At 37.4% G+C, this 70,962-nt stretch overlaps 4 protein-coding genes across 50 annotated transcripts in view; all 4 read right to left on the bottom strand.

Moving 5' to 3' along the window:
• Positions 1-10,907: 10,907 nt before the first annotated feature.
• Positions 10,908-23,647, bottom strand: LOC311076313 (uncharacterized protein). 4 transcript variants are annotated; one of them, XM_084104409.1, is made up of 6 exons: positions 23,186-23,647; positions 22,695-22,894; positions 15,781-18,657; positions 15,424-15,498; positions 14,931-14,975; positions 10,908-14,056 (listed from the first exon to the last, which is right to left on the bottom strand). In XM_084104409.1, exons 2-6 carry the CDS (start codon positions 22,703-22,705, stop codon positions 13,534-13,536), a joined length of 3,531 nt encoding a protein of 1,176 aa, XP_083960535.1. In that variant the 5' UTR covers positions 22,706-22,894; positions 23,186-23,647; the 3' UTR covers positions 10,908-13,533. The 4 variants fall into 4 exon arrangements, with proteins under 4 accessions (XP_083960535.1, XP_083960536.1, XP_083960537.1 ...); XM_084104410.1 differs by lacking the exon at positions 14,931-14,975; XM_084104411.1 differs by lacking the exon at positions 22,695-22,894 and having other exon boundaries at positions 23,186-23,621.
• A 2,876-nt stretch (positions 23,648-26,523) lies between these two features.
• Positions 26,524-28,320, bottom strand: LOC311076140 (cerebellin-1-like). The gene is made up of 5 exons (XM_084104067.1): positions 28,115-28,320; positions 27,947-27,988; positions 27,652-27,714; positions 27,400-27,528; positions 26,524-27,320 (listed from the first exon to the last, which is right to left on the bottom strand). The coding sequence occupies exons 1-5, from the start codon at positions 28,284-28,286 to the stop codon at positions 27,037-27,039; spliced, it is 690 nt and encodes a 229-aa protein (XP_083960193.1). The 5' UTR covers positions 28,287-28,320; the 3' UTR covers positions 26,524-27,036.
• A 2,186-nt stretch (positions 28,321-30,506) lies between these two features.
• On the bottom strand, positions 30,507-32,050 carry LOC311076697 (cerebellin-1-like). Its single transcript, XM_084105088.1, has 5 exons — positions 31,845-32,050; positions 31,677-31,718; positions 31,382-31,444; positions 31,130-31,258; positions 30,507-31,050 (listed from the first exon to the last, which is right to left on the bottom strand). Exons 1-5 carry the CDS (start codon positions 32,014-32,016, stop codon positions 30,767-30,769), a joined length of 690 nt encoding a protein of 229 aa, XP_083961214.1. The 5' UTR covers positions 32,017-32,050; the 3' UTR covers positions 30,507-30,766.
• A 21,432-nt stretch (positions 32,051-53,482) lies between these two features.
• Positions 53,483-70,962, bottom strand: part of LOC311076813 (protocadherin gamma-C5-like) — a gene marked incomplete at its 5' end in the record, with an annotated part of 165,391 nt that continues 147,911 nt past the window's right edge. For 19 of the 44 annotated variants that reach the window (XM_084105276.1, XM_084105269.1, XM_084105271.1 and 16 more), the window contains 3 exons: positions 53,483-55,298; positions 57,580-57,698; positions 59,541-59,599. In XM_084105276.1, the coding sequence (XP_083961402.1) occupies positions 55,069-55,298; positions 57,580-57,698; positions 59,541-59,599 (408 nt within the window). In that variant the 3' untranslated portion in view covers positions 53,483-55,068. Of the gene's footprint in view, positions 55,299-57,579; positions 57,699-58,774; positions 58,829-59,540; positions 59,600-60,921; positions 63,710-63,729; positions 66,351-67,763 lie in introns of those variants that run through there. The other 25 variants (XM_084105251.1, XM_084105252.1, XM_084105249.1 and 22 more) reach the window with 8 other exon arrangements.

Genomic DNA, 70,962 nt, shown 5'->3' with positions numbered 1-70,962 from the left:
AAAAGCGGTGTTCAGAGTGACGATAACACAGAGTTGTGTGAAAGGGCTGTGTGAAAAGCCCTTGAGTGTAAACATGATGAAATACTGATAAAAACTGTATGAGAAACCTCTGTTAGAAGCAACTGATCAAAAACACTTGATACTTTCATTTCCATGAAGTATAGTGCCATAAATATCACAACATTATGGGAAATGTCACAGCATAACATGGCTGGAAAGAAAGTAAGAAATACATAAAAATGCATGCATGAGCATGCAAATGTAAAATTTGATTGTAGGGGAAGGGAAAATTGTAAAAGATTAATCTCTTTCAGTCAAAGGTAGACAAATTTAACGGTAAACAAATTGAATAAAAGTGTGACTAAAGACAATGTTGATTTGCATTGTACAATTTCTTGTGTGTATATCTGATTTGGTATCTTCCTGTAGTTAAGACTGTAATATCTCTCCCCCTTTTAACCATTCATTTGTAACCACAGAAACATATTTACACAAGACCAAGCATTTTCATTTTGCACTTTTATGGCAGAGGTCAAATAAATGTTAGATTGCAAGGAATGCTCAAACATAAATGCAGGTGAGAGATGGCTGATAGCAACGACACAATTAAAGCACTTTCATTCAGCATTCTCTGCAGTGTAGAAACATGAGCTTAAATATGTTTCCATGACAAAATTCCAAGCTTACCAAGTTATACAACATTTGCCCGGTGTTCTATTAGACCTATTAACAGACCTTTTTTAAAACAGCATGAACTTTAACTCAGATGGATATCATGCTCTGGCCCTTTCACATGCACAGAAATTTGTGTTCATGCACTAGAAGATGAATCATGCTCAGTGAATCATGCTGAAATAAATGAATGGTTTAAGTGTGCAAGTATGAGTTTGATGACAATATTGTTCCTTCAATTAACAGTAAATCAAACAGTTGGAGTGGTAATTGCAGTAGAGAGCATGAACTCCCTGGGCTGGGAGCAAACGGCCAACTAAACGAATATCGTATACAAATCTATACAAATATAAACAAACAGAAAACGTATTGGCTGAAGCGTGATCAAGAATTATAGCCATGATAACAATGGACAGTTTCTATGTGTGTGGTCTCACGTCAAACAAACGGTTCGCAGAAGTGTAGCCTGAACAGAAGATGATGCTAACTCATACTTCTTTAAACAATGATAAAAAGCAATAATTCTTTCAATAAACCATCTGGCTACCTTCGTCAATGTTTAGTTTCTTTGCTTGGAATCCAAAAATAAATAACCAGGCTGCAGTCTGCAGGTTTTCCAAAATGTAGGACAAACAATAGCATCTATATTTTATTACTTGCTTATGTTAAACATAACTACTTATGGGTGTTGCTTATGTGATTTAGAATGCTTTTCACAAAGGCAAATCTTTAAACTTAATCAAGCTTTAAGTTTTGGGTCAGTAAGATTTTGTTTTGAAATTTTTACTCGGCAATGATGCATTAAATTCAACAAAAGTGGCATTAAACACTTGTATATTGCAAGAGGTTTATATTTACAGTACTGTACAGTACCATATAACGTCTCCAAGATGCTTGAAGAAACCTTCCTGCAAAGCTACAGTACTGTGAAAAGTACTGGCACTTGTGTTAAAATGCTGTAAAGTGAGAATGCTTTCAAAAATAAAATCACAAATTGAATTTATTTATGATTTAACTTCTATTAACTAATTCAAATCAATATATGGTGTAACGACCCTTTGCGTTTAAAACGGCTTTTGTCCAGGTACACTTGCACATAGTTTTTCAGGTAGCTTTGCAGGAAGGTTTCTTCAAGCATCTCGGAGACGTTCCCGCAGTTCTTCTGGATTTAGTTTGTCTCATGTTTCTTCATGTAATCACGGACTCGATGTTGGTGAGATCAGATCATATGATTTCTGAAGGATCATGTGACACTGAAGACTGGAGTAATGATGCAGAAAATTTACCAACCACAGGAAAATAAAAAAAATCTACAATTATTACAACGTAAACCAAAAGATATCTTCTCTTCTCAATAAATTAAATTTTGAATTTGATATCCATGTCCTGCAGTTTAGTATATAAAACTGCATGGAAGGTATGAAACTATTTTCACTCCAAACTTAACATTCTTTCAAAAAGGCAGTGAAAGGATGTAACTCACATTCTGCAGGTGTATCACGGTCACAAAAGTGGAAGAAGGTTCCTGCATGAGCTGGTGTTCACATCACTGTAACAGCGAGATAATGCCGGTCTGTTTGCGTTTGTGTGTCTTTCAGTGCTTCTGTGCTCTTATTCCACAGTTTCACACCTCTATTTTCCCTCCTTGTGTCAACCACTTCCTCTATCACTCATAGTATTTATTATCTGCTATGAAATAAACATTGTTATCTTATCACTGTACACGCTCACTTAGTTCTCTTTTTCTCACGGTAGCCTACAACATGCTACTGTTTTGGACAGATATTAGACTTTGGAACAAACATGGATAAATACAGAATTTCTGTCTACTTTTTCTTGATCTTGTTAACATTGATCTACTGATCTTCAAACATATTTATAGGAAATATTTATCAGGAGGGTTAATAAAGTGATTGTTGCTGGGGTTTGTGTGCATCTGATGCGTAACAGAGAAGCTGAAGTTTGTGACGTGTGAACTCACAGAGCCACACAATCCAGAAAACAACAAAAGAGCCATGTTGAAATAGATATTTTTGTAATTATTGCAACTGTAAAGCGACCATGCAGGCTGCAAATGCTTTTGAATTTTTGATATAGTCCTCATCAGCACCATTAAATGGTTGCATGTTAACAGGTTGTAGCATTCACACTCAAACTCTGTAAGCCTTTTTAGTAGGATTATCTATTGCAATATAGGATTTTATGAAGTAATAGATTAATGCAGAAAGCTGCTACTCACCCATTGTATAACAAAAAAACCCTGTCAGTCTTGATGCAAGTTCCAGTGATAGGATCATACATGCCACTCATGTAAATTCAGTTTATTGCTGATCATGTTTGTAATTCTCATAGGCTGCTTTCTAGTAACTATTTTATCATTTCTGTCAATTTTTAAAGGAAATACTCAATGTACTAGTAACTCAAAAATCACTATTTTCTACAGCCACATCTCTTTTATACAGCAGAAGCGCTGGTGGTGTGAAAGCACAGTTCAGACCTGCTGTTGCATTTACGCTGTTTACACTTACTCGCTGCTTACGCACATAGGGTGTTTTAATCAAAGTGATAAGGATTCCAAGACAGATTCTTCTAATTTATTAATTATTAGTTGATAAGGTGTTTGACATGACCCTTAATGATTGACAGCCTAATAGTAATTTGTTAGTTTTATCTGTGTAATTAGGGAGCATACAGTGTGGACTGATAAGAACATACAATATGTGGTCTGTTATTAAAGACTGGGATGCACTGATAATTTTCCAGCCTTAAATGACTGTGTGAAACCTAAAGGGCAGCTGTATCATGTGTTTATGACACTCGACTAGAGAGATTATCATCATGCCAATTAATTAAGTCAGATCTACTGATTTAGAAGAATGGGAGTAACGGTCGAATTTTTTTTAATAAATTCTAAACTTCTAAAGGTAAGTCAATACACAAAAAAAACAAAACTCTTCTGTAATGCTAAATAGTTTTACATTTTACAATAAGGTTTAATTGGACAACATTAGTTAAGGCATTATATATCATAAACAAACAAATACAAATATTTTACAGCATTTTTAGGTTTCAAAATCTAGGTTAGCATTGATTTATATATAAAAATGTATATAAATATATTGCTGAATTATAAATAATGTTCGTTCATAATACATTGATTAAAATTGATTTATGCAACTTTAAATAACATTATAGAAATTAACTATATTAATTGTTAGTTCTTAATGTGTAACCAAATTACAACAAGCTTAAATATTATAATATATTATCTTATATATAGCCTAATGTATATGATATTTAAGTTTTGTTTGTATTAAATATACAAATATAAATATTATGCTATATTATTTTATATATAATATTTAATATAACAGAACTTTGTTGAAGGCTTAGGTATACTTCATATTCCGCGTTCCACTCCATCTCACGCACAGTTGAGTGCACGCGCCATTCAAAGTATACTCCTTTGGCTGTGAGCGCGGAAAGACAAGTTCGAACTTGTGCAGATCTGCACATGCGAATGCGTTCGAGCGGACGGTGCACGTACAACAGAAATTATTTTGTCTCGACATTCACCATACGCATGCAGTATTGTATGAATGTGCACAGCTGAAAAATGTACACAAAAATTGGGCTGGACGTGGACGGTGTGTGAGGACACACCTGATGACAAAATTATGTCGCGGAACGTGGACGGCCGAAATATAGACCTTTAGGCCTGGGTATATTTCATTTTCCACATTCCGCGCATAGACTGTAAAAAAAGATGCACTGTAGAAAAGTGAAGCCGCCAATGTCCCAATATGGCACTGACATCTTGCGCTGATTCGGGACCTGAGTTTGCACAGTAGTGAGCATGAAGTGGAGCTGCGATAGGCCCCGCCCACACTCCTGCAGAATCAGTTAGTCAGTTAACAACTCATTATGTCAGTGTGAAAGAAACAGTTATGGAAATGTAGAAATTAAAGTTAAAGCTCCAATCTCCTGCCGAAAATCCAGAAAAAATTCAGTTGGTGCTTCAGTGACTACTTCGCTCAGAGAAGCTGTCAATCTCAGCTGTCAATCATGACATCTTTATAGCATCAAATAACTAACTAAAACCAAACTTATTTTAAAAAACGAACTCTAGAACACATCAGCATGATAAAAACTACATAAAATGACAGAAACCAACTTTGGAAAAAAATTTGAAGTGTAATTTGATTGTTTAGTTTGTCTCACGTCCCATTAGATTACATGGAGAGAGGGCAGGGTGAATGTTGAGACAAAAGAGTCCACTAGATGGCAATACGCAGTTGTAATGTATTGTGAAGTAGTCAAAGAAGAGTGCGGAAAGAGCGATTCAAAACAACAGGCTGTTCCAAGAACAGTAAACAAAGCAGCATAGCATTCTCCATCATTTTGTTTTTGGTTCTTCTAAACTTTGCATGCAATGGCGGATCCGCTACTTTTCTTCTTCTATCCTTCTGACATCCTGTAAATGACATGACTTTGCTGCCCTCTGACGTCTTGTAGAGTATAGAAATGCAATTGTCTCATCCACCCCTCGCACATCTGCAGTTGAGTATACTTTGAAAGCTTGCAACTCTGCATGAGACGGCAGTGGAACATGGAACATTTTTTATGTCTTTTTGTTACTGTGCCAGTCAGACTGACGTGTATTTATAGATTTATAGAAAACACATCAACTTTCATCAAGTTGCCTTCAATCAATTTACAGAGAGATACCTGACAAAACTATGAAAGAGCGAAAAACAACTTTTTACAGCATCTGAATATCTATGGCACTCTACAAATGACTGTGTTTGTGTCTAATGATTCGAATTTCGGCATCTCTGTCATAGGGGTTTGTGATTGTTTGAAGGACGTTTCCTGTCAGCGGGATTATTTTCGCTCCATGCCTCTTCTGGGCCAATTAACAGGGATTCAAAATATCTTCTGGTGCTTAGATCCTGTCTATGTATATCATTCTCATCTGAGCATGTGTGTGTGTGTGCACGCGAACAGGCCAGAAGGAGCCTCTACTCTTTGCTCGTCATTAACCAGCCCAAACAAGACCAATGACGTCTCAGCACTAAGCTCGATGTCAAGGGTCTACAGTCACGTCTGTTCTCTGATCTTCCTGTCCAGAGTCACCTAGCAACTCCAGAACTCCACGACCCCTTGTACTGCTCAAAGAATGGACTGCAAAGATGAACAGCTGAATCGAGATGATATTAAGACAGAGAGCAAACATTGAAACGAGGTCGTTGACTCAATATCAAGTCTCTCCTGGCTGTTGTTTGTTGTTCCATCATGATGGAATATTCCAAGTAAATAAATTAAAGGCTTTTAATGAAGGTGAGAGAAGAGATCATTTCTTCTTGGCTAATGACTCTTTTGGTGATTGTTTAACTTCAAAGCTGTTATTGAGACACATTCTTCTGTATCCGATGCCTTGTTAAAGAGAACCAAAGTTTCTCTTTGCAAACAAAGCTTCTGTCAAAGAAATTGTTCCTCTGGGGGGATGTGTGTAATTTTTTAGAAGTTAAAATAGTTTCTCCCATTCCTCGCTTAATGCGCGGAGACAAATTTACGTAAGCCGCTTGAAAGTTGATTTCCTCAAAAAGTGTAAACACTGGTTCTGTGGGTCTTTCTGCATTGCTCATTTGTCGACACAGCAACATCGCTCAACCAAAGCTGTCCAAACAATGTCTGCAAAATGGGGAAAGAGTGTGCAAAACCCCTTTTTTTCCAATTCAGTTTGGTGCTGCTAAAAATGCAAAAATAACACATTGCATCTTTTGTTTTGTAAAACCTAACTTTACAAAGAACATTTCTGTACAGTAAGACACTGTGATAAAGAGCTTCTAGCTTCTAATAGAATACAATAATTACAATTAAACTTTAGTCTTTAGAAAGCAGAATGAAATAGTAATTTTACATGTAAAAAGTGCATGTAAAAAATTACTAAACACATTTCATATTTTATATTCAATATCTAATAAATACACGTTAACTTTGAAAGCCCTAAAATTACACTATTGTTCAAAATTTTGGGGTCTGTAAGACTTTTAAATGTTTTTGAAGTCTCTTACACTCAAGAAGGCTTTTAACTGATCAAACATACACAATAATATTGTGTTTTCTATTTTAATGTATGAAAATGTAATTTATCCCTGTGATGTCAAAGCAAAATTTTCAGCATCATTATTCCAGTCTTCAATGTCACATGATCCCTCAGAAATCATTCTAATATGCTGATTTTCTGCTCAAGAAACATTTCTTATTATTATAATTGTTGAAAACAGTTAAAAATCAAATTATTATTTTTTGGGGGCTTTTAGTATGAATATGTTAGTCTTACTGTAATCTATAAGTTAGTGTGCTCCAAAACAATGACACAATTTGCATTTATAATAGTTTAAAACTTACAGTTTCTCTCTTCCGCCAATGATTTTGATGACATCATTCTGCACTTCAGCTTCTCATTAGATTTTCTGTCCAATCAAATGCTCTCTAGAATCTAATGTGTCCCGCCCCCTACATTATAAACATTATATCACTTGTTCACACAATTACTATTTTCTACATGGTGAATGGCACATAGTGCACTATAGAGGGGATAGGCAACGATTCAGACAGTGCAAATATCCTTTCCATTGGGGCGAATTAAGTCTGGTTTCACGTTAGTGTCACGCGAACAGTCGCAGCGCACACACACAATCTGCTCCGTTATGCAAGTTGGCGCATACCAGAAAACATATAGGACCCATTTGAATTATACACAGAATGCTATATTTTAAAGCGATATGGAGGAGATTAGGAGGAGAAACTGTTAGGGATTATGAGGAAACTGTGGCTTTACTGAGCTCAATGGCTCTGGCCGAGCTGTGATATAAACTAAACACTAATGGCTATTTTAAAAAAGGGGAGGAGCTGTTCGATATGTCCCGTGCTGTCTTCCTGTTTCAGTGGAAATTACGTCAACACACTGAATAATGCTGCGCATTTCAAGGCACTTCAGTGGGCCTTTAAAGGTACACTGTAACTTTTGGCCCATACAAAAAAGAAAAAAGAAAGAAAAAGAAAACAATCTGCATTTTGTGGAAGAACATTGTTTTGGTTGTGCTTTGGCTCTGCTTGTCTGTGCAGATGAATATGGTTATTCTGCTCATAAAACCAAAATAAATAAATATATATAACCAGTTTGGATGGGAAGGATATCAAGCTAACTAGCTGAAGACGTTATTCCCATTAATTTATAGTACTTGAAAATAAATTCCAGCACAGTGCTACAATACAACAACCATAATGAAATGACCTTTCACAATCGATAATGCTTTAAAATGAACTCTGTTAGAGAGCTATATGGGAATTTATCTGTTCAATAAAATACCTTACTCAACTGTTGTTGTGTAATAAAAACGCCCTTTCTGCTTCACTTTTACAGCATTTTAAATCCCTCAGATCCCAGAGTTGTTTTTTGTGTTATTGTGAGCTCTTTCACGTTCTCTGTTTGCCAGCAGACTCTCCTCTGTAAAATGGGGGATTCAATGGAGGTTTGAGATTTAGGCCTAGCTGCTCCACGTCAACCTTTCTCGCTCATTGTGACAACTAACCTATGCAAATACATGCCCAAACAATACATGCATCAGAGTAGACGGGGCAACTTTTCTCTATTTACGGATATGACGAGACACGCACGGGCAAGGTATGTATGTACGCATATGTTTTCTCGTGAAAACAATCCCTGCTGGGTCTAAAATATAAAGACTTATAATAGGCTTACCATAGTGGTTAGACAAAAACACATTTTGGAAATTGATGACTAATTATTTATATTTTGTTCATTTTGAACTAAACATTTACAATTGCTTAATATTTTTGCAGAGACTGTGTTACGTGTTTTTTTCTTCTTCTTGTGATAAAGTTCACAAGAACAGCTTTTATTTGAAATAGAAATATTTCGTAACATTACAAATGTCTTTACTGTCCTCTTGATCAATTTAATACAACCTTGCTAAATAAACTATTAATTTCTTTCTTTCAGAAAAAAGTTAAATGACTATTTACTAACAAGATCTGAAAAATAAGTCCACTATAGGCCAGTTCAACATGCCTTATAATCATGGATATTACAGATTTTTGTTCCCTTTATGAATCAAATGTCAACTGCAGCCTAAAAATAGTAACAAGGGGAAATTTATTTTGGACCTTGTTATTACCATAAAACACTTAAGGAATCTAAACAGATGGTTTCATCCAAAGTGACCTATGCTGGTCTGACTCATTCCCCTGAAGCAGCATGAGGTTAAATGTCTTGTTCAGGGGCAAAACGGTGATACAGCAGGACTGTGATTTCATTGGCTCTTCAACTGATAGTTCATCCTTACGTCTTAGCAACTTTGGCACACAAAGTACAACCTCTCCGGAAACAGCTTGGAGCCGTGAGCACAAAGCTATCATCATCCCCTCTGCCTGTCAGGATCTCTCCTTGAATATGTCAAGATATTTAGAGCAGCAGCGAGATATTTAGAGATATTTACTGAGCTGACTGATTTCAGGTCAGCCCCTTCATTGAGATGACTATTTGTTTGTGATTGTGTTGTACCATTTTTGGTTTTGTAGCTGAGTGTGTGCACACACATTATAGCGTGTCAGTATCTGTGCATGTAGATCTAAGTGTGTAAGCTGTGGCCCTTCACTGCAATCTGTCATATCATATTCTCATCTTACGAAACATCGACCTTATATCTCCAGAGACGCACGCTGCTCCGATCTGCACCCCGCCTCTGGAGAACCCCACCGGGAGAAGAATGGAGAGAGTCAGTACACCCTCATGTCCCACCCCGACTAAAACACAAGCTCCCCTGGGAGGGGTCAGAGAGAACGCAGCCCGTCACACATTGTCTCCAGCCTCCTCCATCTGAGTTACAGAGGCACGCTTGCTTCCTTTTTTAGGAGAAGAGATAGGAAGGCGCTGTTCTACTTTTGAGATTAGCAGAGAGAGAGAAAAAGCAAATGAGAGGGGTGAGAAAGAAGAGATGTTGAAACAATAAAACTGAAGAGAGAAAGGCAGACTTGATGTTCATATTTTCTCTCCCACTACTGTAGGAAATTTTACAATATTACAATGTTACAATATTTTTTATGTCATAATCTGTGCATATGTATTCGCAATTTTATGTTTCAACCAAAGATGGCAACAGAGAGCCCATGCTATAGCATACCTTCAAGAAATAAATTCCTATATGAATTCTTTATGTAGAATTATATACTTTTTAGTCTCAAATATGTCAGGGTTTGCGTTAGCACTCAGTTACATGGCCTTTAAACACACCACAGGCTGGAAGCAGACAGTAAATTATTCATTTTTTTAACTAAACCATACATTATACATGCAAATTAAAGATTCAGCTTCACTAGCATCACACAACATTATGAAAGTGACCTAATCTTGCTGACAAATATGCATGCACTGATCCCAGCCTTGCTTAGTAATGCTGCCCTTACTGGTTTGTTTTGTTCCAGAGACAGAGTGTATTGCAATGGCACTCGCTCTCTTGTACGAGGGCAGGCTGTGAGGTCCACTTGCTCTTTGGCATGGAGAGAGAACCCAACCCATCCAGAGCAGTGGAGAGATGCTGACATTTGGGGCTCCTGTCACTTTACTTGCACTGCAGAGATTCAATTTTTTTAGATACTAAGTTAAGGCAGAATCTAGTCCAAAATAGTGCATAGCCCCTGGCAACAGCTTATTAATCAAAGGAAGCTACCAGGGCATGAATAGCTCTGGAGTGGATTTGCTTCTACATATAAAGCCATGAGTGTGTCGGGCAGCCAAACTTTTAATTCATCATAGGTTCTTCATGCTTCGCCACGTTCTTCCTACATTGTTTGACTTTCAAAGTCTTTTAAGAAAGCCTGTTAGGCCACAGATTGTTTAGGGCTTTGGAGACCTGAAGCATGCGTCCACTTCCCTTTGGGAGAGTCAGGAGTGAAGCTGATTGCTTTCAGACCAACCGCCTGTCTCTCCTCATTGTGTACCAGGACAGTCGATTGGATATACATTTAAAACACTGTATGTGAACAACAATTTCTCGTATGAAATATACAGTCGAAATGTTTGTTGATGACAGGTTTTTAAATTTAGTCAATGAAAACGAAGAGAAAATGGAAAATGCATAGCATGAGGATAATATTAAAAAGAATAATCAAACAAAATAAAGGATGATCTACATTTTTTATCGGATATATATTTGGACTGTAACACTGCATGCTGACAACAATTTCTAATAAGAAATTACAGAAGAAATGTTTGTTAATAAATGGTTTTGATTTAGGAGTAACACTTTACAATAAGGTTTCATTAGTTAACATGAACTAATAATAAACTGCACTTCTATAGCATTTATTATTTGTTAACATTAGTTAATGCGCTGTGAAGTAACATGAACAAACAAGCTAACGTTGCACAGCATGTGGATACTTAAAGAAAAAAACAGAATCCCCTTTGATGAGCAGTTTTTACAATAAGCAACGGTTTCGCATATTGTTTTGTTATATGTTGATATATATTTGAATTGATGTAAAAATGTTTGAAGATTTGGTTTAATCTTGTATTTCTCATTAGCTAAAATGTTATTTTTGACTAAATTTAGATGCCATTAAAATTGACAAAAATGTATGACATGACAAAACTTAAAGGGGACCTGTTATGCAAAATTCACTTTTATACTGTTTTGAACATATATGAGTCCGCAGTGTGTGTACAAAACCACCCATATTGTGGTAAAAGTCCATGTCTCAAAAAAACAGTGTCTCAAAATGAGCCATTCAGGAATGTGCTCCAATGTAACGTCACACTGGAACATATATAGCAGTAGGTATACTGTGTATTACACTGCTGTCACTTTAATACACAGATCTAATATACACATGGCATGTCTTTTCTTGCTGTCTACTTTCACAGACCTAACCGACTGTGTTAGTGAACTCTTGAACTTGACAGTTTAAAGGTGCACTGTGTAATATTGAGGAGGGTCTGTTGACAGAAATGCAATATCATATACATAACTATGTTTTCAGTGGTGTATGAAGACCTTACTTAATGAGCCTTATTATAGAACTTATTACCTTAGAATGAGCCATTTCTATCTACATACACCGTGGGTCCCCTTTCATTGAAATGCACCGACATGTTTCTACAGTAGCCCTAAACGGACAAACGCGTTTCGTCAGTATGTTGTTCTTCGTGCAAAGAAGCTAGCTAAAGTCAGCGAATAAAACACTGACACAATGATGAACAGGTAAAAATAATATTCGCAATAACATATCATTTTAGTGAATAATTAAGTAAACCTAATTTCTTAATTTATCTTTGTAAAGAAACCTCATTGCTTAACTGGCTACTCTCTGCTGTCTCAGATGACGGCATCTTTTCCTGTCGGCCACCGTAACTTCTGTTGGTTGCAATTCGCAACCTCACCACTAGATGCCGCTAAAAATGACACAGTGCACCTTTAAGTGCAATAATATGTGGCAGAGAAATAAGTTTGATACTCATGGGACGCATGTCTGACAGCCAGCTTTCTGTGTGTGTGCTTCGGATGTGTACGCTCAGAATATTAGAAGTTTAAACTGATATGGCTTTAAAATGCATACAAATAAAAAAAAACTTTCATGATTATAAAGAACTGAAAAGTCTGGACAGGCTCCGCCCTCTTCTGGAAAGCTCATTTGCATTTAAAGATACATGCACGAAAACAGCATGTTTTTCCTTCCACTCAAAAATGTTCATTTACAACATGGTATGATCAATTATTTGTGAGGTATTTTGAGCTAAAAAAATCACCAACACATTCTAGGGACACTTGAGAATGATATTACATCTTGTAAAAAGTGGCATACTAGGTCCCCCTTTAAAACTAAATTTACAGGATATCTTTGTCAAAAGACAAACAAGAGCCACAAGTTATATATTTCTTCATATAGATGTGGATATAATAATTGTGAATAAAGTATATTATAATATTTAAATATTTCCAAAAACGTTGAAATTGAAACTGTAACAATAATATTGCTTAATGCTGGTCACATAATTTCATGCAATGACAGTTTTTCTTACAATCAGTAAGATTGGAGCAATACAGTTATTTGACCGTGTAACATTTTAATTTCCACTTCATTTTGTTAATAAACAATCTTAAAAGAAGTTTCTGGAAATTCAATTTGAGTTCACCTAATGCTCACACATCACGGAGGTGCAAAGAAATGACAAATTGGACAGATTGCCCCCGCAAACACTCTTAATAAAACAAAAACAGTAAATTAACATGATTATGTATGTTTGGGCATAAATCTTCTTTCTAAATCTTGTTGATTTAGAAGAAAAGAGACAAAACACCCATCTTTGTTGCATAACCTTGAATCTGTGGTTTATTTAGCAATAATTCAGCCATTGAAGCTCCATATGTCAGTCCCATAGTCCCACAGTCATCTGGCTTTAACAGATGATAGCTGTCCATTTGGAAGATCAAAAAGGAAGTGATGTGTATCCTCATCATGTCATGTCCTAAAAAAGCATTTTAAGTGCAAAACCCTTCATGTTTAGTCAAGGCAAGCATATTGTTCATTGTCACTGTAGGGAATTTAGAATACATTTTTAAAGTAAATCTTGTGCAATAGCATTTGCCAAGGAAAACTAGTTTCATGGTTCAAAATCCTTGGTAGTTCACTGTCACAGAATGCCATGAAATATTGCTCCATTCCATACAATATGTCAGACTTCAGATTGCATTTCGACCAAAAGGAGTTGTGACTCCGCATACCAGAGGGTTGAGAGTCATGCATGAAAATCAGATTCTTGGCATGATGTAGTCATTTTGTTTGGACTTTGTGTGGCAGCCAGCCGAACAGCTTCCTGCATAATTTCTTCCTCTTGATTTTGGCCTTGAACAGGCACTGATTCTCTGGGTGAGCCTGAGACTGAATCTGAGGCATAATCTCAGTCTGAGATTGAATCTGAGATATAATCTGATTCTGAGATTGAATCTGAGGCTGAATCTGAATCTGAGAGTGAGGCTGAATCCGAGATATAACCTGTGGCTGAGCCTGAGGCCGAGACTGAATCTGCGACGGCGAATGAGTTTGAATTTGAGACTGAGACTGGATTTGGCACTGAATCTGAGAAATAATCTGAGGCCGACTTTGAGTTTGACTCTCAGATTGACTTTGGGTCATAATGTTGGCATTTAGCTGGTGTAATTTGTGATTGTGAATGAGTAAGGTGAGTAAAGAAAGAGATTCTTCATATCCTTCTCTCCTCTCTGGGGATGGTGGACACAGACTCTGGAAGAGCTCCTTGAATCTTCTCTCCTGTTTCCGGAAGTCATACTCCACACTAGCCCAAAGAGTGAGTAAAAAAAGTGGGAGAGAGAGAAGAGAAAAGGTAGGGCGATAGAAACGAGAGCATTTCAAGTTACTTCTATTTCTCATAGTTCATGCTTCATAGTTATTTTTCCCTTTGGAATTAGATACATTTACACTATTGGTCAAAAGTTTGGGGTCAGTAAGATTTTTTTAAATGTTTTTGAAATAAGTCTCTTTTGCTCACCAAGGATGCATTTATTTGATTAAAATACAGTAAAAATAATAATATTGTGAATCATTATTACAATTTAAAAAAACTGTTTCCTACTATAATATGTAATTTATTCATGTGATGACAAAGCTGCATTATCAGCATCATTACTCCAGTCCTTTCCTCAATATCACACGATCTGTCAGAAATCATTCAAATATGCTCATTTGATGCTCAATAAACATTTATTATTATCGTCATTGTTGATAACACTTGTGCTGCTTCATAGTTTTTGAGGAAACTGTGACAAATTTTATATAATATTATATAATACATATAAAATAAAATAAATAGAATAACAAATGTTATTTTATTCTGTATACATTACATACTGTACAAATATATGTTTGTGTGTGTGTAATTGCAAGTCAAATGTGTTTTTTTTTGGTCTATTTTGTCTGTTATTTTCTCCCACTATCCATACATTAATAATAATACAAATATTATTATAAAATATTATTAATAAATGAATATGAATTTCTTTAATTCGTTAGTAGAAGAAAATATTGTGTCTATGAAAAGAAATAGAATATGAATCTAATTGTATCGAACTAGAAGACACACTAAGGTACAAAAGTTCATGCTTAAAGGGATAGTTCACCCAAAATTGAAAATTCTGTCATCATTTACTCACCCGTTTTTGTTCCAAGCCTGTATGTCATTCCTTCTTGTGACATTCCTTCACAAAAGAAGATAAGATAAGAACGTTGGGGTCCAACATTGGACCCCATTCACTTTTATAAAAAAATAAATAAAAAAAAAATAAAAACATTTGTCAGAATATCTTATTTTGTGCTTCACAGAAGAAAGAAGCCTTACAGGTTTGGAATGACATGAGGGTGAGTAAATTATGACAGGAATTTTGGGGGAACTATAGGTAATACGGTAATTACACACCATACCATAATTACCGTAATTACAAGATTTTAACGTGTAAAAAGCATGTGACCACTGCAGATTCATTTAGGCATTGATAGTGTTGCCATAGAAATGCATAATTCCTAGTCCGACGACGTTGACAGCTCAGAGTAGAATGTGTTGTCATCTTGAAATTACGGTAATTAAGACATGGTGTAAATGCAGCATATCTCTTTAAAATGGTTGGTAGTCTCACTGGGTGCTCTCACCTGTAGACAGCACATGCAGTCTTCTGACAGGTGGAGCAGTCACTAAGGTCTTGGCCAGTCCGAAAACATCGCCGTCTACATAAATAGAAAACATGCAAGGAAAAGAATTTTAAACAGCATTGTTTTAGAATGCCTTTGGCCTTGCACTCACATCCATAAATTCATTTAGAGCTCATTTACAGACCTTATTGACCTACGCTTGGATATAAAAACCAAATGTACATCAAATTAAACCACGACAACCTTCTTTTCCTGCCGCTCCGCTCTGAGAATTTCTCACAATTACCTTTAATACATCCAGCACGCCAGTCACACTTGTCTATTATCTGCTAATTTTTGAATAACTCTGTCTCTCACCCTTTGCTGAGTGCGTGGCTCATCTCCAGGTCCTGGATGCAGTTGAGAAGAGTAGTGACTCTTTCCTTGTTGGATTGCAGACTCTCCTCTACCATCTCTAGTCTACTCTTAGGGTCCCAACGACTGCCACAGTGAGGCGATGCAGGCAGCAACCGGACCGCAGAAGCCGGATGGTCGTGCTCTAGGGAACAGTGTTCATTTGGGACAGACCCAATTGCTTCAGAATGAGATTCCATTTGTGTTTTTGAGTTCTGGAGATTCCCTCCATTCTGTGAGTGCTGCTTAGGCAAAGTGCCTGACTGTATCAGAGGTGAGTTTTGGTTGGAGGCCACATTCAGGCCTCTGTTTTCACTGCCCCCCAATATGTATTTAAAAGTTGGCGCTTGCGGAGGTGCAGAAGAAGGTTTGGGAGGTCGACAAGCAGGGGTCACAGAAGGAGGTGGTTTGTTCGGAGGCTGAAGAAAGTGCTGTGAGCCATTGATCATTTGACGTTCTGGTTCTGCTGCCTTCATTTCAGTTTGTTTCTTTGACTCTGTGTCATTCCAAGACTTAAACTCATTACCATTGAGTGTTTTAGCTTGAGGAAAAGCTCTAGCGGAAGCGATGGCTAGTAATGAGGACTCAAGAGTGTCATTATTAAGCTGATTCAGGACAGAGCGTCTGAGAACTGTAGGCTCTGTCTGTCTATGTGGCGTTTTTGAATGAACACACAAAGCGCGCGGGGCAGCTTTGACCCCGGGGCTAGTTTGAGAACATTCTTTGGTGTACGTTTGCACCTCCACCTCAGTCTGAGTGGTGGTAAATGCATTTGAGAGGTTCTGATGGTTGATTGTTTGCGTCGTAAGTGTTGCTTTGTGATGGGTTGACATATTTGGGGCATGTGAAAACAAGCGAGTGTCATTTTGGCTTTTTGACTCAAGATAAGGATGTGACAGTGCGTGTTTATGTGCGGATATACCCTGCAGTGATGTTCCATTGGTGTTTGTTCGCTGAGTGGATGTGTGGGAAGCTTGCTTGTGCGTGTCGGCGGGCGAAAGAGTGCCGGTGTGTATTGACGCGTGACGTGATTCACCGTGAGGCCCTGAGAGTTTATGTGTGTGTGTTACCAGTGCAAAATGCAAACGTGAATCCGAGGGTGAGGATTCTGACTCTGTGTCAGCACAGATTTGCGTCCTGCTTTGAGGTTTAATGCCGAAATTTGTGTGTGAGCACATTGATGGTTTAGTGTGCGTGTCAAACTTGGACTCTAATCCATTAGGGAATTGAACCTGTTTGTGAAGGTTTGAAGCAGTGGGGGATATGACACCTTCATTCACACAATTCTGCACTATAGTTTGGTGTTTAACATTTGAATGTAAATGAAAACAGGTAGGAGATTTAGAAAGTGTACTTGTCTGATTCAATCGTGAGCAATTGCCATTTTGAAGTTTGGAGTTCTGTAGTGTGCTAGTTTGGGGGAATATCTGTGGTTTCAAAGTACTTTGCAAAGGTTTGATGTGTGTTTTATTTTGTGACTGGGTAGGCTCTGAGTGTGTGGGTGCAGCTTGGTTTTCTTGATTTGGACGTTTCTCATCAGGGTTTGGCTGGTGAGATGATCTTAAGTGGGTGTTCACATGTGGTATTCTGGTACTTGTCACCTGTGGGGCTGCTAGCTTCTCAGTTGGGCTGTTTTTGTGTGTTTTGGGAGGGTTAAGAGACACAGGTCTGCGGGGACAAGAGTTATGAGGTTTGTTATCGTTTGAGAGTGTGTTTACGACCTTTGTCGCAGCTCTATCCTCTTTCACGGTAACAGTGAGCGTGTGTGTATTTAGAGCGGATGAACAACCGGTATGATTAATGTGTGTGTCAGCACTAGATTCCCTCTTGACTGTGTGATGATTAGTGAGGTTTGATGCCTCACTCTGCTGAGCAGGCAGCAGAGATAATGGCCATTCCTTGTTTATATTCATGTTGAGATAAGAATGAAGGTTAGGGCTCATGGGGTGCTGCTCTGACTGTGTAACACTGCGTTCGGTGTGCCTTTCTATCTGCGTGTATTTCTGCACGTCACTCCCAGGGTAAAAAGGGGATGAATGTCTCGATTGGAGTCCTAGAGAACCAGCAGAAGTTGGAGGCGTGATCGCCCTGGATTGGCTGTGGAGTCCAGGAGGTTCTGTATTCTGCCTGCCCCCACAAGTGCTGCAGAAGGTCAAGAGAGGTCTATTAGGAGGTGAATGCAGAGGTAAAGTTTTTTTCTGTCCAGTTGTAGACTCCTTCCCTTCACTGATGTCACTGCTGATCCCGCCCATTACCTCAGAGTCAACCACACTCCCATTGGTGAAGTGACAATTCCGTCTCGGTTTTAGCCTGCTGTTAGCCACACCTCTTAACGGAGGACTGGTTCTGATTGGACGGTTATGGCACTGCACTTCTTCCCTGATGCTTTTACAAATATCCCTCTCCATCCCCTCAAAGGTCACACCCTTTTTTATTTTAGCCTCTAGACTTCTTCGTTTAATTATGATACTTCTTGTTTTTTCTTTCCCGCTATCTTCCTTTTTACCAGCCTCATTTAGGATGTTACCATTAGGTGGCATGATCACTGTTTTTTCTGATTGATTTCTACCAGTGTCCCTATGTTTAACGCCCAGCTGCAGTTGGTTGTTTCTCATTGCAGGTGATGTCTGAACACCGACGTTACAGTGATGAGTCAGTGCGAGGGCCGCCATACTACTGGTCCCATTTGCCACGGTCCTCCAGACACGTGTCCCCACAATGGCGGGCGCTCCGAGAACTGGCACCGGAGTGGTGTGATCAGCTGCCCGTCTACCCATCTCAAGTATAACTGGTCCAGGCAGACTTGAGTAGAAATCAATGCATTTGACGACTATGGTGCACCTGAGGTGGAAGGAGAAAGAGAACTCTTTAAAGTAAATAGACTGAAAAAGGCAGACAAAAGGTGAATAGATACATGACCTGACAATAGACCTGATACATGAGTCATACTTAAAAAAAACTGTGCCATTCTTGCTCTAAAAAAAATCTGAATTTATTTGTTTGTTTTCAGGTCTACATTTTTTCTAATTCTCAGAAAATTCTATTAATTATAAGAATAATGACATTTTTCTTATCTTTTGTGTCAACCCAGTTTAATTCAAAATGTTTTGGGGTTGTATGTGAAAAAATGGCAGTAATTAATTATATCAAATATTCTTGTGCTTTGTGCCAAGTATAATATTTATCTGTTAAAATGCATGTTTTTTCCCATAACAGAGAAAGATTGAACTAGATGAGGCCAGTATAAGTATAAACATAAAAAAAAAATAAAAAAAATATGGACTTTAAGAGAAATGGCGCTCTGTTTGAATTATGTGTTATGACGTCACTCTCTTAAATATGTCAGAAATGCATTAAGTATTTTAGGAAAAACAATCTATAGTGTAAGCAAGATTTCAATAAACTCTGGTTAGTCAAATATATATATATATATACATAAACATGTTTTATATAACCCATTGTAAATGTAATGCGGATGAAAGGTGATGTGAATAGTTATATTCAGATAAAAAAAAACAAAAAAACTTTTAAACAAAATTAAAGTTTTATTTGTTTGAAAACTTCATTTGCATTACATACTTTTCAGAGTCGAATCCATCAGATAATGCGACTAAGTTCAGTATTCTGTAAATGATATCATTAGTCAGGGGACACACATTCATGTAGCACTAATGGCACTGTTTTCTGACAATGACCCACATACAAAAACTGCAAACTATAAACCATCTGCTACCGCCTGCAGTTAGTTTTGAAATGAATACATTATATCAAGACATTAAATAAAAATGTAAAATTGGGGTGCAATCTATTATGAGGTGTATGATGCAAAAAAAAACAAACAAAAAAAAACCCCTCATGCTTCATATAATAAAACTCATATTCATATAATGCTTCAATAACAACTGTGCTGATTTCAGAGCACAAGACCTCATAACAGAATGTACAAAAGACTTTCCTGCCTAAACCACATGAATCCAATTTGGAAAGAGTAAGCAAAAAGATGAGAGAGAACAGGGTGAAATCAAAGGAACAGAGTGATATCAAACAGAGAGAGAGAGAAAGAGAGTAAAAGTGCGCTCTAACACATTCAGATTCCATTACCTCTGATCTATATATTCAGAAAACTAATACGTACAGTTTCCAGAAATATAGGGAAAGTGTGGTCTGTTTGCTCTGAGTTAAACTGTGTCAACCTGAGTGCGTGTGTGTGTGTGTGTGTGTGTGTGTGTGTGACTAATTAAATATTTCACACACTGACACACGTTTTGTTCTGCTCTGACCTGACTCTCTCTCCTTTCCGCTGTTACACCTGGACCCCCTCCAGCCAGGCTCGGCTGCACTCTCTCTCATTCAACACACCTTGGGCACCTTGATAATTTGCCTGACAAAGAGGGTGTTAATCAGCGACTGACAGTAAATTTTCTAACGAACCACTCTAATAAGTGGCTGTTATAAAAAATGTGTGTGTGTGTGTGTGTCATTTTGCGTACATTTTAGGGACCAAATGTCCTCAAAAGGAAAGTGCGAACTCCACCTATGTGGAGACCAGCTCATGTGGAACGATGCTAAATATCATACTCAATCTAATGTATACTAATGTAATGTATACTAATGTATTAATAGATATGTTTTCAAAAACAGAAGAAAAGTTGCACTTTGTTGCACATGAATTGTTTCTTGTACTTGAAAAATTTCGACTGCACACTTAACAAAGATACAGATTAAAAAGTCTAATAAAAATATTTAAAAAAAATAAATATATATATATATATATATATATATATATATATATATATATATATATATATATGTTTATATGTTGTACATGTTTATATCTAAAATATTTTTCTATTTATTTGTTATGTTATGATGTTATTATATATGTAGCCTATATAACATATATAAAAAAATTTTTTTTATAATATATATATATATATATATATATATACATACATATATATATATACAGTGAGGAAAATAAGTATTTGAACACCCTGCTATTTTGCAAGTTCTCCCACTTGGAAATCATGGAGGGGTCTGAAATTGTCATCGTAGGTGCATGTCCACTGTGAGAGACTTAATCTAAAAAAAAAAATCCAGAAATAACAATGTATGATTTTTTAACTATTTATTTGTATGATACAGCTGCAAATAAGTTTTTGAACACCTGTCTATCAGCTAGAATTCTGACCCTCAAAGACCTGTTAGTCTGCCTTTAAAATGTCCACCTCCACTCCATTTATTATCCTAAATTAGATGCACCTGTTTGAGGTCGTTAGCTGCATAAAGACACCTGTCCACCCCATACAATCAGTAAGAATCCAACTACTAACATGGCCAAGACCAAAGAGCTGTCCAAAGACACTAGAGACAAAATTGTACACCTCCACAAGGCTGGAAAGGGCTACGGGGAAATTGCCAAGCAGCTTGGTGAAAAAAGGTCCACTGTTGGAGCAATCATTAGAAAATGGAAGAAGCTAAACATGACTGTCAGTCTCCCTCGGACTGGGGCTCCATGCAAGATCTCACCTCGTGGGGTCTCAATGATCCTAAGAAAGGTGAGAAATCAGCCCAGAACTACACGGGAGGAGCTGGTCAATGACCTGAAAAGAGCTGGGACCACCGTTTCCAAGGTTACTGTTGGTAATACACTAAGACGTCATGGTTTGAAATCATGCATGGCACGGAAGGTTCCCCTGCTTAAACCAGCACATGTCAAGGCCCGTCTTAAGTTTGCCAATGACCATTTGGATGATCCAGAGGAGTCATGGGAGAAAGTCATGTGGTCAGATGAGACCAAAATAGAACTTTTTGGTCATAATTCCACTAAACGTGTTTGGAGGAAGAAGAATGATGAGTACCATCCCAAGAACACCATCCCTACTGTGAAGCATGGGGGTGGAAGCATCATGCTTTGGGGGTGTTTTTCTGCACATGGGACAGGGCGACTGCACTGTATTAAGGAGAGGATGACCGGGGCCATGTATTGCGAGATTTTGGGGAACAACCTCCTTCCCTCAGTTAGAGCATTGAAGATGGGTCGAGGCTGGGTCTTCCAACATGACAATGACCCGAAGCACACAGCCAGGATAACCAAGGAGTGGCTCTGTAAGAAGCATATCAAGGTTCTGGCGTGGCCTAGCCAGTCTCCAGACCTAAACCCAATAGAGAATCTTTGGAGGGAGCTCAAACTCCGTGTTTCTCAGCGACAGCCCAGAAACCTGACTGATCTAGAGAAGATCTGTGTGGAGGAGTGGGCCAAAATCCCTCCTGCAGTGTGTGCAAACCTGGTGAAAAACTACAGGAAACGTTTGACCTCTGTAATTGCAAACAAAGGCTACTGTACCAAATATTAACATTGATTTTCTCAGGTGTTCAAATACTTATTTGCAGCTGTATCATACAAATAAATAGATACAGCTATACAAATAAATAAATACAAAGAACTTGCAAAATAGCAGGGTGTTCAAATACTTATTTTCCTCACTGTGTATATATATATATATATATATATATATATATATATATATATATATATATTTTTTATTTTTATTTTTTTTTTATTTTTTTTCATACTCACTTTTTACTCCACTATCTTTATTCAGTGTGTGGAGAGTAGTTTAGAATGAATGCAAGTTTAAAAAATCTGAAGGGTTTGTTAAAGGTTGGATCATTACCTCAGGGTAAAACATTATAAAAATGGAAAGTTTTGCTCCATGATAGAAAAACAAACATGTCATGTACATATGTATGAATGTATGTGTTTTTAAAAATATATCATCATGACATGAATAAATGGAATCATGGGACTTTGAAGTGTCACGATAAACTATACTGTGACTGTGAGCCAAACCTCGTCGCTTTCCGTCATCACTTACTGTTTCGCCATCACATTTCCAGCGAACACACACACACATTCCCTCAGCCCCCAGCCTTGAATGTGCAAACATTTCAGATCATCTTGCTGTTCATTCCCCCTAGCATCTCTCTTTCTTGATGTTCTGTTGTGGATGTCAAGCTGACCCCTCTGGGTGGCACCAGGCTGTGGCACCACACATGTCAACAGCCTGAAGTCAGTCTAGGAAAGATTGTAGTCTATGAAGCACAAGACTCACAGTCTTTCCTTCAGAAATCACAACAATCATGCAGCCTTTTATTGCAGTGAGAAAAAAAGGGAAATGGGATCAGTAAATGTTGCGAGCAGGATTCAAACTGGTATCGCCACAGCTCATGCACTAACCGCTATGCCACGGCTCTGGCACAACAACTAACCGATTTTAATCAGTATCAATGTTACATCATGCAGAAATCCGATAAAGACCACAACACAAACAATAGACTTTTATTTTGTACATACACAAGCTCCTACCTTCAGTTACATCCCGAGACGCAAACCTCAGAGCTTCCTGGCATGTTGCAGGCATTTGTTTCTGTAGGTTTCAGTATCCACGAGAGGTCTTGTTGTCCAGTAAGTGGGTGCAGTGAAGAGACACTAAGATGACTCAAATCCACACATACGCTTGTGTTGAAACAGCACCTGCCTTGGCAGTCACTCCTCTAGCCCTCCGCAGACAGTGATCATCCTCCCTCAGAGGCTGTTTGCTTCTCTCCAGAGGCGTCTGCTTTTTATTTGTTTTGATTTGCTCTCACCTTCACTTGCTGAGGCAGCAAGCACAAAGATGCATTGATCTGTGTCCTCAGCCTTGCGCACTCTCTCTATTCCTCTGTCTCTCTCGCTTTCTCTCTCTCTCTCTCTCACACACACACACACACACTCTGAGTCACTCTTCCTGTCTGTCCCTGACCCTCTCTCGTTGTCTCACCCTCTTTCACATATGCATATCCAGTGCTGGGTCAAAGGCATCCTAAATTCAGCGGTGGAGAGAGAGAGAGAGAGAGAGAGAGGGAGAGAGAGAGAGAGAGAGAGAGAGAGAGAGAGAGAGAGTTCTGCATGCCAAGGGGCCGTTTGAAAATTACCAACATAATAGAAAAGCAGATTGATGGATGTAGTTAAGGGATGTTTGAATTTTTACATGAAATAAAATTTCCACTATAAAATAAAAAAATGCATATTTGTATTAAAACTGCTGTAGGTAGGGAAATGCAAATAAAATAGTAGAAATAAGGAAAAAATAAAATCAATGTTATTATGGGGACGTTCGGATAAAGCGTCTCTTCTGTGTAATACAATGTGATTTCTATTATTCTAAAACTGCTGTAGGAAAGGAAATGCATAAATAACTTTTAAAGTTCATGTTATTTTGAGCATGGGCAGATTTCTACAGATAATATATAAGAGTTTCACATCATATTAATTTAAAGGTTAGTTTAGACCAGTTTAACTGAGCCCACTTGACCGTCTCAAACATTTGTTTAAAGTTCTCAAAGTAAATGTCAAAAAAAGAAAAAAGAAAAAAGAAAAAAAAGGATGTCCATAATTTTGCTGATGTTATTTTTTAAATCTATAATCTACAGGATTTTTTTTATTTACTTTGTATTGTTACTTATTATAAATAGCCAAAATAGCTTATTTAGCAATATATATTTTTCACTACATGTTCATAGTTTAAAAGCTAAACACTAGATGTCACCATTTAACAACAATATGACCAGAGTTTCTGCAGATCACGCAGACAAATGTAATTCACTAAAACCACTGGAATATCCCTATTCAGTCTTTTTCAATGATTCTGTTATGTTTCATAATACTAAAATATTATTATCACATACCTTACAACAGTAAACAATGCAGATTTGTTTTACTCTTCTTTTAATCTATCTAACACTAAGAGGGAGTGATTGCTTTTGAAAGGATTAATTTCCGATAACTATGTTTTCAAACTCATCCTAGGCCGTTTGTCTGAGTCTCACTAATTTTATTTATAGTATTTATTGTAATATTGAGGTGTTTTATGGTAGTTGGTAATTTTGATTTTAGAAAATTAATCTTGTGATCGCTCTCCTCACAAATCAACTGGTTCTTATTTTTGACATGTAGATATTGAGGACTAGTGCATCTTTGAGCCAACATTCAGCATGAGTAAAATATTTAAATACTGTTCAAATCTGATAGACCTACTCTTTATTCAAGTGCTATTGTAATTGATAACTTGTAACTAATCATTTTCACTAGTCATTTTCACTAGTAAAGTATTTCTACTTTAAAAAGAATGGTGTATACTTTCTACACCTCTGCAAAATTGGGTTTGCAAAAGTTTAGAATTTAAGTTGTTATAATTTTTGATTCGTTTAATCGTTGTGATGTAGGCTGTTATATTTTTTTGGGTGTGGCTCATATTTACTAATATGTTTTGTGAATGCAATGTCCACACTTGTTGTAGTTGTTACACATGAACAACAGGACAGTCTGTGAAAACATGCCAAATTGCGGGGTCATTGATCTCAAGGTGAACACATTAACAGTGTCTGATATATAGTTTATAAATAACTTGGATCTGTTCATTAATTGTATTCATTTTGAAGTGTGAGAGATGACAGATGACAGTTGTTTGGCCCAAGTTCATGACAAGGAGCTCTGGGGCCACAGTGGATCAAAAGAAAGCTCAAAACAGATACTCAAATAATAGCCTATCATTTGAAATTATATAATTTGCTTTTTTATGTATATCGAGGTCTGTATATATAGCCGCGCAAAGCAGTGTTTGACACTTTAATGCGAATGAGAAACAGTGCGGGAACTGATGGATTTTTTTAAAAGAGTTGTTACAGATTGCTGCTTACACACAGAATCCTTACTTAGTCACACAATTTCTGAAACCTGACACTCAAACACCAGAACCACACACCAAATCTGCAAAACCATACACTAGTTCTCTGCCTTCGACTCAGTTTTCAATTTCATAAAACACTTTTTGCAAACACACAATTCTCTGTGTAGCATACAAACATCTAACAGGAAGTATCTTGTTTTCCTTTTTTTCAAACACAACCTGTCAAATTGCCACAATAATTCATCAGTGCCTCACACTAACTCATCACATGTGCAACCACTCATTGCTTTACTTACTGCAACACCAACCAATCATGGCTTTAGGCCGAAGGTCAAGTTGTAGGTTTTTCCGACTGTGTAATACTGTTTTCACAACCACAAATGGGTTCAAAGTTTGGGTTCAAACTTGCTTTTGTGTTTACTGTGAATTTTTCAACATCTCTCTGCCAATTACTTAAAATCTTGTACAGAAATGTACATAGGAGCTCAAGAAAGAAGAGCTTTAGGTTTTGAATAACTGTGTGTATATGATATACAGTATCCAAAAAGATATTATGGCAAAGGTGTTTGCAACGTAAGACAAATGTTTGCTTTTGAGATGTGTTCGTGATATTTTGAATGCAGTGCTTCATTTACCATGAGATGTGAGGCATTTTGCATTTTGTGTGTGCAACTCTTGGATTTGTGTGTAAAGTTTTGAAAAAAAAAAAGAGGCAAAGTTTTGAAAATGTGTGTAAGCAGTTGAAAAAACATTGACATTGATTTTTCAAGTTTGCCGGATATGATTCAATATGCTGTCCATTTAAAATGAAGAGACCATTTTATTAGATTATATATATTATAAAATTTCTATAAGACACACTTATTTACTGTTGTGGTATTAATAATAAAACAAACACTTAGGCTATGTGTTCAACTGCAAGCATAAGTAATCATAGACAGCACATTCTCATATAACCTGACAGCAACTCAGAAGCAACTGGAGCACAACAATCATTCCATTTATTATTAACAACTTTTTTTGTGTTGTATTTGTGCACTGCAGTATTATACTATATTATTATTTGCACTAAAACATTACATGATTTATTTACTGTTTTAGCTTCAGTTGTACAACACAATACTGTTATTTAATAATACAAATCATATTGATATATTTATAAAGAGTATAATAATAACATTAAATTATTATTATTATTATTATATTTTTAAGCAGATACAGAGGTTTTTAGTCATGTAAAATTTAGTTAATGCAAACAAAAGCATGCAAAATCATTATAGTTACTGACTTTTTCATGGTACAGTATCAGATTACAGCATGAGTATAATTGTGAATTTTCTGAGAGCAATCAGTTATGAAGATTGTAGTTATTTAATTCAAAAGTAAAGTAGTAAGAGCACAGATAAGTGAATTTGTATTTTGTTAGAGAATGAACATCCAGAAGATCAATAAAAGCGTCCATGTTTTGTCAGTGTTCAGTGGTCGATCACTATAATGGGTAAATGAGGAATCCACTGAAAGTGCTGAGGTTATCTGGACTGTCATAGATGGCGTAACCTGGGAGGAGCTTCATGCAAACTTCATCACCCACTTCCAGCTGCAGGACAGCTCCATTTGATGCATATTGGTGCTGAATGTGTTGAAGATATTGACCCACTGACACAATTTTCTGCCCATTTTTATATAAAAATGCACCCGCTGACTGGTTGATTCGATTACCACATATAGTGAATCTGAAGTAGTAGACTCCTTTAACTGGTGCCTTGAAGAGACCTGCCATTGACAAAACCGTCAGATCAAATGTAAAATGGGTCTGATAAAAAGGAAAGACATTGGCTATAGCTTAAAGTACCTGTTGTTGGGTTGTAGTTGTTACCAATATTTGTGAAGACGTTGTTGAATGCCAATGTGATCTCAGTAGACTGGGGACCTAAATGGCCACGGATCCCCAAGTCAGCTGAAAATGCCACTTTAGGTTGTTCTGTGAACAGAAAATTATTTCAAACCCAAATTAAAAACACATGTTCAGAGTTCTATTTACTATGCATTAAATGCTGACTGTAAATACATTAAATGTTTAAATAAAAAAGGAACATTTTATTACCTGCATTTTCTCTCTTTAATTCTTCCAGCTGGGTTTCACTGACCTTCATGTGCTCATTCAGCCCTAAAATTTGTCAAATCATTAATTCTATATAATAGCTGAAAATATATATATTTAATATTATTTAAAGGAGCATAGGATGCATTTCCTACGTGAAATAAAGCTCTGCATTATTTTTTCCTCCCACATCGGAACATATCAAGCTTCTTAATAAGGCATTTTAATTGTAATTTTCACAGATTTTGTTTGATTCCATTTTGAAAACTGGGCAGCATCTAAATACACTTTTGAGTACCTGCATTCTCTTTCTTCAGCTCCAGTATTTGTTCTGCCATTTCTATAAAACAGTATGAGTCTATTTATTTAAATGACTTATTTAATGTTGCTTTGTATAGTGTTTTTTGAATCCGTTATTTTAAAGATAAGTATTTAAAGGATGACAGAAAAAGCAACCACTACTAACTTGAATTGTCGTTCATCACCATATCCAACTTGACTCTGAGCTCCACCATCATGTCTCTTACATCTCTCACCTCATTCCAGATGTTTGGCTGGCAGTTTTCTTCTTCCACATCAGTTTGTCCATCAGTGAGTGACAGACAGCACAGCATCAGCAGAGCAATACTCACCTTCATCCTGGTAGTCAGAGACAGAAACTCTTGGGTTTATGAAAATAACACATATATAGCTTTTGGACTTTGAGGTAGTTAATCATTACAGTTTATTATTGACACAGATATTTCGCATCCAATTAAATTGCAGAAAGTAACAGGAAGGGTAAAGTTCTGTTTCTGTTTCTCAAAAGGGCTTTTGAGTTTGTAACTGCATGGCTAAAAAGCATATAGAATAATTTCTCTAAATCGACAAAAAGAAAAATCTAAATAAATATAATATTTCTCTTTTCCTTTTTGTTTCCTTCCTATTTAAATTTCATAAAAAAATGGCTTTTTCAAAATTGAAATTGAAATTGAAATTGAAATTGAAATGTATTAGGTATGCTTACTATGCATAGTAAAATTGAAAGCATATCCCTCTCCAGCTCATTACTCTCACAACCCAATTTATTTCCAGAAGTTTTGCTGTAATTTTGGCACCTCAGAACAGCAGAGTGAAAATATAATATAATATAAATATATATTATATCATATATTTAATATAATATAAATATAATATAATATATATATTATTTTTTAAATAATTGTATATATATATATATATATATACATATATACATTTTTTGTGCTTTTTTTGCTTTCTTTTTTTTTTGCTTTCTGAATGTTATTGACACATTTCTCATCTGTGAACACATTAACAGTGTCTGATATATAGTTTATAAATAACTTGGATCTGTTCATTAATTGTATTCATTTTGAAGTGTGAGAGATGACAGATGACAGTTGTTTGGCCCAAGTTCATGACAAGGAGCTCTGGGGCCACAGTGGATCAAAAGAAAGCTCAAAACAGATACTCAAATAATAGCCTATCATTTGAAATTATATAATTTGCTTTTTTATGTATATCGAGGTCTGTATATATAGCCGCGCAAAGCAGTGTTTGACACTTTAATGCGAATGAGAAACAGTGCGGGAACTGATGGATTTTTTTAAAAGAGTTGTTACAGATTGCTGCTTACACACAGAATCCTTACTTAGTCACACAATTTCTGAAACCTGACACTCAAACACCAGAACCACACACCAAATCTGCAAAACCATACACTAGTTCTCTGCCTTCGACTCAGTTTTCAATTTCATAAAACACTTTTTGCAAACACACAATTCTCTGTGTAGCATACAAACATCTAACAGGAAGTATCTTGTTTTCCTTTTTTTCAAACACAACCTGTCAAATTGCCACAATAATTCATCAGTGCCTCACACTAACTCATCACATGTGCAACCACTCATTGCTTTACTTACTGCAACACCAACCAATCATGGCTTTAGGCCGAAGGTCAAGTTGTAGGTTTTTCCGACTGTGTAATACTGTTTTCACAACCACAAATGGGTTCAAAGTTTGGGTTCAAACTTGCTTTTGTGTTTACTGTGAATTTTTCAACATCTCTCTGCCAATTACTTAAAATCTTGTACAGAAATGTACATAGGAGCTCAAGAAAGAAGAGCTTTAGGTTTTGAATAACTGTGTGTATATGATATACAGTATCCAAAAAGATATTATGGCAAAGGTGTTTGCAACGTAAGACAAATGTTTGCTTTTGAGATGTGTTCGTGATATTTTGAATGCAGTGCTTCATTTACCATGAGATGTGAGGCATTTTGCATTTTGTGTGTGCAACTCTTGGATTTGTGTGTAAAGTTTTGAAAAAAAAAAAGAGGCAAAGTTTTGAAAATGTGTGTAAGCAGTTGAAAAAACATTGACATTGATTTTTCAAGTTTGCCGGATATGATTCAATATGCTGTCCATTTAAAATGAAGAGACCATTTTATTAGATTATATATATTATAAAATTTCTATAAGACACACTTATTTACTGTTGTGGTATTAATAATAAAACAAACACTTAGGCTATGTGTTCAACTGCAAGCATAAGTAATCATAGACAGCACATTCTCATATAACCTGACAGCAACTCAGAAGCAACTGGAGCACAACAATCATTCCATTTATTATTAACAACTTTTTTTGTGTTGTATTTGTGCACTGCAGTATTATACTATATTATTATTTGCACTAAAACATTACATGATTTATTTACTGTTTTAGCTTCAGTTGTACAACACAATACTGTTATTTAATAATACAAATCATATTGATATATTTATAAAGAGTATAATAATAACATTAAATTATTATTATTATTATTATTATATTTTTAAGCAGATACAGAGGTTTTTAGTCATGTAAAATTTAGTTAATGCAAACAAAAGCATGCAAAATCATTATAGTTACTGACTTTTTCATGGTACAGTATCAGATTACAGCATGAGTATAATTGTGAATTTTCTGAGAGCAATCAGTTATGAAGATTGTAGTTATTTAATTCAAAAGTAAAGTAGTAAGAGCACAGATAAGTGAATTTGTATTTTGTTAGAGAATGAACATCCAGAAGATCAATAAAAGCGTCCATGTTTTGTCAGTGTTCAGTGGTCGATCACTATAATGGGTAAATGAGGAATCCACTGAAAGTGCTGAGGTTATCTGGACTGTCATAGATGGCGTAACCTGGGAGGAGCTTCATGCAAACTTCATCACCCACTTCCAGCTGCAGGACAGCTCCATTTGATGCATATTGGTGCTGAATGTGTTGAAGATATTGACCCACTGACACAATTTTCTGCCCATTTTTATATAAAAATGCACCCGCTGACTGGTTGATTCGATTACCACATATAGTGAATCTGAAGTAGTAGACTCCTTTAACTGGTGCCTTGAAGAGACCTGCCATTGACAAAACCGTCAGATCAAATGTAAAATGGGTCTGATAAAAAGGAAAGACATTGGCTATAGCTTAAAGTACCTGTTGTTGGGTTGTAGTTGTTACCAATATTTGTGAAGACGTTGTTGAATGCCAATGTGATCTCAGTAGACTGGGGACCTAAATGGCCACGGATCCCCAAGTCAGCTGAAAATGCCACTTTAGGTTGTTCTGTGAACAGAAAATTATTTCAAACCCAAATTAAAAACACATGTTCAGAGTTCTATTTACTATGCATTAAATGCTGACTGTAAATACATTAAATGTTTAAATAAAAAAGGAACATTTTATTACCTGCATTTTCTCTCTTTAATTCTTCCAGCTGGGTTTCACTGACCTTCATGTGCTCATTCAGCCCTAAAATTTGTCAAATCATTAATTCTATATAATAGCTGAAAATATATATATTTAATATTATTTAAAGGAGCATAGGATGCATTTCCTACGTGAAATAAAGCTCTGCATTATTTTTTCCTCCCACATCGGAACATATCAAGCTTCTTAATAAGGCATTTTAATTGTAATTTTCACAGATTTTGTTTGATTCCATTTTGAAAACTGGGCAGCATCTAAATACACTTTTGAGTACCTGCATTCTCTTTCTTCAGCTCCAGTATTTGTTCTGCCATTTCTATAAAACAGTATGAGTCTATTTATTTAAATGACTTATTTAATGTTGCTTTGTATAGTGTTTTTTGAATCCGTTATTTTAAAGATAAGTATTTAAAGGATGACAGAAAAAGCAACCACTACTAACTTGAATTGTCGTTCATCACCATATCCAACTTGACTCTGAGCTCCACCATCATGTCTCTTACATCTCTCACCTCATTCCAGATGTTTGGCTGGCAGTTTTCTTCTTCCACATCAGTTTGTCCATCAGTGAGTGACAGACAGCACAGCATCAGCAGAGCAATACTCACCTTCATCCTGGTAGTCAGAGACAGAAACTCTTGGGTTTATGAAAATAACACATATATAGCTTTTGGACTTTGAGGTAGTTAATCATTACAGTTTATTATTGACACAGATATTTCGCATCCAATTAAATTGCAGAAAGTAACAGGAAGGGTAAAGTTCTGTTTCTGTTTCTCAAAAGGGCTTTTGAGTTTGTAACTGCATGGCTAAAAAGCATATAGAATAATTTCTCTAAATCGACAAAAAGAAAAATCTAAATAAATATAATATTTCTCTTTTCCTTTTTGTTTCCTTCCTATTTAAATTTCATAAAAAAATGGCTTTTTCAAAATTGAAATTGAAATTGAAATTGAAATTGAAATTGAAATGTATTAGGTATGCTTACTATGCATAGTAAAATTGAAAGCATATCCCTCTCCAGCTCATTACTCTCACAACCCAATTTATTTCCAGAAGTTTTGCTGTAATTTTGGCACCTCAGAACAGCAGAGTGAAAATATAATATAATATAAATATATATTATATCATATATTTAATATAATATAAATATAAATATAATATAATATATATATTATTTTTTAAAATAATTTTATATATACATATATACATTTTTTTGTGCTTTTTTTGCTTTCTTTTTTTTTTGCTTTCTGAATGTTATTGACACGTTTCTCATCTGTGTCAATACAAATACAGAATTTGTAAGTCTAGACTCTAGAAGTTCTGTTTGTTTCTTGAGTTTCTGTCTGGATAAATTCAAATACATTATGAAATTATTTTAAGTAAAACAATGATATAGTGTAACATAAGAAGCAGAGATATAGAAATGAATCACAGTCATTATAAAATGAAAATAAAATTAACACGACCCTGCAGTGAGCAGAAACAATCTGGTTTAATGTCACTAGATGTCGCCCTTTTACTACAAATGACAGTCAGTCTGTCACTCTTGGAGCTTGGGATTGGCAGAAGATGATGTATCAGATGCTCTTAACACTTATCTTGTATTTACTTATGGATATTATTTGTTTGATTTACACTTGTGTTACTACACACATGTAGGGATTCAACACATTTATTTATTTTTTTTTTTTTTAATGAAAATTAATTGGGTTAAATGACAACTATATTGACTTGGAATGTAAACTAGATGCCTTAATGCAAACTGTCTTTTAAAATATAATATTATTATTATATTTTAAATTATATTAAAAATACCTTAATATAAAATATTAATTTAAAACATTTAGTTCAACACTTCATGTGAAATAAATACTTTTAATAAAGAAAGAAAGAAAGAAAGAAAGAAAGACATTTTCATTTATATTTCAGGGTTAAAGTACCTCAGTAAGATTAAAGGGATAGTTCACTCAAAAAAATAAATTCTGTCATTTTTACTCACCTTCATGTCGTTCCAAAATTCGTAAGACTTTCGTTCATCTTCGGAACACAAATGATCTTTTTAATCAAATCTGTGTTTTTTATATCTCTCCATTGACAGCTATGCAACTACCACTTTGAAGCTTCAAAGCGTTCATAAATAGATCGTAAAACTAATCCATATTGAGCGGTTTAGTACAAATTTTCTGAAGAGACACGATCGCTTTATATGATGAACAGATTGAATTTAGTCTTTTATTCACACATACAAGCATTCATCAACTTACATCCATTCAGTTGTGGTAAATGGAAGCACAAGCATGTTCGCTTAACGTGCAAGAGCCAATGAGGTTTATTCTCATTTTACGCAGCACGTTTGAGCTTCAGCAAGAACCAATATTTGTTCTCGCACGTCAAGCAGGTTCACTGATCAATGTTTATATGTGAATAAAAGCCTAAATTAAATCTGTTCATATAAAGCGATTGAGTCTCTTCAGAAAATGTGGACTAAACCAACTCATATGGATTAGTTGTACCATCTTTTTACAAGTGGAAGTTGCGTAGCTGTCAACTGAGGGACAAAAAGCTCTCAGATTTCATCAAAAAGATCTTAATTTGTGTTCCGAAGATGATCGAAAGACTTACTGGTATGAAACGACATGAGGGTGAGTAATTGATGACATAATTTAAATTTTTGGGTGAACTATCCCTTTAAGCTCCAAAGTCATTAAAACACTAAGTCTGCAGAGAGGTTTTAGTTGCAGGCCATTTCATGAAAACGGGAATAGCTCTTGGCCACCCTTGCCTGTTTGGCTATTTTCAGTTCTGTCAAATGTAAATAAAAAGAGTTCGCCTAATGCTGTGCCAGTGTCATCATAGTGCTGCAGTCAAGTGCACTTTTTTGCCTGCCTGATGCCCGTGAGACTCAAGCACAGCTCTTTAAAATGCAGAGAGTGTTGCCAGGACTGGACTGCAGCAAAATACTCTAACTCTTTATGTTTCTTCATTATGTGTCCCATTTTATCAGCCAATTACACATTATTGTGCAAAAACCTGTTCTTCATGGGCCCAAGAGCTCAGGTTTATTTCTCTAGAATGGAAAGGGCTGCTTTTTTGTTTGTTTACCTTTTTTAAAATTAAAAAATAACTTCTTCATATTCTTTCTACTTTAACCACTTGCAGCATCCAGACAGACAGACAGCAGAGAGAGAGAGAGAGAGAGAGAGAGAGAAGAGGTGATTGTAAGCTTAAACAGGTTCTGAGGGGAAAGACAAATAATAATTCCACAACCTCTGGATTTCCAATGAAATTCTTTTGATGTGTTCCTAACCAAACTGGCAGCTGTTACTCTTCCCCTCTCTTTTTATTTTATTTTATTTTATTTATTTTATTATTTATTTTATTTTTGTTAATATAAACATTACCATTGTTTAACTGTTGCATATTTTTATATCTTTGTTATTTTATTTTAATATTATATCTATTATTATTATTATTATTATTATTATTATTATTATTATTGTCATCATCTTTTGTACTATTATTGTTTAATTAACATCATCCAAGGCAGGTTGTTCTGGGTTGGGTGGGGAGGGATTGAAAATGTAAAAAAAAAAAAATCTCTGTACAAATAATAGCATTTATAGTTTAAATAAATAAACTTAAAAAAAAAAAAACCTGGCAGATATTATTGAAGCTTTAACCTTCTGTTAAATCACAAAGTAGCAATGCCCTTTTTTTATAAAGAAATATTTGGTTTCACAGATGTGATTATATATGTAAATAATTACTGAAACAAACATTTAAGTTAAATTTATAGAAAAAAAATTGACAGCATATTAGGGCGGCATCTAAAATACAAATTTGGGTAACACTTTATTTTCCTTGTTACATATGTTACATGTACTTACTATAGTAATAACAGTAAATTATGCATAACTACATGCAACTAAAAACCCTCAACCAAACCCTAGTCCTACCCTAACCCTATAGTAAGTACATGTATTTGCTTAACATTACTCAGTACTTAAATATATAATTACACTGTAACAATGACACCTTAAAATAAAGTGTAACCCAAATTTGTATCCAGGATTTTAGGATATCGGTCATAGAAAATGATCGGATACTCCATATTCAGTATGGCTGTCTAATCTTGTGAAAAGTTTGGAAAACTTTGTGCTTGATATTTGTAATTGTAATATTACAGACTTTAGTACCATGTTTTAAAGATGTTGGGTTTAAGATATTCTTCATGTTGTTGTGAATGAAAAATGATAAAATAATTTTATTTATTATTATTATTATTATTAGGAGGAGGAGAAGAAGAATAATGTGATTATATCAAAGTTGTATCGATATAAAGAGCAAAGTCATTTGGGAAGGCTAGTAGTTATTATTGAAATATTTTATATAGGAATGGAACATAAATATATTGGAATAAATAAATACATGTGTCAGACGGGGTTGCATTTTTGTGTGTGAATATTTCATTAACTTAATTTATATTTTGCGCTGTTTTTAACACAAAAAACTAAAATTCTATTCAAAATAAAATATCCACTTGTAGTTGCACAACTCAAACAGCAGATGTGCGCAAGTGAGCCACTCTGAAACCCCTCCTCCTGGGCGGATCTTCCCTGGTTAGACCCTCCCGCTTCCCGTCAGACATCCTCCCATTTCCTCCCCCTTCTCCAGGCCCACCCGACCATCTGCCACAGGCCCGACATTTCCTGCGCTCCAGCTGCCAGCCCCGAGTTTATTCTCTTCCTGCTTTTCTGCAGCTAACAGGATGAACGGATCCCATTCATCCATCGCCCCCCTCCCTCCTTTTTCCCCTTTATTCAATCTCCCGGGAAACAAGTAACTTTGAGGCAAAAGAGAATAAACACGCATGCTGTTCTCGCGCCAAGCGTAAAGGTATTGTTTGAGGTTTAAAGTTTAAAGAGACACAATGCAAACACTTTTGACTCATGGAAAACAGAGGTTTTTCTAACCACAACAACGACAGAACAACATGACAAACGATAAACTCTATCTATCTATCTATCTATCTATCTATCTATCTATCTATCTATCTATCTATCTATCTATCTATCTATCTATCTATCTATCTGTCTATCTATCTATCTATCTATCTATCTATCTTCTTTTATTTTATTTATTTATTAAAGAGAGAAAGTTTGGTTATTGGGGAGTTAACACAAGATGGATCAGGTTTTCTTCACATTATGTTGAAATTCTAGGTCAGTCCCACCCCCTCACTTTTGGCATTCAGAGTAAGTCCACTGCTCAATACCTTTTAAGGGAAGAAAAGAGTCAGAGAGAAACTTGAGAAGAGACAGAACTAATAATGTTACACATTAACTCTGTGTGGATGAAAACACAGAAGTGAATGTAACAAGAAAATGTGGCACTTTCGTGTCATCATACAAATGGAACGTCCATGTTATCTGCTGTTACGTGTCCTTGAGAAAGACAAAAGTGAAAAACTGTCCTGTGAGCAAAGCTTTTGTGTACATACACTGCTTTACATTCTTTTCTTGTTTTGAGTGTACATGTGATGATTATTATAGAGTCTGCTGATGTCTGGAATTATCATGTGGTTCTAGTTTATACCACTGAGTGTTGAAATTCAATTAGTTTGGGATTTTTCTTCTGTTTGTCTTTTCCCTCCACCTTTTTAGCAGTCAGTAGGGGGAGCTATTGAGCTATGGATGAGGTTCTGTTTGTGTCTCATCCCCCATCAATTCCACAGATGTTTTATAACTTAAAACTCTTATCCTCCATGTTAATAATATACCACAGTACTTGCATCAAGTGAGAAATATTTTATTCTAAATCATTCATTATTCTGTACAACCCCTCCCCCCATTTGAATCATGCTTAGTCACTCACTAACAGGCACACTGACACATATTTGGCTTGGAAGAATGAAAGAAGGGAGGTTTAAGGGGGGCTCTAAAAGGGACAGACATGTTGACTACCAAGGCACTTGTGGATTAATAAATTCAGCCATCTGTCTCATTCTCTCTTTCAACTGTTTTGTGTGTGTGTATCAAAAACAGAAAAAGAGCCCATATGTCTTTCTGTTATATCAAAAAAAAAAAAAGAAAAAACTACCAAGTCTGATTTTCTTGAAACGAAAAAAAAGAAAGAAACATTATAACAATGATAATATTATTATTAAAGTTTGGGGTCGGAAAGATTTTTGAAAGAAGTCTCTTATGCTCACCAAGGCTGCCTTTGTTTAATCGAAAAACAGTACAGTAAACAGTAATATTGTGAAATATTATTACAATTTAAAATAACGGATTTATATTTGAATATTTTTTTTAAATGTAGCCTAATTTATTTCTGTGATGGAAAAACAGATTTTTTTTTAGCAGCCATTACTCCAGTTTACAGTCACACAATCCCTCAGAAATAATTTAATATGCAAAGTCTCTTTTTCTTATACAGTATATATATATATATATATATATTTTTTTTTTTTTTTTCTTTTTTTTTATGTGGGTAAATGAGAGAGAAAACCCATTGCCTATGACCTCATTCTGTCCATAGACCTTACAGAGAGAGAGAGAGAGAGAGAGAGAGAGAGAGAGAGAGAGAGAGAGATTACAGAGCATGATAATCATAAGCATTGCATTTTATTTTTAAAAATAATTGCTGTCTTGTTCCTCACAGGACATGCATTCCAGTGGTCTCCCATTCATTCATTCTCTCTCTCTCTCTCTCTCTCTCTCTCTCTCTCTCTCTCTGTGTGTGTGTGTGTGTGTGAGAGAGAGAGAAAAAGAGATAGAGTGATGGGGTCCCCCTTAGTAAGAATGCCAATGGATGCAGCTGCTTGTTTGACCCCTGTAGTGTCAGGTTATTCCTGGAACAGCTGTCAGATTGTGTCTGGGTGAGTGTGGGTGGATTGTCAAAAGGAAACTACTGGAATAGAATAAAAAGTGCTGGTCTTTTGTACTCTTATGCAAAGTAGCGTTTTGCTTTTGGTAAACAAGCCATGTGTAGGCCTCGCCACATGTCTTAAATGGATACTTCGTCATCGTGAGGACGAAGGAAAAATCATTTCCTCCCAATGCTGTTCCAAAACATGACTTAGTCTTTCTTCTGTGGAATACAAAGGAGATATTTTGGGATATTTTTTTTTTTGTTTTGTTATCCATACTATGTTATTTGGGTCTCCAACGTTCTTCAAAATATCAAATCAAAATCAAATCAAATCAAGTATATTTGTATAGCGCTTTTCACAATACAGATTGTATCAAAGCAGCTTCACAGTATTAAAATAAAATAATACAACAAAGTTTGTTTCTAGTGGAATTTATTGATTGATAGAATAAAATTAAATATCCCCAAAATATCCCCAACTGAGCAAGCCAAAGGCAACAAAATATCTTCTTTTGTGTATCTTTATTTTTTTTTGTGAACTATACCTTTAAAAAATATTCAAAATATGGATGTGGCTAGTACTTACATCTAGTGTTGTGAGTTGGACTAAACAAAACCTAACCATGTAAAGCAGCCTCCATTTGTTATCCATCAGGCTTCGAATAAGTGTTTGCATTCAGGGTCACATATTTTGCAAATTTGCAAATAAAAGACAGTATTTGCATTCACAATGTTGCGCCCAGGTGTGTTAGAAGAGGTTTAGGCCTATACGTGATTTTGTTCATTATCGTATGTTCTGTGTAAAACATTTTACTGTGTAAAAATTTGACCTTTTATATGACTAATAGCATTGTTTGGCTTGAAATAAATAGTTTTAAAAATGGGAGTAATATCTGAGAGTACACCACAATCTGCTCTTTCATTCATTTGCAGTTTTATTGTAAGGACAGTTGGGGGCACTCCAACATCATAGTATGTCTATGGCTGATAAAGGTGTGTGTTTGTCTTGTGTCTCCTGTTTTTCAGTAAAGACCTTGGAAAAAGAGTCCTGCTGTTTAGAGACTGTAAACCCTCTTATCAGTGTAGGCCACTGCCATGTGGGATGTGGGAGGATGGGAGCAAGATTAGGACAACCATACTGGGATTGATGGAAGTGTTTTGTGTACGAGGTGAAGGGTACTTGTTTAGTTTATCGGCTTAGGCCCAAAAGAGAGAAACCACATATCTCAAAGCTTCTTAGAGCAAGTTGCAATTCAAACTGGCAAAGACTGATTGTGTGTGAGAGGAGAGAGCAGGAAAGGGGGAGAAAAAAGCATGAAATCATCTAATCCACTTATTCTGCTGGAGATGTGGGACTACACTGGTAATCTGGGACTCTGAGAGCTTTGTCTGAGCGTGAAGAACAAGAGGGTCTCATGTTTCTCTGCTGAGACACTGCAATGTCCTTTATGTAATACTGCATGTCCTTATTATCTCTCTTTGCTTCCATATTCATTTTTCTCATAGAAAAATTCTTATTTATTTATTCTAATAAAAAGCCTGTTATGCTCAAGTTCATGCAGGTGAAAGTTTATCACATTAAAACATTAATAGCATTAATAATAATATAAGTAATAATATTTTAAACAACTTTTTTATGAACTTTTTCTTGACATGAAAAAAAAAATGGCATTGGCATTTATACTTTCTGTGAGTCTTGAAATACTTTTTGAGGCTACCTTATTTTATATTAAGATATTAACTAATGCATGCATGTTTGTGTATGTTTAATAACATTTTTGCGCACAAACTACACAGCCTTTCTGCTACTGCAGTCCACTTGTTTCTGCCAGCTCTAAAGCCCTGTGAGTGTTTTTCTGAGTGACTGAGCACATCTGTTTCTAATCAAGCCGTCATACCCCACATTCCTGTGTGAGAGTTATGACTTCTAGTCTCCCACACTTTCATAAACAAAAAATGGCATGCAACCTGACTTTGTATAATGAATTCAAGTTGCTTATAATTTAACCCAAAGAATGTTTCCTTAGTTTTTTATTTTCTCATTGTTCAGGATGTTTTGTAATATATGAAAATCCTGGGGTGAACTTTTTCCCGGTTGATGAGTCAGAGTTTTTCCTTCCTCCTCATGATTACTAGCCAGTTGAGAAAGCAGAAAAGAGAAGGAGAAAGATAAGTGCTGTTGACTAACCTGTGTTGTTGTTGGTTTTAAAGCGTTTAACATTATAGACCATTTAGGTGTAGTTTCCTGTCTTGACCAGTAGAGGTTAGTGTTGTTTTGTGAAGCGTTTTAAGCGATTATTATAGTGTGTGTGTGTGTGTGTGTGTGCGTGCGCGCGCATGTGTGTTACTAGGTTTGCTGTAGTAATGCGGTGTGTCCTGTAGTAGTCACTATTGCTGGGAAAATTTGCACCAGGAGCTGTGTCACTGTAAATGAAGATGTTCACGATTTTAGCCAGATGGTGCTCTTGTTGCTTGAAGTTAAAACGGAATCAGTCAGGTTTAAAGCATCTAACCGGTTCAGATATCAGATATTATTTCCCCTCCTTTCAGAAGTTAAGTAGACACATGGTGGGTGCTGTTTAACACGATTTTTTTTTTCCATCTTTGTTTACTTTTGGTTTATACAAATACTTAAGGCTAGATTCCTCGACTTGAAACACAATTAAATTATCTTAATTGTAAGATATAGGCTATTTTCAACTTATTTATACGTTTAAAAGATTTTAACTCAGTTTAATGTAATTTAAGTTGAAATGAATTAAACATCCAAGTTGATTGTACTTAAATTTAAGGCAGCATTTTTTTTTCAATGTATTTGCGCTTCACGTGGAGCCTCATTCTTGAATCTGGGGAATATGCCCACTAGATGGGGTATAGGACCTATACTGTAAGAAAGTGCCGATGTCATGTGGAAGAGACCATCAGAGAAATGCAGTGGGGGAGTTTTGCCTGAAAGTGTGTCAGTAGGGGAATTATGTCAGTGTAGAACATCCATAGAAAGTGAGCTGTGAGAGAAAAGGGGAGAGGGAGTGCTTGCTTCAAATTTGATTGTGATTTGTAAAGCAGGGCGGGAACATTGCTTGTCCTGTTTCCAGGTTATGAGGCCAAAGCATAAATCTATTGCTATTTAAGTCATGGCTTTAAGCACATGGGATATGCATAATAGAATAATTTTATGTGTATGGCTCCATAAAAGCTTTTAAATATTAATAATTTTGGTGAAGATTTCTCCTCTAATTCATCGAGGAAGATAATGTTTTATCGTGTAACCTATTTATGATCAAGAGCTAGATCACTGTGACTCTGTGAGGATTTATTGCTGTCTGTTCTGAAACATTCATAATCCTGTGACTGTGGTTCTATAGGGATTTACTTTTTATTGTATATGTTGAAATATAATGTTGTTTATTGTTATTTTGTCCTAACATTGTGCGGGACCTTGCATACACATAACACATTATAAACTTCTATAATTCAATGTTAGGCTGCATAGATTAGGTCAGCCGGAACTGGGAACACTCCCCATAAATCCTGATATACTTGTTACATCATAAGAAGGATGGCGTCTACCCTAATATTAGTCTCTCTGTTTATCCCAAGGTTTACTGTAGTCCGCCGGATCCAGGCCATATCCAGATCTGATGAAGGACCTGCGCCTGGACACACACACAAACACACACACACACACACACACAGACACACACACACACACACACACACACACACACACACACACACACACACACACACACACACACACACACACACACACACACACTCCAGATCTGATGAAGGATCTGCGCCTGGACACACTCTCTCTCTCTCACACACACACACACACACACACACACACACGCACACACACTCCAGATCTGATGAAGGATCTGCGCCTGGACACACTCTCTCTCACACACACACACACACACACACACACACACACACACACACACACACGCACACACACTCTAGATCTGATGAAGGACCTACGCCTGGACGCGACGACAACGCAGCCCTGAAGTGTCAACTCTCTCCCCTCTGAAGGCCCCCTTCTCCTTCCCTTTACCTCTGTACAGATAAAACGTTGTCAAAATAGTTTCCGGTTCACATGGTTACTCGGAAGCGATAAACAATTTTGTATTATAATTTTTTTAGGCCAGACAAGTAATTTATTGAGGTAAATTTGTAAAAAAAAGACTACACGCCTGCGCATATTCAAACGCGCATACCTATAGACTAAACACGTAATATGCATGTGCACTATATATTGTTTTTACAATGGACAAAATCTATATGAATATACAGTATAGTATAGTATGGATGAAGGCCATCAGGTAAAGGAGGATAGGGATATGCCATCTGTTTTCATTACAGTATTAGAGTAGCTTTCAGCCTCCTTGCAGTCACATGATCACTAATCATCATGTTTGTGTTTGTGGTCTCCCTAAGATATCTGGATGGCAGACATGATGGGGTGAATGGGCCTGATGAGCCAGACTGGAGTCTTTATCAGATTACAGACCCTATTAAGCGATCTGCACAGCAGCAGTGCCGGATGCAGCATTAGCTGTGATCGTATCTCAGTCTTGCGAGAGGTCAGTGTAATAATAGTAGTAGTGGTAGTAGTAATTTTCAGTGCATAAACACTCTTAATCAAGTTAGGGGAGATTTTGTCCAAAAAACACATAGATGATACTGACCCGGTTTCACAGACAGAGTTTAGATTAAGACAGAATTAGGCTTTAGTTCAATTAGGGCATTTAAGTAGCTTTTATAAACGTGTCGTAGAAAAAAAAAAAACAGTACTGATGTGCATTTTGAGACAAAAAAATGGCACTGACACATTTTAAGATAAGCCAGTGCTATTTGCTTTCAGTTCAAACATGTATATTAGTCTGGGACTAGGCTTAAGCCTTGTCTGTGAAACAGGGGGATTGATAGATAACATATATAGTCCCTCCATAGATATTCATTTAAAATGTTTGGCAGTGTTCCTGTGCTTTCTTTATCAGCCAGCATTTGTGGACGCTGGCTTGTTTTGCACATAAACAAAGTGCTATTCTTGGGTTAAATAGATGTCATCTTAGGCAGGATCTGAATCTTAACTCCTTTTCTATGAGAGAGGGTGCGTTTTGCTGCAATAATGGTCACATTAAAGCTACAGGCTGAATTACTAATGTATTCCTAACTGCATCCTCCTCCTGGACACACTTCCCTTCTCTCACAAAATCCGGATGCCTTTCTCTCTCTCCCCCAGCTTTGTATCAGAGAACAAAGGCTGAGCGTGTGCCACTGTAAAGAGCCTGGCTTGCTGTGCTCTGTGTTGGCATAGAGCCTGTGTGTGTGTGTGTGTGTGTGTGTGTGTGTGTGTGTGTGTGTGTTCCTGGTAAGAAAATGTCCCCACAAAAAGATGGCAATATCCAAAATCCTTGTCCTTGTGGGGACACTTTTTGGTCCACTTGAGGAAAACATCTAGGGGATATAATTTTCAGTTTGTACAGTATAAAAATCATCATGCCATAAAACATGAAAACCCAACATGTGTGAATAAATTCTATAGGTAATATACTGTGGTAAAATGCCATAATTTCTAAATGAAAGGGACATCTGCACAGCCATCACACACACACACACACACACAAACACTCTATGATTTATAAGCTGTTTTCCTCACGGGAAACAAACAAATGTCCCCATAAAGTAAAAAATTACTGGTATTACTAGGGGATATTTGGTCGCTGTAATATAGTGAATACCAGCACACACACACCATCATAATAGCATTGTGTTCACACAAGTACTCCATTCAACATTTTGCATTTTACATTTTACTCCAGTACTGAGCTGAAGAGTAACACTTTAGAGTTGACTTGGAAGTTTAATCTCAAACTTCAATATTGTTCCCATATTTAGTATTGTGTTTAAAATGTATCTTTAACTTTGTGACCTAATTTTATATGTCTATCTTCAGGGCAGAGTGATTTAAGTTTTATTCCCCAGGTATCCAGGCATTATACCAGGGCGTTTGTGCAAAATTCAATTAGTGTTTTGCTTTTTTTCTGCTCGCGCCCTAACACACTGTTCCTCACAGGGACGGAGTGTAAATGGAACTTGAACGCAGTCAGATCCCAGAATAGAAACTCTAGAGGCGACTCAGACTAGTTTACAGACATTATATTTACTCTCTTCTCCTTCTGCAATATAGATAGTGCCATAGGCAAGTCAGTTTCACTAAAGAACAGCGGATAGAGGTACAGAGAGAATTAATGTTCAGAATCGCAGTGTCTTTGTCCTGGATCACTCAGACTGTGTTTAGGAACAGATGGACCATTAGTGCACTCTGGCTTTACATCTGCACATCAAACCTGGACTAAATATAGTCAGGGGATTGAAGGTGACGTCACATATCTCTTATATGACCAGTGTGACATTTTGTGCGTGAGACCACACGCATGTGCACTGTCACCATAAACATATACGGGCAAGCCTTATGCAGATACATTTTTAATGGCGTATTGAAACTGCAATACTGCCAGGCACCACTAGTTGGCAGCACTAGTGATCACCTTTTTTATTCTCCCCTCCACCTCTTTTTCCTTTTGTTCTTTGATTCTGTTCTATTCTCTCCTCTTCTCATCTGACATGTTTTTTCATCTGTAGCCCTTTTTCCTTTTCTCACGCTTTGTCTGTGTATTTTCTTTTCTTTTTTTTTGTGGTTATACTGTAATAATTTTTATGATTTTAATGTGACTGTTATGTGACTGTTGTTCTCCACATATATCTGACCTAAATCAGACATCTGCTCCATCAGCTTTGGCTGCGTGACAGATTCTCGTCACACATACAGCCAGCAAACTGTTCACCTTGGCAGTCAGGCGAGTCACTGCGGTTTTCCTTTCGAAAGTCTCCACTGAACACTGTGTTAGCTTTAATGCAATCAGTTGGCTGTCAATCATCGTCTCTTTTACCCTACCTAACCATCCCACCATCCATTTCGCACATGGACCCATGGGATGGCATATCAAGGGTTAAAGACACCAACCCCACCCTTTCAGAATCTCACTGTGACCTATATAATCCAAAATGGCTGCTATAGAGCTTCATATATGAAAATGTATCTCACCCCTCCCTTTCTTGTTTTCCATCCTCCTTCTCTTTCTCTTCTTATTCTCTTTCTGCATTCATTCATTACTGGGATTTGACTTGAAATCATTTTAATGTGCTTTTACATGTCCTTTCATATTTTCAAGTGGTCAAGAACAGGTTTTTTTTTTTCAGTGTAGCTCTGCAGGTTGAGCGTTTTGATTTAAATGGATATATGAGGATGCTGTCAGCTGATCCGAAGTCCCGTGGTCTCCGTCAGGAGCATGGTGTTAACAGCAGGCGCATTCGCTTAATGTGGGTGTGTGGTTCTGGACTGGTGTGTGATGATCAGTGTGTCTCACCGTGTGTTTCTCTGCAGGGATGAGCTCTGTTAATCCTTCGTCTCTGAGCTTAACACAGATCAGATCGGCAGCTTGGGTTATTTGTTTCTTTTTCTGGCACGTGCCGTAGGAAGTTCACCTCACAATGGCACAAATGTGTGTCAGGGAGTTTTTAGCATCATAACTCCCCCTGTCAACCTCCATCGTTTGAACGAATGTTGTATTTATTTATGACTTGGTTGTATTTGCTTTGTGTTTGCATGAAAGTCACTGGACAAATGTCATTTTATTCCTTATGAAACTTAGTCAATCTCAGTCTAACAACTAGAAAGTAGGCCTCATTGGGCTCATTTTTTAAAATTATTTTTGTATTGGTAATAGAAGATTATCTCGTATTAGTTTTACAGCAAACTTCAAGAGTTGAGTGACTTCTAAGAAATGGTTAGTTATGGCTGTGCTTTGATAATAATGATGCATTTTATTAAAACATGAGAGGAAGATGAACTTATGACTTTGGCATCTTAAGATATTTGTATATTTTCATATAGTTAATGTCTCATTGCTTTTTTTGCTACTGGTGTTAAAGCTGCAAACTCTTCAGCAGAACTGAACAGTGTAGGTATCGTATGTCAGATCGATGTGATAATTTTTGAATTTGTTGTAGCTTAGAAATGGGTCAATCAGATTATTTGCTCTTCACAGGCTCAAAGAAACTGACATGTCAACTTAAAGTACTTTGTTAGCTAGTTCTGTGATCCTAAAATATGACATAAATGTAGATGATTGATTCTCAATGAATTCATATTGGTACAAATCCCATTTTCAGACAACGGAATCCCTTCTATGTGCTTCAGGTTGACTTATAGCTGTTGAATATTAAACCTTTTTTTTTCTTCTTTTTTTCATTTAGCCAACCCCTTAGAAAACAAAACGTTAATTACATGCTTGAGGTCACAGCCAGATCAGACTGTCTCCCTTAAACTGCTGGTCCACTGCTTCAGTCATCACTTCAAAGTATTATTCTGCCTGAGGGCACAGACAGCCAATCAGCTTTGAGAACTAGATGTAGCTGCTAGCTGATTGGAAGAGGTTTGTGGGAGTCTCCAGGTAAAACTCTTTGCTCACCCTTGTGAAAAAATAAAAACATCCCTACCACTGTTGTTTTCCCCTCTTGTTGAAGTCAGCAACATAGACAATTTAGCTAGCTAGCTATCTAGCTAGCTATCTAGCTAGATAGATAGATAGATAGATAGATAGATATATTCATTGATAGGTACATAGTACATAGATAGTTACATAGATAGATAGATACATAGATAGATACATACATATTATTTAATCTTTTCTGATAAGCATAGAAAGTCTGGTTGTCTGAAATGACGTCTTCATCCCTGTTAAATTACAGTCACCCTCATTAGCCCTTATGAGAGCAATCTCAAACATACGCTGCAGATTACATGGCTGTGTGTAAAACGTGTACAGTGTGGAATCACACTTCCATGGCTGTTTAGAGCAGAACCAGAGAGAGAGAGGCATCTTATCTCCTCACCCTGCCCTTCATCTGTCAGTCTGTCACAACTCAATTAGCTTCAGGCTAACCCCACAAAATGGCTTCCGTCACCTCATCACCACCTCATGTTCACATTCGAATATGGAGAAATGGATGGGATAACGGTGGTTGTTTGTGCATAGAACAACTACAAAATACTTACCAGGTGCTTTTGTCAGGTCTGCTAAAGATGTTTAGCCTACTGTATTGTAGCTAAATTAATAGCATGTGAGCAAAACCCTTGTGAAAAGATCGTACACTTTTTAAAACGGGTACATATTACAGAAATAATACATTTTAAAATAATATGAACGTGTACTCTCTTTAAGTAGCCCTTTCTATCATCATTATTAATGCATTATCTGCAAGTACATTTAAAAAATATATTATTTTATATATATATATAAAATATATAATATATAAAAATATATATATATAGTATCTATGGTACTTCCATAGATTTGAAGTACACTATGGGTACAAAATAAATGTTATTGCATTAGATATCAAACCCTGTGGCATTTAGAAAGAAAGTTAGCACAAACACCTTTTCAAGCATAATATTTTACTGAAATATTAACATTTTATGTTCAAAATTATGTCAGAGTGTTTGGACACTGGGTAGCAAACATTTACGTGATGAACTACACCTGTGGTTACTCTGCTATAGGACATTATACATCTTAATTATGAGACCAGTTGGGTAGTTGCAGAAATAGTTATAAATTTGATGTTATATGATTCATAAGTATAGTCCAAGTGTCCAAATACTTTTGGGGCAACTGTATTGAGGCTGAAAATGAATCACTGGTTATGTGGGCAGCAGATTTCCAATAATGGGTGACATTATACGGTTTCTGTTTGATGTTTGTTGTGTAAGGATTCACCACCTTACTTCCTACACATAATTCATGAGTAAATCTCTCCAGGAAAAAATAAACACCCACTTTCTGCTAATTGAATGTGAAGGAGGTGTGTGGTTTAGTGTGTGAATCTGGGGCAGTTGTCCTGGTCATAGCCAGTGCTGATGTGATTGGTATGATGGTGGGGTGGGTCGCTGTGTGGGGTCACATCCTCATGAAGCCTTCAGGCCGTGTGTATCTGAATGATCATCTGTTACGATACTTCTGTCTAACCCAGATGTGTGTATTAGACCGACTCGCTGACTGACAGAATTAGATTACACTATATTGTCTCTCCCTTTTTCCATGCCAGCTTGTATAGACTGTGACATCAGACTCGGATGGCAGGGGGGCCATAATCAGCCTGAATAAAAAAATAAATAGTGGAGGGTAGTCCCTGCACAAACAACAACACATTTGACCGCCTGAACGGTCATCTGCCTCTTAAGCCCTTCCCACACTCGCCTCCTCACACTCTCACAGCTGTTTATGCCACCATTATAAAGAACACTATAGCACACATATCCAAAACAGCCAGAGAATGAAACACTAGATAGCATAGATAACACATTTAATTGAAAAGGAACAATTGGGGAAAAAATTAGCACTTGCATTCGTGTTATACGTGATGCAGATAAAAATAACATGCGGTCTTACTGCAAACCATTTCCTTCCACTGTTCACCCTACAAAATGTCGTCATCCCTTCTTTGTCCGTTGCCATAGTTACCTTGCTCCTTGTTCATGATGAGGTTCCTCTCCCCCATCCTGTGTGTGCATGTGTGTGTGTGTGGTCGTGTGTTCTTGCTGCAGGCATCTCTCCATGTGTGCTATCATACATACTTTGATACCTGCCAGAAAGACGAACAAAAGAATGAAAATAAAAGCATGCAAGGAACCAGGCGGGATTGACTCAGAAGGAACGAGAACAGAAGGACTAAAAGGGGGATGGGGGAGAATGACAGTAATCTTCTTACATTGATGCCACTCTGTGTGCTGCTTTAAACTTGATATAGTTTTGGCATGAAGCTAAAAGAAAAGACGATACTCTGAACGGATGATAGACTCAGTGGGTTGCGTACAATTATTTTCAGTACATTTCCTACTCCACTGACCTGCGAAATGCTCACAGCTGCTGCTCAGGTGGGTTAAGGTCGGGCTGTAAGCCTGCGGTAGAGAAATGCAGACTGGCATGTAGGTTTAGGGATGCGAGGTTGCTATGGATACGGCCACGGTGGATGGAAGTGGGGGGACAGACCGGTTTTATGAACCCACGCTCTGCGGAGCCTCTGCGGTCTATGAATATTATATAGGACAAGGACTCACTCCACTGACGAGAATCTATAAATATAGACAGCCTTTGAAAGAAACGATGTATAGCAGAAAAAGGAAGGTGTTTGGCAGTAGCGAGAGAGAAAAAAAAAGATGGTGGGGGTTTAGTGGGAAAAGCTGACGTCATGTTGCATCCCTTTGGTAAGCAATAAGTGGGGCAATGAAGCATTGCTTTTCTTAGAAGACGTCATAAATCTTGCAATCTTGCAATCTGCTGCAGGGCCTAAAGCAAGGAATGGATTGTTTTTTGAGGGTTCTTGTTATTTTAGTTACAATCTTGGGGATTTTGGGGGGATTTTCTATGTGGTTGTGTTTTACTCTATTTTTCTCAAGAATTAACACATTGGATTTGATTTATTTGTCACTATCACATTTGCTTTTACATTACACATGCACAAAGCTGAGATGAAGAGAAAGACAATCACACCATCTCCCTCCTTTTAGGGTCTCAAAATGTCGTTTTTGGATGCTCAAAATCCCTGTGTTGGTGGGAGGGCTCGGCTGACGGCCTTGTTTCCATGACAACAGCAGCTGCAGAGGGTTTTTTTGTGGCTGTCGACTCTATATTCAGTGTGTCTGAGCAGGGTGGGGGGGGAAAGAATGGAGGGGTGGGGTGCGGGTGCTCGTTCGCCTGGCAGATGGAGTCCTTTTATTCCTTGCTTGCGTTTTCTCACTGAATGACTTCAGTGCTGTCTCACAAAGCAAAGAGAAGCCGCAAATCTGTGTCCTGAAACACCAAACCCATCCGGTTTTGTGAGCAAATTAGTGCACGAAAAAACCAGTTCTTTTGAGTAATGCGTTAGAGCCATCTGACAGTGATGAGGAAGATGTGTTTGATGTGTGCATGATTTGGAAGAACCAACCTGCCGGGTATGAAGGACGTTACTGGTCAGCTGACATTTTACCAGATAATTGTCTGCAGTGTTTTAAGAGGAAATGACCTTTCCCTGATGGAATGACCAGTGGCACTGTGTAATGGCAGTTGAAAAGACCATCTGCCCTGCTAGTGTGTAGCGATGCTTCTGTTCGTGTGGGGCATTCACTGGCAATCCACGTGGTCTGGGCTCTGATCAATGACCTTGTTTATGCTGGTTAACAGGCAGCTCTGATTGAACCGCCTAAACAGAGCCATTCAGTGTTGCCAGATAATCAGAGATGAGAGAGCTTTTTTGTTGTCATGTGATATAATTTTATTTTTGTGGTGTAAAATGAAAAGCAAGTTAAAATAGGAATAATATTTCTATAATTATTTTGGGGTCAGTGAGATTTAAAAACATTTTTATTTTAATTATCCACCGGTTTCACAGATGAGGCTTAAGCCAAGACCCAGACTAAAACATTTGAGCTGTTTTAGATGAAAGCAACTTGCACTGACATATCTTAAAATATGTCAGTGCCATTTTTTTGTCTTAAGATAAACACCACATTTATTGGGCATATTTATAACAGCTACTTAAATGTCCTAATTGAACCAAGGCCTAATCCTGGCTTAATCAAAGCCCTGTCTGTCAAACCAGGCCTTGTACTTTTATTCAACAAGAATTCATTAAATTGATCAAATTGATATTTATTGTAGGTTTTTATGTTTACATTCTATAGACTTTAATAAATGCTGTTCTTTTGAACTTTCTAATCATCATTGAATCATGAAAAGCCAAATGTATCACTGTTTCCACAAATACATTAAGCATCACCACTGTTTTCAACACTGATAGTAATAATACATTTCTTGAGCATCAAATCAGCATATTAAAATGATTTCTGAAGGATCATGTGACACTGAAGACTGGAGTAATGATGCTGAAAATTCAGCTTTGCCATCTCAGGAATAAATTAAATATTATAATATATTCAAATAGAAAACTGATATTTAACATTTTAATCATATTTCACAGTATTACTGTTTTTACTGTATTTTCAGAGATACATATATAAATATATAATAATATACATATATACGCATACATACACATATATATATATACAGTATTTGTGTGTGTATGTTTATTTATATCTGTATTTTTTAAATAAGTTTTCTGTGTAGACTATATTTGCTCTGTGACCGCAGCAGTGATTGGTCTTTCATGCTGCACAGAGTGTGATGTTGTGGACTTTGCTGATTGGCTGCATAATCTCCGTGGCAGAGAGGAAATGGAGAGTTTAGCTCTGAAGAAGCAGCTGCTGTCTTGGAGAGTTGCCCGTCTGAAGCAGTGCGTTAATGCTGTCATGTCCCAATACAGCGTCTTAGACAGATCATATAGGGACAGCTTCCTATATCTATAATGCCTTCAATTGGATAGCACATAAAATGATGCTAGATAGACTGTACTTAGAACTTAGTTAATAGAAAGTCATATAAATGACCTCTAATCCAACCATAGTCTCTTCCCTGCAGCGTTTTCAAGCTTCTTTTTGCAGTGGTTATTTGAGGTTCAAATTGTGTCCTTTGATGCAACATAAGAGATATCTAAGAACTGTAATTTTTAAAGAGAACCCGCATCATTATTTAGTGTATTTCACAGTTGGACAATTATGAGGTCAGGGTTTTGTATTGTTTGCTGTGTGTATGGATGCTGTATTGTGCACATTTCACCTGACTGATTCTGATTCTGCTGTTTCTCAGAATATTGGAGTCCTTCTCTCATCACCAAGGCAACCGCTGCAGTTGTGCGAGGTATCGGCCATTTTGTGGGGGAGAGGAAACTGCTTTGCTGAGAGCAGGTCTGCTTTAATAAAATGGAGGTTTAAGCCTTTAAAGTAACTCATCTAATTTGACCATGTTCTCGGCTGTGCTCGATACAATCTATAATGTGATTGTGTAAGTGAATCCAAGAACACATGACCTTCAGTTTAAAATGCTCTATGGACTGCAGTCAGCTTTTCTAGTTACATCAATACAATCACTTTAACATACTAACAGGTTTGTAAGTGACGGACACTTCGCACATGACATTTCGATGCTGTTATATAATAGCTGGTGAGTCAGTGAATACATGTCTGTGATTTCTGAAGCTGAAAATGAGAGCGGTAATTCTTCCCACAATTCATTTAGACAAAACAGCAATTAAACTAAATGTCCCCTGAACGTACGAATAGCAGATTGGGTTAATGGTTTTTAAAGTAATTACATATTTCAAATGTTTTGTGCTTGCTTTAATATGAGCAGGTGTTTTGGATCTTGCATAAGCTTCAGAATATGATTCATCTTTTGTTTATCCAATTTTCTGGACTTTTTCCAGCGATTCCTTCATAGTATACGGGCACGGTGAGGAGTCGTGTTTCTCTGCCATTTGGAGTGCCTCCGCACACGTATGTCTCTGCTATATATGGATACACGAGAACAGAGCTGATGTCCTACTTCTGAAATCTCTGCAGAGCTCGCTCCTCCTGACGCCAGCAATCTTATTCTTCTTTCTGAACTGAATCAATAATGATACTTAAATTGGGTCATGTGCATTGAAGTTGCAGATATGAACATTTTGATTTCTTTTTGGGCATCAGTGACGCACATCCTGGGAAAATGGGGTCGGTAATGTTTTAAAAATGTTTTAGAACGAAATCTCAAAAAGCAAGGCCGCATTTATTTTAGAAAAACAATAAAAAACAGTTATAGAGTGAAATATTATTAGAATGTAAAATAACAGTTTTCTATTTTAATATATTTTAAAATGTAATTTATCATTTACAGCATCATTACTCAAGTCTTCAGTGTCACATGATCCTTCTTAAATCATTCTAATATGCTGATTTGTGCTTAAGAAACATTTACTATCAATGTTGAAAACAGTTGTGCTGCTAAATATTAAAAAAACACCATTTATTTGATATATAAATCTTTTGTAACATTATAAAAGTCAACTTTTGATCAATTTAAAGCATCCTTGCTGAATAAAAGTATTAATTTCTTTCAAAAACTCTTACCGACCCCAAACTTTTGAACTGTATACCTTGTTTACATGTCCACAGACCAAGAAACTTAAAAAATACAGCTCAGCCATGACTGTGAGTTCTGACAAAATTTTATTTCAAATGTAAGTGTTCCAATAATAAAGTAAAACATAAATCAACAGCGATATAAATATTAGCTTGTAAAATAAAAAGGGTAACATGAGGTGCTAAGCATTTCTTAAAAGGAATCACAGTCAAATACAGAAAGGTAGCCAAGCAGCAGACAGACATTTATATATATAGATAAGATAAGATAGATAGTCAAACAGACAGGATTGGCATTCCAGTATCATTACCGACTGATTGGAATTACAAGCACAGAAAAGTACAGTCAGATGTGGGGAGGGGAGGTACTCTAATGACAGTAAGTATCGTCTGTTATCTTTCAAGGTGATTGGAGAAATGGAAAGAAAGTGTAATCGAAGGGGAAAAACACAAAAATATGCACATAGTCCACAAGCCTTAAGCTACGATTGCGTGTCTTCAGAAGTTTTGTAGTATGTACAGTTTGGTTAGTCAATGATCTTGAACACTACACTGGATCTTTTTTCTTTTTCTTTTTTCTATCATATTTTTTGTTGCTTTTTTAAAAAATACTGAAACATTCCTGTAACAGCCAGCCCTTGTGGCTCTAATGTTTGTACAGACAGGTTACACATTTTATATACACTGTGGTGGTGGTGGTGGTTGGTGCAGAATCCTTCCATCTAAGATCCATTCAAGTACAGTGTTGCGTTGAAGTTAGTCATTAGTCTTTCCACATATTCATTGTTTTCTTTCATTTTGGTTGACTTCATGTTTTCCACCGACTCAAACTCTTAGCACATTCACTTTGACCCAAATCAATCTCTGATCTTGACCTTACAAAGGCTGAGATTATCTTTTCTGATCTTTAAAAAACACTGTTTACATTACTTGCAATTCCAAAGGATTTTTATATACCACGCTAAACGGAAATAATAGCAAAGAATAGTCAAACGGTGTTAACCTAACATTCAGCTCTGCTTAACTGGATATTAATGAGAAGACTGAATCTATTTTTAAATACCATGCCAACAGTCCAGTGTCTCACCATCTGGTTTTAGACAAATGTGAATGTATTCTCTTACTCCGAAAACAACATCCTCTTTGCACTGCATAGTTCAGCTCAATACTCATTTCAGTCAAGGTAAGAGTTGTGGCACATTATGTTAAAAAGCCTAACAGCGTTTCATTTTGTAACCACAAGAAGCATCTACTTTGCTTTGAAAAGAACACAAAAAAGCCTAAAACATTACATTTGAGGGAAAAAAAAATAAAAGAAGAAATGCATGTTTTCTTCTTGTTTTAGTAATGCTATTTACAGGACAGAGTTTTCTGTCGAAGAACGGCCTTCAGGAATCTGAACACATCTCCTTTCGTTCAGTCATTTTTCAGTGACAGGAAATGCTTGATTTTTTTGCGGGGTTATTGAGTAATATATTGTATTGGAATTCAAAATAAGTAAATCTAAACCAAACAAATGAAAACCTCACAGACATAAACATTGAATCTTAATCTTTTGATTCTTTGACCAAACCTGTGGACACGTTTTGTGAGGAGAGATGCTCAGATCCCGGCAACATATTTCTGCAGCTCTGATAGTGCTTCCACGTGTGCCTTACTTCTTGTCTTTCTTGGTGGGCTTCTTCTTGCTGGCGGGCGTCTGAGCTGCTTTGGGGACCTCGGCGGGGGGCAGGGCCTGAGGAGGGGGAAGGGCCTGCTGGGGTACCTGTTGCTGAGGGTTGGCCGTGAGGGTGGCGGTACTGCCCGGGATGTACACGTTCTGGCGGTACTCTGGGCCGTACTGTAGATTGTAGCGAGGGCCGAGAGTTGCAGTGGCTTCACTTGCTTCTGAGAGCAACGGTAGGGTGAGAAAGAAAGAAAAATGGCAAGAAGAACAGGAGAGAGAGAGATGGGAAAGGTTAGAGATGGGTTGGTTCAGCACAGAGCTCATAATTCAGTCACTCAGGAACCGCATTGCAGCTCCTTCAGTGACCTGCTTCTGCCTGCCCATCCCCCATGCATTATGAATGCCGTAACATCGACATGCATCTCATACTCAGCAACACTCTTACAGGGACAGAATACATGTGTACTGTAGTATACAAGAATAGAACGCACTATTTTCACAGTTCTTGTAAACTGCATTGCAAAGGGAAGTGGCATTGTCCTCTAATGGCAGTGAGGCAGGTCTGCCTTTGTTTTCACGCAATAAATCTGATTCCCACCCCCCAAATTCACAACAAGTCAAAGCTCTGGTCAATTTAACATGGACCCACCCTTGTGAAAAAATAAGTGCACTTAATGGTCTTGAATGTGCATTTGTAGTGTACTCTTAAAGGTGTATATATGAAGAGTTCAGATGCAAAAGCCTATAAGTGCCATCTTTCATTTTTATAAAGCTTGTATATTTAAGTTAAGTAATTTCACTTAAATGACAATTAATAGGTAATTTGCATTGCCATTTAAGTGAAATTATTGAACTTAAATATACGAGCTTGATAAAAATGATCATTCTAGAAGAAAATTTCAGATGGCACTTAGAGGCTTTTGCATATGAATTCTTCATATATACAGTATATATATATATATATATAAAACTTGCAGATAATATCAATGAAATAAAAGGCCACTTAAATGTACTTAGAGAGTAAACGTTCATGTTTCTTAACACACTTAGTATGCTTTAAAAAAGTCCACTTTGTAATAATGTCAAATTAAACTTACATTTTAATACATACATTGCTTTAAAGAAGGACACTTATTTTGTGTTGACAAACATACTAAAGCACACGTGAAGTATTTGAATATAATTTTAACGCTATTGTGTTTTTCGAACATACTTTAACTTTAAATTTGATATATTTAATAATGTGTCTTTGGGTCATGTGACTAAAAGACTAAAGCAAATGTTTCAACGGAAATGGCACTTAAGTGTATTGTAGTTTACCATAAATGCTTGTCATTACATTCAACAGTACACTTTAAACGATATTTCAAAGACAATAGAAGTAATTACAAAATTACATATAATGTTGTACTTAATTCTTAAGTGGGACAAGGAACTCTAAAATTCAGCTAATTGCATTTAATATAAATTATAATATATTTTCATTTCATTGCCATTTACAATCCAATGAAGTATACGAAAACATTGCATTCAGTTCGTACTTAAGTAAATTCTTTTAAAGTATTTAATTTCCATAATAATACTCTTTTTGAAAGTACAGTAAAGTGTTATTGTGTTACTAAATATACATTTATCTCTAAATAAACGTACAAAGTACATTAACATGGCCTTACAAGTTTGATTTAATCAGACTAAAACAATTAGTCTATTAAACATCTTGAAAATGTTTTATTCTGACTAAAATCATACCAGCCCGGTGTGAATTTGAACTAACAGATCTAGATAATGTGATTGTATAGCTCGGCTTCATCTAGCATGTATATATGTGAACATTCTGTTTCTTAGAAAGACTGCATTCATCTTGGCTAGAGAAGAACATCAGCACATTTTGTTGTTGTGTTGACTGCAGCTTCTGAGAGGGAGAAAGTCTCCTTTGTCTCTTTACACTCAATTAGTTTGACTCTATAACAGTCAATAAATTGTGAAATCTATTGTACCCTAGAAGCTGCTCGCTCTCGCTCTCTCTCTCTCTCTCTCTCTCTCTCTCTCTCTCTCTCTCTCTCTCTCTCTCTATCTCTCTCTCTCTCTCTCTCTCTCTCTCTCTCTCTCTCTCTCTTTCCTTACATCTCCCAGTTACTAACGCTCTTCAGAATCTGATCTAGAGGACTGGTGGATCAAATACAGTATGTGTATAAGCTTTCCTCCTTTACAGACGAGCATATGTTGTGTTTTGGACGCCGGTGGGCTGATTTGCCCCCGATGGTTTGCTTAATTAGCTTAACCAGCAAGATTAAAATGAAAATTTAGCTTGTAAAGCTGATCAGCCAGAAGGACATTTTCTTCTTACAAGCTAAGTTTTGCTGACTCAAAAGCTAAATTGCAATAATGTGAAATATAGTAAAGGCTAAATGTGCTAATGCTTTCTCCCCATGTTCTTATTCGCTCTCTTTCTGATGCAGTTTTCTAAGAGAAGGGGTTATAAGCGAGATTGAGATTCACCGTTCGCTGCCGCCATCAGAGCCTGGAGCTGTTCAGCTTCGGTAGGGGGGTTGGGCCATGGTCCTGTTCCCGCTATCACACCAGCGCCGGCACCTGCCTCGTCAGGACGCACTCCAGCCCTACACAAGAGAGAACGGGGTTAGTGACTCGACATGTGCTCACACACATTCATGGTGCTTTTTTCTCACATTTTATTTCTCGCACACACTTATGAGAACAGCAGCCACCAAGTTTGCTAGCATAAACGCACCCGGATCATTAGCTGAGACAGCCATTTTGTGTGACAGGGCAGGACAGTGCAGTTCAGTCAGAAAATGGAGGCTAAAGTCGACAGAGCCGAGGTAAGCATGATGTAAACAGACAGATGAGCTGATCAGAATACAGTTATATGTCTGTTTACACCATGTGGCATGACAACACATACACTTTGCCCTTTGATTAAATCACAACAAGCTTTATTTAAAGGGATAGTTCACCCCGAAATTAAAAATAATTAACTAATTCACTTTTCTCATTTACTCAACCTCATGTTTTTCCAAACCTGTAGGACTTTATTTTTCTTATGTGAAACACAGTGGAATTCAATGGGGTCCAGTGTTTAAAAAAAAAAAAAAAAAAAAAAAAAAAAAAAGGTCATACAGGTTTGGAACAATATGAGGGTGAGTAAATGATGACAGAATTTTCATTTTTGGCTGAACTATCCCTTTAAGTATATTTCTTGTTATTACAGGCTGTTCAGTTTCAAAATGTCACATGAATAAAAAGCTTTTTTTTTGTTTTACTCTCTCTACCCACACAAACAGATAGCGTGGTCCGTACATGAGGACAGAAATATTTCTCTACTCTTTAGGGACATACTTCACAGACTTGGCTCTACAAAGCCAAAATAAACCAAATTGGAACAAACAAGTTTACTAAGCACAGGTAAACACAGTGCGACGACAACCCGCAGAACAAGATGCAACAAACAGCTATCAGCGATACACATACATCCAAAAGCCTTATCCTTGAATGAACCGAACTGCATGTAATTTGCGTTTACATATATATATATGTGTTGGAACAGACTGGACAGCATGTCGCTGGAAGCTGCAGGACACATAATCTGAACGACCTAAACACAGCACTAGAAGGCCACACACCAGGTGAAGCCAAACGCTACCACACACTAGCCTTCTCTTCGCCTTCACTCTACCTGGACTTCTCGTATGGAGTCCATCTCTGCTGCAGGGTGTGGAACCTGTGTTGACTGAAAGATAAGCACAGGAGCATGCAGCTGTCACTCAATCGCCCCACGTCCAGTGAGGACGAGACTGATCAGAGCACATGGATGGGTGTTCCCTTGAAGTTAAAACCTTGTATACGGTACTATAAAGACGTTGTATCTCACAGGTAGTTGGTTAGCCTTTGTATGTTTTAATCTGATGATTGCTGTCATAAATAATATATCTGGTGCTTTTGCAAGATTTTTTTTCACGTGATTTCTTTTGCAGGGTTTTATTTTTGCAGGATTTTCTACACAGGATTCTTTTGCAGGGTTTCCTTTGCAGGATTTCTTTATAGGATTATGGAACAGTGGTGACTTGTCATTGGGATCTATAATATTAACAATGGCAATAATGACAGTATTTTGGACTAAATGTAGAGATGAAAACACAAAGGAAGGAATTTTTTTAAAATCTTTTTGGTTCTAATCTACATGTTTTTTTCTATGAGTATTATTTCCTTAACTCTTCTTGCTGACTAACTTCAGAAGATAGCGACCATTAAAAGTCTGCATGGGCACTCAAATGTTTATGGGTTATCCCTGATTTTGTTCTGTTATTATGCTCTGTTATCTCATTCCAATCAGACAGATTAAATTCAAATTATTACTAAAAATAGAGGGTAATACCACGTGGATAATCTCAAATGTTATTTATAGGTTTTTGCGAGACAAGTAAATTGAATCCAACACTCACCCGCTTGGTCCGGGCCTCTGGTTTGGAGGAAATCGCCAATCAGAGTTAGGTGGCTTTTGCTGAAAATAAGAAGAAATGATTTTTGTCAAAATCTTGTTTTGCACAGAGATTCATATGCACTAGTTGTATGTTCTGAAGAGCAGGTCCCTCCATCCCGTCATAGGAGGTTGTAGTTCTGAAACACAAATTTGTATTATTGACATCAAAGTACACTTTGAAACACATCTTCTGTTTCTCCTCAGGACTGTTTGAAACTGCACCTTCGCCAGAACATAAGGAAAAAAAATTGAGGGCAGTAGTGAGAAATAAAGCAACAAAGAAGAACATAGGGTTGGAAATAGGTTGAGGGAGAGTGTGTGTGAATAATTGAAACTTCGATCATGTTGCCGTCACGCATGAGTGCGTGTGCATGAGGAAAATACACACAAGTCTGTATTAAACAAAATATGAGCTCACCTGTGGGTGGGTTGTGGATAAATCCCCCCCACCATATTTCATAATTTTCACATTTTTCATTTCCTTTGTATCCCACACAATTATGCTGCATGTCCCCACACCGGGTTGAGCCATTATGTTGCAAGAGGCTATTCAAGGCATGTGCAATGTCACAATGATCCTCTAAACTCTAGTGCAGAATTCACAAAAGACAGTCTGCTGTTTTGGACTGCATAGCATGCATACAGTTTCATCCAACTGCTTCTATTTCTAAATTATAATGATTTTAGAAAAGTCAGCTTCACCTCACGGCAGAACATTTGACTATTTTTTAATCATAACTCTTCTCAGATTCATATTGTTGAATTATCCGCTGTGTCATTGGGTCTTGAAATAGCTCTGAACATGGCCTGATTATTAATACACTTGGCATTACAGAGTGCTTTGTCCAAAAAGTGAGTCATAGAGACTGAAGCCTGCGTCAATAGAAATTTATGGACATATACTGTACAGCATGATTTTCATGTTACCACAAACACATGACGCTCAAATTAGTCAAAGACAATAAAAACATTTATAATTTTACAAAATATTTCTATTTCAAATAAATGCAGTTCTTTGGAACTTTAAATTGTCAAAGAATCTTAAAATAAAAAAATAAAAAAATTGAGCACCAAATCAGTATATTAGACTGATTTCTGAAGGATCATGTGACACTGAAGACTGGAGTAATAATGCTGAAAATTCAGCTTTGCCATCACAGGACTGAATTACATTTGAACATATTAAAATAGAAAACAGTTATTTAAAATTACTCTGCATTTACTATTTACGAGTAAAATAGAGTAGTCTTGGTAGCATAAGAGATTTCTTTCAAATACATTTAAAAATCTTACCAACCTCAAACTTTTAAACGCTAGTGCATAATATTTCTGGAAACTCTCACCTTCATGAGTGAGTGAGTGAAGAGTCTTTTTGACAGTCGCATGCTTAGAGCGCTCTGTGGCGCCTTAACAAACACAAAGTCACTTCTGCTGGAGATGGTGGAGAAACCAGGTGCATATGTGTGTTTGTGGAAATCCCGAGAGGCCCCCACGACCTCCATGTATCTAACAGGACCGTCAGTATTTAGCTGCAGGTGGAGGTCACTATGTTGGTGCTCGCGAGGTGTGTGCTTGAAACCAAGTTTTTGCATGAGGCACATAATGTAGCCGCGGTGGCCGAGCCAGCGCACTGCTAGAACAATGATAGCCAGGAATGAGACCGCAATAATGAAGGATAAAGTGATTATAAGATACAAAGTGAGGTCAGGCCCAGTTGGTCTTTTGGAGTTAGAGCTCACGCGTTCAGAAGAGGTGTCTGAGGCTTTTTCAGCCAAGGTGATGTTAACTACCACACTAGCGGAGAGAGAAGACCTGCCGTTATCTTTTACAATCACAGTGAGACTAAAGACAGATTTGTTGTCCTCTGCTGTAAGTTTACGGGCTGTGCGCAGCTCTCCGGTATGTGCACCTATGTGAAACATTTCAGCATCTAGGCCTGAGATACTGTAGAATAACCAGGCATTGTGGCCACTATCACCATCCACAAATGTGATGCGATTGACTAGGTATCCGATACTGAGTGTGCTAGGTACTAAAAACTGCAGTGTCCCATCAGATGGGGGTGCAGGGTATATAAGGACAGGAGGGTGATCATTCTGATCTTTAATAAATACATGCACTGTGGTGTTGGAGCTTTGACCTGGAGTTCCTCTATCAAGAACCTGCACCACGAATTGAAACGCATTCAGTTGCTCATAGTCAAACTTTCTCATAGCATATATCTGCCCACTATCTGGGTTAATATACACATATGAAGACACGGACATACCGATAGCCTCGCTCTCCAGAATCGAGAAATAAACTGTAGAATTCTCCCCTACATCTGGGTCTGATGCAGACACGGACAGAAGGAGGGCATTTGGGGCATTGTTTTCGGCTATGTCTACTGAGTAAGAAGGCTGTGAAAAGACTGGGGGGTTATCATTAACATCTGAAAGACGTAACACAAAAGATTCCTGCGAGGAACGAGGCGGGGAACCAGAGTCTGTGGCGATCACAGTGATGGTGTATTCAGCCAAAGCCTCTCTGTCCAGCTGGCCATCGGTCATTAAAGTGAAAAGCCCCTTATATGGCGAACTCATCTTGAAAGGCAACCCATAAGGGATGTGCACACTCACTTCGCCATTTTTCCCTGTGTCCTCATCTCTGACTTTGATGAGGGCTATGACAGTGCCTGAACTCACATCTTCAGAGATTACAGGGGAAACCACATTAATGGTGATAGCAGGGGTGTTGTCATTCACGTCAATAATCTCGATTTTGATGTTGCACGAGCCCTCCATGGGAGGTATTCCTTTGTCCCTAGCAAGAATAGTGACGTCATACACGTTAGCGAGCTCGTGATCGACTAGTCCTGTAACTCTAATCTCGCCAGTCACAGAATCAACGCTAAAGAGTTTCAAAACGTTATCAGGGGTGTATTTATCGAACATGTAAGATATTTCACCATTTTGACCATGATCGGCATCGGAGGCATTAAGAGTTGCAACTAACGATCTATGAGGTGAATTTTCTAAAAGCGTGGCTCTTTTTGTAGGATTATGAAAGTGTGGCGCATTGTCATTGACATCTAAAATATTTATAAAAATGGCACTATTTCCAGACTTTTCTTCACTTCCACCATCAACTGCAGTTAAAATTAAGCTAAATTCACTTGTCTTTTCTCTGTCAAGAGGCTTGTTTAAGACTAAAATTGGGATTTTACTTCCGTCACTTTTAGTTTCTACTTTTAGGATAAAACAATCGTTTTGACTAAGAAAATAAGCGCGCAAAGAATTCAAACCCACATCAGGGTCATGCGCACTTTCTAAGCGGAACATTGTGCCGGGCGCAGCCGCTTCTGAAACTTCCAACGAAGTGTCTCGGCTTTGGAAAAGTGGCGCGTTGTCGTTAACATCCATAATTTCTATCGTAACGCTGTGCATTTCCAAAGGATTTTGAAGGGAAATCTGGATCCGAATGTGACAATGTAAACTTCCTCCGCACATACTTTCTCTGTCCATTGTTTGCTTGACCACCAAAGCTCCAGATGTCAGGTCTACGTCAACATATTTATCATTAGATTCCGAGATTATTCGCATCTCCCTTAGAAGTATCACTTGAACGTCCATTCCTAAATCTTTAGTCACGTGTCCAACAACAGTTCCTGGTTTAGATTCCTCCGCTGTGGAATATAAAAGTTCCGAAGCGTGCGTTCCAAAACACAAAGCGTTAAGCACAATCCAAACTGCAGCCCAGCCAAAAGCTCTCTGAAAACGCTCTTTACTCTCCATTTTTAAATTAGTATTTTAACTAGCAGCTATAGATTCCTTCGAGATTTTAATTTTTGCATTTCCTAGATGCGTTTATCTTAGACGTTTTAGAAACGTTTTGTTTTGTATCCATCTCCACCACTGGTTGTAAGTTTCTAAAACAACAATACAGCTCTTGCGAGCAACAAGTGTGGGGCTCTTAGAAGAGAGTGAAAAGGGGCGGGGTTAAAATCGTGCTTTTCTATTGGAGGAAAGTTACTTCGCTCAGACAAAAGAACGCCTGGTGCTGTCCAAGGTGCTGAAAGCAGCGCAACTATATCACTGTTACGTAATATAAGGAATGTATAAACATTAACTTGTTTAAATGACATTGTTTGACTTGAAACGAGTGTGTCTCACCTGTTGGCTCTCGAACGTCCACGCGCTGTCTGGTAATGACGCATCAAGCACGTTTAGCGTGTCTGTAAAGTTTGTGGTGCTGCTGGGCTTAACGAGGGTGAGATCACTGAATTCTGACATTGGTGAGAGATAGGAGCCAAAGGACTGACTCTGAGACATCATGTCTCCTCCCAGAACCTCCACATACTTAATGGGCCCGTCAGTGTTGAGCTGGATCTGCAGGTTTCTGTTGGGGTTCTTGTATCCAGAATCAGTTCGCCTGATACAGCAGCTTGAGCCGCCACTACTGCCTCGCGCACATTTCACCAGTAAGATGAAAAATGTCACCAAAGACAACAAAGACACAGCGGCTAAAGAGATGATCAGGTATAAAGTAATTTTTCCACTTTTTTTGCTAGGCTCTACGTTTTTCTTATAATAGTCTGAGATGGGCTCGTGAAATCCGTCCTCTATCAGTATATCCACCGTAACCGTAGTGGAAAGCTCCGGGCTTCCATTATCCTTTATCTCTATCATCAGTCTCTGAGAGGAGTCATCCTGCTCTGAAACGGCGCGTTTAGTCCTCACCTCTCCCGTATGTAAATTCACACTGAACAGTGACGCGTCCGTGGCCTCCGCGAGCCTGTAGAAGAGCCAGGCGTTATGACCCGAGTCCGCGTCCACTGCTGTTACCTTAGTAACGAGATGTCCTGCTTTAGCAGAACGGGGCATCCTCTGATGAGGGACAGACCCCATGGATGTGGACGGGTAAATGACAGCAGGAGCATTGTCGTTCTGGTCCAAAATAAAAACATACACTGTGGCGTTGCTGCTCAGAGACGGAGAGCCATGATCTTTAGCCTGAACGATGACCTCAAACACTTTTATTTTTTCGAAGTCAAACGAATGCATGCTAAATATGCTTCCATTGTCAGAGTTTATGTACAAATACGACGATATTGGGGTATCCCAAGCTTTAGGGTTCTCAATAGAGTATGATATTTTGCCATTTACGCCGACATCAACGTCTCGGGCGGATACTGACCAGATAATAGAGCCTGGAGTGTTATTCTCTCTTATGTACACATGATACACGCTATCAGAGAACTTCGGGGAATTGTCGTTAACATCGAGAATTTTAACTGGAATTATTGTTTTGCTACTTAAAGGCGGCGAGCCTGAGTCAAATGCAGTGATTTCCACGTTATACTCCGGGAACGTTTCGCGGTCTAAAACACCGTTTGTGACCAACGAATATTCATTTGAGAAAGAAGGTTTTAAAATAAATGGAAGGCCAGACTGTGTCTGTAGTCTGACTTTTCCATTGTCACCAGAGTCGATGTCCCGTGCGCTTATTAACGCTACAACTGTCCCGCTTGGCGCGTCCTCGCGCAAAGGACTCGGTTTAGACGTAAGCAATATCTGCGGTGGATTGTCGTTGATATCCGAGACTTCTATTTTTACTGTGCAATGGCCCTCCATTTCGGGGACACCTCTGTCTCTGGCACGTATCTCAATGTTGTACATAGGAGTGGTTTCATAATCCAACTCCCCGTTTAGAAACATTTCCCCGGTTTTCTCATCGATGTGAAACAACGAGCGCAACGCATCAGACATGTGCTCCCCTAAGGAATATTTGATCTCTCCATTTGGGCCTTCGTCCAAGTCTTTTGCCTCAACTTTTAGAAATGTCGTACCTTGTTTACTGTTTTCAGCTATAGCTACTTTGTAAACATTCTTCTCAAATACGGGGTTGTTGTCGTTGTTATCCAGCACGGTGACATTAATTTGTGACGTTCCAGATCTAACCGGGTTCCCTCCGTCTATGGCAGTTAACATCAGCTGATGCATTGGTTTCTTCTCGCGATCCAGATGTTTCTCCAGTACTAATTCGGGTACCTTTCGGCCATCACCAAGATCTTTTATTTTTAAACTGAAACATTCGTCTTTACTCAAAGTATACGATTTCAAAGAGTTACTGCCTACGTCTGGGTCTACTGCGCTCTCCAAAGGAAAGCGCATACCAGGAACAGTAGATTCTGCTATTTTTAAAACGCTGTCAGTTGACTGAAAATGCGGGTAATTGTCATTAATATCCTGTATTTCGACTTCCACTCTATAAAGTTGTAAAGGGTCCTCGATAACTATTTGAAGAGGCAACAGACAATTTGCGTTTTCTCCACAAAGGATCTCTCTGTCGATTCTCTCGTTAACCACTATCTCTCCTCTGCGTGAATCCAAGCTGAAATACTGCTTACCTGATTCAGAGGCTATTCGCAATTTACGGTCAAACAGCTCAGATATTTTCAAACCTAAATCTTTTGCAATATTTCCAACAACAGCGCCCACATTTAATTCCTCTGGAATTGAGTAGCGAGTCTGTCCTTCTGTCGTACTCCACAAAAGAAGAAAGAGAAAAAAGAAGACCAAATAATGCCTCCACCATCTGAATGCCATCCTCTTTGTCATTTTGATTTAAAATCCAGACAATTCACCGTGCTGATAAAAAACTAGGGATCCCAATACACGATGACAATTTAGATTGTCCATTTTGCCTCAAAAATATGTTAAAATCCATTTTTAATCGGAGCGATTAGAGCATCCCTCGCCTCCGCTTGCACTGAACGTTGTGATGTCAGTGGGGGAAGGAGTAGATCTCTTTGTGTAATTCTGCATGTGATTGGTGTAGGCATAAGTCGAAATAACCAATAGCAAGAGAACTGCTTCTTAAAGGCACAGCATCAGCACCTGCTGTTAAACTCACAAAAAAGAACCTTGCAATGGAAGAGTGATGCACCATAGTTTTATTTATGATCTCTGTAAAAATTACAAATTATATATTTCTATATTAATTATTTAAAGCTAAATCCTTTGATATTATTATTATTATTATTATTATTATGCAATAATGTTCAGATGTTAGTACAATATTTTATATCCAAAGGACGTTTATCATAAAAATAAATCAGGAACCACAGTGGGTATTTCATGCAGCTGTTAAAGTAACATTCGTATAACAATTATGAACTTTAATGTAACAATATCGGAACATTTTGAAAAATTAATATTTTAATCATAAAGTTGAGCGAGATTTTCACTCTTGTGTCTTGTTGTTTCCTCACTGGGAAGCGCTCATACACAAACATATACTTTTGAGCAGATTACCTCTGTACTTCTCGTTGGTTTCATATGGATTACATAATTAATTTCACATTTCAAGCTTTTTATAGATATAATTCTTATCGTGACTGAGGCACATAGACTAAGTTTCGGTTCATTTTTTGTGACACGCACCAGAAAGGAGACAGAGACAGCAGAAAGCGCATCCTGTTTCCTTGTTTGTTTCGTTTCCTTTACTTTACAAAAGCATAACGATTTGTTGTTGTGATGAGTGTATACAAATAAAAGAAGATCCTTTACAGTTTCTAATTTACCTTGCTCTTGTATGACCAAAAACTACAGGGTATTTTAAGTTATTTCCACTGTTATGAGAAAGAAAGAAAATCCCAGCTCGTTTGCGCATGCCAGAATTAAAACCCAATTTTAGAACAATGCATAGCGCCATAGTGTTTAAGACTAAAATTGGGATTTTACTTCCGTCACTTTTAGTTTTTACTTTTAGGATAAAACAATCGTTTTGACTAAGAAAATAAGCGCGCAGTGAATTCACACCCACACCAGAGTAATTACTATTTTCACTAGCAGCTATAGATTCCTTCGAGATTTTAATTTATGCATTTCCTAGATGCATTTATCTTAGACGTTTTAGAAACGTTTTGTTTTGTATCCATCTCCACCATTGGTTGTAAGTTTCTAAAATAACAATACAGCTCTTGCGAGCAACAAGTGTGGGGGTCTTGGAAAAGAGTCAAAAGGGGCGGGGTTAAAATCGTGCTTTACTATTGGAGGAACGTTACTTCTCTCAGACAAAAGAACGTCTGGTGCTGTCCAAGGTTCTGAAAGCAGCGCAACTATATCACTGTTACGTAATATACTGAATGTAAACATTAACTTGTTTAAATGACATTGTTTGACTTGAAACGAGTGTGTCTCACCTGTTGGCTCTCGAACGTCCACGCGCTGTCTGGTAATGACGCATCAAGCACGTTTAGCGTGTCTGTAAAGTTTGTGGTGCTGCTGGGCTTAACGAGGGTGAGATCACTGAATTCTGACATTGGAGAGAGATAGGAGCCAAAGGACTGACTCTGAGACATCATGTCTCCTCCCAGAACCTCCACATATTTAATGGGCCCGTCAGTGTTGAGCTGGATCTGCAGGTTTCTGTTGGGGTTCTTGTATCCAGAATCAGTTCGCCTGATACAGCAGCTTGAGCCGCCTCTACTGCCTCGCGCACATTTCACCAGCAAGATGAAAAACGTCATCAGACACAACAAAGACACAGCGGCTAAAGAGATGATCAGATATAAAGTAATTTTGCCGCTTTTCTTGTTTGGCTCTATAGTTTTCTCTCTATAGTCTGAAATTGGCTCATGAAACCCGTCTTCTATCAGTATATCCACTGTGACTGTGGTGGACTGGATCGGTTCTCCATTATCCTTTATCTCTATCATCAGTCTCTGAGAGGAGTCATCCTGCTCTGAAACGGCGCGTTTAGTCCTCACCTCTCCCGTATGTAAATTCACACTGAACAGTGACGCGTCCGTGGCCTCCGCGAGCCTGTAGAAGAGCCAGGCGTTATGACCCGAGTCCGCGTCCACTGCCGTTACCTTAGTAACGAGATGTCCTGCTTTAGCAGAACGGGGCATCCTCTGATGAGGGACAGACCCCATGGATGTGGACGGGTAAATGACAGCAGGAGCGTTATCGTTCCGGTCCAGAATAAACACATGAACGGTGGCGTTACTGCTCAGAGATGGAGAGCCATGATCTTTAGCCTGAACTAGAACACTGAACAATTTTACCTTTTCATAATCAAAGGTGCTCATGCAGTAAATGGTTCCATTCTCAGAGTTGATATAAAAATAAGATGACGCTGGAACGTGATTAGAACTTGAATCCAGGATTGAATACGTAAGTAGAGCGTTTTTATCCTGGTCAATATCAGATGCAGACACAGAAAACAATGAAGTGCCTGCAAGATTGTTTTCGTTAATGTAAACGTTATATGAGGTCTGTGAGAATACTGGAGGGTTGTCATTTACATCAAGGACTTTAATATTTATAGTCTTCACAGTTTTTAATGGTGGGACACCAGAGTCTATGGCCAGTATTTCTACACTATACTCTGAATGAACCTCACGGTCAAGAAATGAGTCAGTTATCAAAGAATAATAATTATGGGAAGGTTTCAATTTAAATGGAACATTCGGAGAGACAATCAGCTCGACTTTGCCATTATTACCGGAGTCCAAATCTTTGACGGTAATCAGAGCCACCACAGTTCCCACCGTCGCATTTTCAGGTACAGGGCTCGGTAAAGATGTCAGTATAATCTCTGGAGGATTGTCATTCTCATCTATGATATCTATCTGAACCGATGACTGTCCCTCGAGCTCTGGATTCCCTTTGTCTTTAGCACAGACATCAAACGTATACGTTTTTTTTGTCTCGTAATCTAATTTTCCAATGACTGTTATTTCACCGGTTTCAGCGTTCACAGTAAACGCATTTCTTACAAGTTCAGGCGTGTGCGCACCGAATGAATACTGTATCTCACCATTAGGACCTTCATCCAAATCTGTTGCCTTTATTTTGATCACACTTGAGCCAACAACGGCGCTTTCTAAAACAGATGCTTTGTATGCAGCAACTTCAAACTTAGGTTCGTTGTCGTTTATATCTTGAACAATTATTTGCAGTAAAGACGTGCCAGATTTCACTGGATTACCACCATCCAGAGCTGTTAATATTAGCTGGTGAACGGCCTGTTTCTCTCTATCTAAAGGTTTTTCAACCACAAGTTCTGGTACTATTCTTCCATCTTTTATAGTTTTAACATTAAGACGGAAATAATTGTTATTGCTTAGTGAGTAAGACTTTAAGCTATTGCTGCCAACATCGAGGTCCTCGGCACTTTCAAGGGTAAATCGTGTGCCTGGAGCAATCAGTTCAGATATTTTTAATGTGGCCTCTTTAGTATGAAAGTTTGGTGCATTGTCATTAATGTCTTGTATTTCTATCTCTACATTATGCATCTGTAATGGATTTTCAATAACGATCTGCAGTGGCATCAGACAACTGGCGCTTTGTCCACAGAGCGTTTCTCTGTCTATTCTGTCATTAACTACCAGATCACCCTTCCCTGAATCCACATTGAAATACTGTCTATTTGATTCAGATGCTATCCGCAACTTACGCTCGGCGATATCTGAGATGTCAAACCCAAGATCCTTCGCGATATTCCCAACGATAGATCCTTCCTTTAACTCTTCAGGTATTGTGTAGCGAATCTGAGCTCCAACTGTATTCCACAATAGAGAGAAAGCGAACAGCCAAAGCGCTGCCCATTTCCACCCTCTGATCCTCCTGTGCCTCATTTCTCTGTTGCGCTTGATATTCCCATCAACAAATCTTGATCTTATATCCATAGAAAATCAGAATGCTGTTCTCCATTTTCAAAAAAATTACGTCTACTCAACGCATCCTCGTTGTGGTGATCAGCCTCATAAAGCGTTCATGTTTCCTCTCGCTCTACAGCTCTCATCATTGTACTCCTCCTCTGGCTGGGGGAGGGAGTAGATCCCTTTGTATGGTCTGAAGCACGATTGGTACAGAGCTCAACGCTCACTCGTCCAATAGATGCTCTGCTGTTTCTTAAAAGCATAACCAGCCCCTTGTAGTGTGTTACGGCATCTAGCGGAGAACTGTGAGCTAAAACGTGCAATACATATAGTATTATTCTAGTTTCTGAGCTACTTAGAGAGGCAAATGTTTCTGTACGCAAAACGACTTTTAAATGACAGCGTATGATCATTGAGCATGGGGAGATGAGCGAGTGTAACTAGTTTGTTCTTAAAATTCAGTATAAAACAATACAAGTAATTTAATGTGCTATTTAAGCCTTTTTGCATATTTTATTATTTAGGAAAATTGAGCAAATTGTCCCAATAAACAAAATGTTTTTTTTTTTTTTTTTTTGGTTGTTGTTGCAACAATGCCTTCTAAAACTTTAGAGCAGGAATAGACTACGTAGGTCCTGGTGTGCCGCTGTCCTGCAGAGTTTAGCTCCAACCCTAAAAAATAAATAAAACTCATTGGTCTGAAGCCTTAGTGATGTCCTGAAGACATTGATTA

Source organism: Abramis brama, assembly GCF_963993115.1.
Source record: "Abramis brama genome assembly, chromosome: 25".
In the NCBI taxonomy this organism is placed as follows: domain Eukaryota; kingdom Metazoa; phylum Chordata; class Actinopteri; order Cypriniformes; family Leuciscidae; genus Abramis; species Abramis brama.
The sequence above is the reverse complement of the archived record's forward strand: the minus strand, read 5'-3'. Positions and strand labels throughout refer to the sequence as shown.

What these genes read in the sequence shown, in the direction of transcription:
- LOC311076697 (XM_084105088.1), bottom strand. Translation starts at nt 32,016, where the DNA reads ATGAAGGTGAGTATTGCTCTGCTGATGCTGTGCTGTCTGTCACTCACT. An exon ending in GGTGATGAACGACAATTCAA is followed by an intron (nt 31,719 to 31,844) that starts GTTAGTAGTGGT and finishes ACTGTTTTATAG; the next exon opens with AAATGGCAGAACAAATACTG. An exon ending in CAACTACAACCCAACAACAG is followed by an intron (nt 31,051 to 31,129) that starts GTACTTTAAGCT and finishes TGTCAATGGCAG; the next exon opens with GTCTCTTCAAGGCACCAGTT.
- LOC311076313 (XM_084104409.1), bottom strand. An exon ending in AGCCACGCACTCAGCAAAGG is followed by an intron (nt 15,499 to 15,780) that starts GTGAGAGACAGA and finishes CTATTTATGTAG; the next exon opens with ACGGCGATGTTTTCGGACTG. An exon ending in ACTGCATGTGCTGTCTACAG is followed by an intron (nt 14,976 to 15,423) that starts GTGAGAGCACCC and finishes TCTTTTGTGAAG; the next exon opens with GAATGTCACAAGAAGGAATG.
- LOC311076140 (XM_084104067.1), bottom strand. Translation starts at nt 28,286, where the DNA reads ATGAAGGTGAGTATTGCTCTGCTGATGCTGTGCTGTCTGTCACTCACT. An exon ending in GGTGATGAACGACAATTCAA is followed by an intron (nt 27,989 to 28,114) that starts GTTAGTAGTGGT and finishes ACTGTTTTATAG; the next exon opens with AAATGGCAGAACAAATACTG. An exon ending in ATTAAAGAGAGAAAATGCAG is followed by an intron (nt 27,529 to 27,651) that starts GTAATAAAATGT and finishes TTCTGTTCACAG; the next exon opens with AACAACCTAAAGTGGCATTT.